Source organism: Myxocyprinus asiaticus, chromosome 9, assembly GCF_019703515.2.
Source record: "Myxocyprinus asiaticus isolate MX2 ecotype Aquarium Trade chromosome 9, UBuf_Myxa_2, whole genome shotgun sequence".
In the NCBI taxonomy this organism is placed as follows: Eukaryota; Metazoa; Chordata; class Actinopteri; order Cypriniformes; family Catostomidae; genus Myxocyprinus; species Myxocyprinus asiaticus.
Window position 1 is genome coordinate 33,931,802 of NC_059352.1, and position 72,089 is coordinate 34,003,890.

A 72,089-nucleotide genomic window follows, 5' to 3' on the forward strand; every position below is an offset into this window, starting at 1 on the left:
GTAAGAAACTCTTACATCAGAAAAAGATCTCGTTTGCTCTGATGTTTCCCGCCAAACTAAGAATAGAAACGAAGGTCGGTCGCAAAGTATTTACATGTCCAAATCTGGCAATGTCTTTTATAGAATCAATGTCTGAGTGAACCATTGGATGTTTCTCATTTGAGTGGGTCTGACTCGCTGTACGTACTCTTGAGGAAGCTGGGTGACATTTTGGGTTTTTTGCATTGGCTCTGCTGAGCGGCTGGAGTTGATTTTGTGAATAACACTTTTCCTTAAAGAAACTTTTGTATTGATGAAAGATTACTTTTGCATTGAAGTTCCCGGACAGATTGAGAGTGGACACTATGGATTACCACAAATATCTACATGCTGCTCACACAAAGGATGTCTTTTATAAATTTGACGGATTGTGTAAGTCATGGTATATACTTTTATGCGGCCTCCGAGTGAATTGACTCGATCATCCGGGGAACCGGGATGCCGGTTTTGTTTCTTTTTGTATTGGTTCCGCCTAGCAGCTGGAGCTTGTTCTATTGAATAACACTCCTTTGGAACAGCTGTGAATTAATCTGTTCGTTCTTCGTGCTTATTCCTCCTGCTGGCTGGAGTTTGTTTTGTTGAGTATTTTTACGAGACATTGGAATGATTACGTCATCCGCTGAACCCATAACAGCCGGCTCACTGAAGATTCGTTTGTTTGTCCGAGGAATCTGACGGTTTTATATCAGCTGGAATTTGTTTTGTGGAAGATCATACCTTTGAGACAGTTCTGTGAATGAATCTACACATTCTTTGTGTTCATTCTTCCTATTGACTGAGTTTATTTAACAATGTATTTTCTGTTATGTAATTTTGCCTCAAATTTATGAGGCAAAATTGAGCAATCCGATGGCAAAGTTGTCGTGGGGAATCGTGTGCATTCATGGACCTTTTGATTTTAGAGGGATTGTCGCCGGTTGGCGCACTCGTGCGTGGGGTTAATGTGCACGTTTTACTTTTTCTGCTTGTTTTGTTCGGGGGGGATGTTCGGGGGTTGATTGTTTCACTAATGGGGAATGTGGTCTGTATAATTTTGTTTTTGACACAGTTTATTTTTTTGATTATATCAATATGTCAGTTGTTAATATGAGTGTACTATCTCTCTCCACATGGAATGTAAATGGTTTGGGGCACCCCATAAAAAGAAGGAAGGTTATTACTTTTCTTAAACGTAAGAAATATGATATAGTGTTTCTTCAAGAAACACATCTCTCCCTGCAGGAAGCTGAAAAATTTGGGAAGATACGGGGTGGACATTTTTTTTTAGTGCTGGCTCAAGTAAGAGCAAGGGAGTCATTATATTGATTAGTAAACATGTACAATTCAAATGTCTCAAATAGACTAAAGATAAATTAGGGAGAGTCATTATTGTGTTAGTTGAAATTCAAGGGCAAAGGTTGATTTTGGCTAATATTTACGCACCTAACGTTGATGATCAAGGCTTTTTTATAGATCTTGAAGGGATGTTGCAAGCCGCTGGCACCCCTCATAATATAATATTGGGAGACTTTAATCTTTTGATGGACTCAGTCCTTGATCATAGTGAAACAAAAGTGTGTAAACTCCCTAGAGTAACACTGACACTTCACAGGATGTGTAAAAATCTTGGTCTTACAGATATTTGGAGACTTTTGAACCCTTCTGGTAGGGACTATACATTTTTTTCATCAGTCCATAAGATTTATTCTAGAATAGATGTTTTTTTTTATATCCAAATCCCTCATTTCATCTGTTGTTGATTGCTCAATTGGAAATATCTTAGTCTCAGATCATGCTCTGGTGAATTTAACGCCGTTGCCATATACAGAGAAAAAGAAATCATATAGTTGGCGCCTTAATGTGTCTCTTTTGCAAAATCCTGATTTCCAACAAATGTTAAAGACTGAAATCAGTGTTTATATGGAGACCAACTGGTCCTCAGTGTCCTCTGTGCACATGGCTTGGGAGGCATTTAAAGTGGTTCTTAGGGGTCGGATCATACAGTATGCCTCATTCATTAAAAAATCCAAAGCACAAGAACTTGTGGAGTTGGAAGGAAATATTAAAAGTGCCGAGGCAAAGCTGAAGCGCCGTATGTCATCTGATGGCCTCAGAGAATTTACCCGATTGAAATATAGATATAGTACTATTTTGTCACGGAAAGTGGAGTTTTGGTTATTCAGGGCAAGACAGTCATACTTTGAGTCGGGTGACAAAGCAGGAAAACTTTTGGCTAGATATATAAAGCAGAGAGAGTCTTTTTCTATCATTCCCTCAGTGAAATCGGCTTGTGGTGAAATATTTACTTCAGCTATTGATATTAATAATGCCTTTAAAGAGTTCTATCTTGATCTCTATGGTTCCACGTCTTCATCCACTGATGAAGATATTAGGAACATTGTGGAACTATTAGATCTCCCTAAACTGATGAACGTGCAAAACAATTTCTCTTGATTCTGAGATAACCTTGGAGGAGCTTGATGTGGTAATTAAAGCCTTGCCTACAGGCAAGGCTCCAGGGCCTGACGGCTTTTACTCTGAGTTTTTCAAATCTTATGCTACAGAACTGGCTCCACTTTTGTTAGAAGTTTATACAGAATCATTAAAGAACGGAAAGCTTCTGCCAACCATGACACAAGCCCGGATCAGTCTGATTCTAAAAAAGGACAAAGATCCAAGCGAGTGTAAAAGTTTCCGCCCAATTTCCCTGATCCAGTTAGATGTAAAAATGTTGTCCAAAATTCTGGCTAATGGATTAAGTTATGATATCACTTATACATATAGATCAGGTGGGGTTTATTCAAGGCCGTAGCTCTTCTGATAATATTAGCCATCTCATCAATATCATGTGGTCAGTAGCGAATGATCAATCTCCGGTTGCTGCCATCTCTCTTGACGCCGAAAAGGCATTTGATATGGTAGAATGGAATTAAGTTTTTAAGATTTTGGAAAGGTATGGGTTCGGGAGTACATTTATTGGTTGGATTAAATTACTCTATAGACACCCTGTAGCAGCAGTGCAAACAAATGGGTTAAATTCAGATTATTTTACTCTGGATAGGGGCACCTGACAGGGTTGCCCTCTTTCCCCATTATTGTTCTGTCTTGCCCTGGAATCATTAGCAGCCGCGATAAGAAAGGAAGACGATTTTCCAGGGGTGACAACGGGAGGTGTGGCACATAAGCTTCTGCTTTACGCAGATGATATTTTATTATTCGTCTCCGACCCTACTAGATCTATGCCTTTCCTCCACAGAATTATTAACTCCTTTTCCAAATTCTCAGGATACAAAGTCAGTTGGTCTATATCCGAAGCTTTGGCTTTGACAGCGTACTGTCCAGTAACGGCCTTCCAGCCGGGTGCCTTCCAGTGGCCCAAACAGGGAATTAAGTATTTGGGAATTTTATTCCCAGCAAATTTGTCTGATTTAGTCAGAGTTAATTTTGATACCTTAATAAAAAGGTTTTCGAATGATGTGGACAGATGGGCTTTATTACACTTATCGATGATTGGGAAGGTTAATGTTATTAAAATTAATTGTATTCCAAAATTTAACTACCTGCTACAGTCTCTCCCTTTAGATGTCCCCCTCTCTTATTTCATGCAATTTGATAGCATAGCGAAGTCCTTCATTTAAAATGGTAAACTAAATTTCCATTAAATTTCAATAAGTTACATAGGCCGATTGACAAAGGTGGGTTAGGTCTACCCAAGATTTTATTTTATTATTATGCATTCAGTCTTAGATATCTGGTTCATTGGTCGCTACCATGCTCCTCCCTGGTTTTGTATTGAAAAGGAAGTTCTTGCCCCTATCTCACCACTGCAAAGCCTTTCGATTAAACTAGCTGGAGAGGTTAAGTCGCACTCCGTTATTTTGCATTTGCACTCGATATGGACAAAAGTGTCCAGAGTGTTTAATTCTGATATTTATTTAAACGTAGCCTCGAGCATATGGCTGAACCCTAAACTATGTATTAATAAGTCCCCTTTCTGTTGGTCAAATTGGATTGTGAGGGGGGTTAATACACTTGGTGACCTGTATGAGGGTGGAGTATTGAGATCTTTTGAAAATTTGATTCAACATTTTGGGATTCCCAGATCTCAATTTTATAAGTATTTACAGCTGCGCCAGTGCTCTGCTCTGTTTTTGGGAGTAGCATACACCCCCCTAGACCGGCAGATACTCTGGAAGTGGTGATTGCTGCTTTTGGGAAGGGTCATGAGGCATCAGTGTATTACTCCCTGTTAATTCAGAGTCTGGGGGACGGAGCTTTAAATTCTCTCAAAAGATTATGGGAGAAAGATTTAAACTTGGTATTGGAGGAGGGAGTGTGGGCAGGGATTCTAAAAAACATAAAGTCTGCATCTAGAGATGCAAGGGTTCGCCTTATGCAATTTAAGATTTTACATAGATTTTATTGGACCCCCTCTAGATTGTATAGGCTTGGTCTTATGGACACAGCCATCTGCTGGCGATGCCATACTGAAGATGGAGACACCATCCATGTTTTTTGGGGGTGCCTTAAGATCCAAGAATTTTGGCTGAAGGCCAAAGTTTTGTGTGTGATGTGTTGGGCACTCAGGTGTCGTTCTGCCCCAGACTCTGTATTTTGGGAGATAGGGAGGACATGGATTTGGTAGATAAGTACATGAAGGACTGGGTTTTGACCAGTGTGATGATTGGTAGGCAGGTTATTTTGAGGAGTTGGAAGTTGGATGGAGCACCCTCGTTCCTGGAGTGGTGCGCGGAGATGGGGAGGGTGGCTGCCTTCGAGGAGGGGTCGAGCATTAGGATGGAGGTTAGGGAATCTTACAATAAGAAATGGGGCAATTATTTAGCATTTTTGAGGGAATCTCAAGGTGGGGCAGTAGAGGTAGTAATGTAGAGTTTAGATTTTATATATATATATTATTATTATTATTATACTTGATTATTGTATGTTATTTTATGTTGTTGTTTTAGTTTTCTGTGTGTGTGTCTATATTCTCTTGACCACAGGGGTGTTTGTGGGGGGGTCAGGGTGGGTTGAGAGTTTGGTAGGGGGAGGGGATATAGTGGGGGTTTAATGTTTAAAGTGTTTGATTCATTATATAGATGTTGTTGTATTTTTTGTGTTAATTTATGAATCAATAAAAATGTTAATAACAAAAAAAAAAGAATACTAAAAGGGGTTAAAATCTGAACTTCCATGGATAAATGGACAAATTATTGACAAAGTTTTCCTCCTGTTCTAACTGGCCATGTTTGCCTTTAGATATTCTGAGAGATGACTTAAATTATTGCGCCTGTGCTCTGCTGAACTCATATCATTCTTGTTCAAATAAATGTCCAAAAAAAAAAAAAAAAAAAAAAAAGAGACACCCACCTGCTGGCGATGCCAATCAGAGGATGGAGACATGGCCCATGTTTTTTGGTGGTGCGCTGAGATTCAGGAATTTTGGTTGAAGGTACAGAGTGTTGTGTGTGACGTGTTGGGCATTCGGATTTCGTTTTGCCCCAGACTCTGTGTTTTGGGTCATGGGGTGGTCATCGACGTAGGTGACAAATGCATAAACAATTGGGTCCTCACCAGTGTGATGATAGGCAGGCAGATTGTTTTAAGGGGTTGGAAGTCGGTGGGAGCACCCTCAATTCGGGAGTGGCCTCAATTTTTGGGGTTGGGTGGGGTTCTTGAATGGGGAGGGGAAGTAGTGGGAGTTAATGTTGATTCATTGTATATATGTTTTGTTTTTCTTTGCTTTGAAAAATAAATAAAAATGTTTATCACAAAAAAAAAAAATGGATATATGGATACTCACGTAAAACCTGAACATGAACAAAAACATGGCTGCCATCGGCCAATCAAATTTCAGCAGCTATTACACAAGGTTAATAATGACTGATCAGAACGAAACTTGGTGGACCTATTTGACTATGAGAGGGTTGTGCAAAGTTAAAAAAAAATCGGCCACTAGGTGGTGCTATCACGATTTTTGTAGGTGTTAATGGTTGTATATAATGCAGTGTTGTGAAAAAAACACAAGTAATATGTATCACCTGATAGCTCTTCTCATTCTAAACAACTTTGCCTCAAGAAGTATTGGTGTCTGTCAAACCGTTCGGTAAATATTTCAGATAATGTAAAAAAACCTACTTTTGCGAACTAGTCCTAAGTTTTTCGCTGGATCGGAACCAAACCAGTGCAGAAATATATTCTGGAGTCTGATTATCAATAATTATATAAAAAAAGTTGAAATTTCGACTCACAGTCGCTAAGAGGTGCCAAAATGTTCGAAAAGGGCCGGCTATTTTTACTAAAATGGCTATAACGCCCGAACGAAATTAGATATTTTCACCAAACTCGGTACACATGTGTATGAGCTCAATCTGAGGTCACAGTAAAAAAACATGAAAACAGATCTAAATACGCAAGCATTAGTCTGATTGAGTTGAAAATCAGCATGCAGTTTCTTTGTCCAAGGTGCCATGACTGTCTATGAGGACATTAGTGTATCTCAAAAAACATGGCCGCCATTGGCCAATGAAGTTTGAGCACCTATTAGACAAGGTTAACGGAGGCCGATCGGCACAAAACTCAGTGGGCCTGTTCGACTCCTGGCCCTAGAGGTCTGTGAGAAATTTGAAAGAAATTGGCCAATGGATGGCACTAACGAGTTTTATGCCTCTGTAATCACGTGGTGTTTCACACATACACACAATGGCTGTGTCCCAATTCAAAGGCTGCATCCTTCGAAGGACTCAGACTTCAAAGGCCACGCCTTCGAAGGCCGCAAATGTCGGACTGAGCATTGTTAATTGGGACAGTCTAGCCTACGGAGGACTGTTCTTGTCGACTAACAACTGTGACAGCTGCTGAGTGACTGTAATGTTTGTACTGGACTTTTTTGAAAGTTATATTAGGCAGATATAACTTTTTTTGTCTGAAAACAAAACAGGGTTCACAAACTGTCTAAATATTTTCACCATGGTCCATTTCTGTATATAATAAAGAGTATAAACTATATATAATCGCATCTTAATAAGATATAAGTCAACATTTGAACTTTAAAGTTGTTTTTTTTTTTTTACATTTGTATCATTAGATATTTGAGTAAGTTGAAACCCAATACTTACGTTAAAAGTGTAATTCGGCAATTTCTCTTAAAAAAAATCCTGTCGTCACTGGCGCACAATGAATTCTGGGGTAGGCAAGGCCGCGAAGGATCCATCTGTTGCATCCTTCATTTCACGGGAAATGAAGGATGCATTTGGAGGCCGCATTTGAAGGAGCCTTTAAATTGGGACAGCCTTTGTCACGCAGCAGTGACGCAATCGGCCTTCAAATGTGACCTTTGAAGGATGCAGCCTCTGAATTGGGACACAGCTATAATTCATATAATTTGTTAGATCTCTTCATACTGAACAACTTTGCCTCAAGAACCACTGCTGTCAATCAAATCATTCATTAAATATTCACGATTATGTAAAAAAAACCTACATTTGTGAACTAGTCCTAGGTTTTTTGTTCAACCTCAATAAAACCAATGCAGTACAATTCTCTGGACTCTCTAGGTCAATAATTATAAAAAACAAAATTTAAACTTTACCCTTTGGGTAGCTATAACAGTGTAATTTAGTGAGTGGTGGTGGTGTAGTGGCTAAAGCACATAACTGGTAACCAGAAGGTTGCTGTTTCAATCCCCACAGCCATCACCATTGTGTCCTTGAGCAAGGCACTTAACTCCAGGTTGCTCCAGGGGGATTGTCCCTGTAATAAGTGCACTGTAAGTCGCTTTGGATAAAAGTGTCTGCCAAATGCATAAATGTAAATTTAGAAAATGAGCATGGTCAAGTGTACAAATAAGCCCATAATTCCTAAACAAAAACTCAGAACTTAACAAAATTAGGTGAGCACATGCAACATATGATTCTAAACAAGCATTTGACAAACTTTTATGGAGATCGGCTCTGTAGCACCCCCATTTTCACCTACAGTCACCAAAATTGGTACATATATAGTTTTCATCCAGCTGAACAACTCACAGTCATTAGCTCCGCCCAACAGGAAGTCAGCCATTTTGGATTTTCTGAAAATCGTAGGCTCTGAATTTTTAAATACTCCTCCTAGGCCTAGGGGATTCATGTGACTGGCACCAAATTTGTGCAACATCATGCCAAGACATTGTAGATGATAAATTGTGAATGGATTTTTGATATTTTGAATGGTGTCACCATGGCGAAGCAATAAATTTATGGCAAAAAATGAGAAACAGGAAGTGCCTTATATCTTCTGTGTGCATTGTGTGATTTTGATGAAACGTCAGCTGTATGTTTGGTTATGAGGGCTGATCACATTGATGTGGCTATTGTGGGTCACAGTCATAGCGCCACCAACTGGCAGCAGGAAGTATGGCACTTTTAACAGACTTTGAAATAGCCGTCTTGTGTTTACATGAATTGCTTCAAAATTCTTTAGAATAATGCCAAGACACTGCTGATGTAAAATTGGAAAGGAATATTTTATATCTTAAATACTATTGCCATGGCAACACATTAATTGTTATTCCTTTCTTCCTATATCTGGGTGTTTGAGGCACTTGGCATGCTTAAAATTTCATGAAATTTTGCACACACATCAGAGTCTTTGGCCATTAGGGCTAGGCAAAATTTCACGTATGGGCGTGGGGGGCTCTGTAGCACCTCCTTTAAAATGGGCATGTAAGATGGCCTCTGTAACACCCCCATTTTCACCTACATTCACCAAAATTGGTACATGTATAGTTCTCATCAAGCCAGACAACTTTCATAATAATAGTTATTAGCTCCGCCCTTTCAGGAAGTCGCCATTTTTGATTTTTTGAATATTGCAGTCTCTGAACTTTTAAATACTCCTCCTAGGGGATTCATGAGATTGTCACCACATTTAGACAACATTATGCCAAGACATTGAAGATGCTAAATTGTGAACAGATTTTTGATATATTGAATGGTGTTGCTATGGCAAGGCATTAAATTAATGGTGAAAAATCGGAAACAGGAAGTCTCTCATTTCATCAGTGTGCAATGTGTGATTTAGTGTGTGAATGTGTAACAGTTGATTAGAATAATGTCAAATGCCAAATGCATGTGTCCACCTTTTTCCAAAAGCCATCGGGTGTTTGGACCCGTCATCGCTGCTTGCAGCTATATTTATACAGTAGTATTTTACGTTTGTTGTGTGAGGAGAGTAAGACAATGACACAGAGAGAATGGATTATTTATATTTATTTATAAAATAACCTTTAACCCAAGTATAAAAATTAAGACTTCTATGTTCCAACTCTGTACATTGTCATGCTTTAGATGGAAATGGATAAAAAAAAAATAGATTCAGATAACATCACGAGGAGCTATTGAACAAACTCTGAAATATTTTGAGAAACAAAAGCTATGGAAAACAATTAAGTGATCATATTTCAGTCACAAAATGCAAAGCATCATTTAACTATTACACCCTGATTTTAAAAAGCTGTTGTGTTTCTCATTAACTTATAACAAGAACAAATTGCATCATCTTCACTGGAAGAGTTCTTCCCTGCAGGGGAAATTGCAACTCACATCCAACTATTTGCTGACAGTTATAACCAGACACCCTTTCAAGGTGTCTCAACTAACAGCTCCAATGCAATAACAATGGCTGTTCCACCTTTTGCCGGCAAACCAGCTTCATACTTTTTCCATGGCATCTGCCATAAAACAGGAGAGCAATCAGCTGAACTCCAGCTTCAGGTAAGGGATGCAAAATCAGTCGCCTCGGACTCCAAAGAGTTCCAGCAGCTCTTTGCAGTCTGGGTCAATAAGGTCAGCAGGCCTCTCCCCACAGTCATTTTCAACCTCAGTGTTAGCACCCAGGGAAGGCAAGTACCTGAATATAAAGAGAAAAACTTTTTCTCAATACAGATTTCAGCCAGTTATGCTGGTCTGCCTAACACTGGGAGACAAGAGTGTATGAAATGTGAAAGACAGACCATCTTTGTCTTCAGTTTCATTTGTTTTAAAGTGTCAGCTCTGGTTTCACTTTTCATACATGTGAATGTTTAGAAGGCTAAGAGTATAGTTAGTAAAAATGTTTTATATTTCTCCCAACAGTGCCCTTATTACAGGGACAATCCCCCTGGAGCAACCTGGAGTTAAGTGCCTTGCTCAAGGACACAGTGGTGGTGGCTGTGGGGATTGAACCAACAACCTTCTGCTTATCAGTTCAGTGCTTTAGTCCACTACACCACCACCACTCCAAGGGATTCATATCCAACAGAAATTACCTCTGTTCAAAAGTCTGCATACCTTTAGTTCTTAATACTGTGTATTGCCCCCTTTAGCATCAATGACAGCGTGCAGTCTTTTGTAATAGTTGTCTATGAGGCCCCAAATTATTGCAGGTGGTATAGCTGCCCATTTGTCTTGGCAAAATGCCTCCAGGTCATGCAAAGTCTTTGGTCATCTTGCATGAACTGCACGTTTGAGATCTCCCCAGAGTGGCTCGATGATATTAAGGTCAGGAGACTGAGATGGCCACTCCAGAACCTTCAACTTTTTCTGCTGTAACCACTGGAGGTTCAACTTGGCCTTGTGCTTAGGGTCATTGTCGTGCTGGAAAGTCCAAGAGCATCCCATGCGTAGCTTTCGTGTAGAAGAATGCAAATTGTCTGCCAGTATTTTCTGATAACATGCTGCATTCATCTTACCATCAATTTTCACAAGATTCCCCATGCCTTTAGAGCTCAAACACCCCCAAAACATCAGTGAGCCACCACCATGCTTCACAGTGGGGATGGTATTCTTTTCACTATAGGTCTTGTTGACCCCTCTCCAAACATAGCACTTATGGTTGTGACCATAAAGCTCTGTTTTGGTCTCGTCACTCCAAATTACAGTGTGCCAGAAGCTGTGAGGTATGTCAAGGTGTTGTCGGGCATATTGTAACCAGGCTTTTTTGTGGCATTGGCACAGTAAAGGCTTCTTTCTGGCAACTCAACCATGCAGCTCATTTTGGTTCAAGTATCATCGTATTGTGCTCCTTGAAACAACCACACCGTCTTTTTCCAGAGCAGCCTTTAGTTCTCCTGAGGTTACCTGTGGGTTTTTCTTTGTATCCCGAACAATTCTTCTGGCAGTTGTGGCTGAAATCTTTCTTGGTCTACCTGACCTTGGCTTGATATCAAGAGATCCCCGAATTTTCCACTTCTTAATAAGTGATTGAACAGTACTGACTGGCATTTTCAAGGCTTTGGATATCTTTTTATATCATTTTCCATCTTTATAAAGTTCCATTACTTTGTTACGCAGGTCTTTTGACAGTTCTTTTCTACTCCCCATGGCTCAGTATCTAGCCTGCTCAGTGCATCCACGTGAGAGCTAACAAACTCATTGACTATTTATACACAGACACTAATTGCAATTTAAAAAGCCACAGGTGTGGGAAATTAACCTTTAATTGCCATTTAAACCTGTGTGTGTCACCTTGTGTGTCTGTAACAAGGCCAAACATTCAAGGGTATGTAAACTTTTGATCAGGGCCATTTGGGTGATTTCTGTTATCATTATGATTTAAAAAGGAGCCAAACAACTATGTGATAATAAATGGCTTCATATGATCACTATCCTTAAATAAAAGAAGAGCCATTGATTTCAAAATCAATGCCAAAATTCCACAATTTCTGCTAATGTATGCAAACTTTTGAGCACAACTGTATATATACACCGATCAGCCACAACCTTAAAACCACCTGCCCAAAATTGTGTATGTACCCCTCGTGCCTCCAAAACAGTGCCAACCCGCATTCTGAGATGCTATTCTTCTCACCACAATTGTACAGAGTGGTTATCTGAGTTACCGTAGACTATAATTGTCATTTCGAACCAGTCTGCCCATTGTCTGTTGACCTCTCTCATCAACAAGGCATTTCCGTCCACAGAACTGCCGCTCACTGGATGCTTTTTGTTTTTGGCACCATTCGGTCAAATTAGTATACTAATATTAGTATTTTTTCCTACCTGAATGGTAGATAGTGTCTAGACTCACTCTCCTGGTTTTAATGAAGCATCCAATTCTCTCCAGCTCTCCTTGACGGACATAATCCTGGAAAACTATGTCATTGGGAAAGTGAACATTACGAACAGGTTTGACAGAAGGTGGAGAACGAGAACATGCCAATGGAACATAGGCTGTTGTGTTGCAGCCCTCATAGTGCACGGTCTGGGTCACTGGACACTGGTAGTACTTCATTCTTTAATGTTCCTGCTTTCAAAGTAAGCTAAAAAGTTGTATTTGCAGTAGGAATGTTAAAGGATGCTGAGGAAGTCTCAACGTGGTAAAGTTCAGCTGAATCAGAAGTGATTTTGTCTTTATGTAGTGGTTTCAAAAGCCCTGCCCTTGATTATTGTAGCTCGTCAGTCCCTCTGTTTGTCTACGTCTTGATGTAGAGTTTCTTCCTAGATAGTCGGACAGAAATTGGTCTGAAGTCAGGGCTCTTTGTGTACCCTATATATACATGCTTCACTAGACTATATTAAGAGGCTGTCGTCTCTTAGCTCAGATGACTGAATCGGAAGATGAGTGGCCCTTGGTCCCACATCTCTGGAGTCACACCCCAATGACACAACAGCAATGAGATCCATAACCTCAACTTGTTTTCACACAGCACATTTGAACCATGTTTTAACTCCTCCTCCGATATACTTCCCAGCCAAATATTGTTGTCATACAGCAGAGAAGACAAATTTTTAGTACATTCTAGATGGGGCATAAAAATGGTTTATAGGTACTGTCTGCCAAACATGAGGTAAGAACAGGTTAACGGTCACAACTAAGTCTTCAAAATAAAGATTAAGGATATTGATATAAATAATATTTCTACTAAATTGACATGCATCTTATTTTTACATTTATTAATTCTTGGTTATAACTATTGCATTATGAATTGTGATTGTTGTAAATACATTTGTAAATATAAAAAATGCTTTACTAAATAGTACTTAAATGTGTTTTTATGGTTATGTATACATTCTTCTTGTGACATAGTATCTATATAAACTACTTCATTCACATATCCTTTAAACACTCTTCTGGTAATAAAAAAACAAATGTTACAATTCCATGTTTGGAACCCCTAAAAGGTTCTATATTTTACCTTACAGGGTTCCCAAATAAGAAGCGAGCGATAGAACCTTTTGGGTTCTATATAGAAAGTTATTTTTAGAGTGTCATTTCTAGTACTAAATAAGGCTGACAAACATGAAGGCAAGGCCAGTTTTACAGTCACAACCAAGTCTTCAAAATAACATGGGAAAACAGCCAGCAAAAAAAGGTTGCTCTTGCCAGAGAGAGGCTATTTACAGATGACCGTTTATCATATTAAAGTAATGATTCCCAACAGCAGGCCTATATGACAGTGTTTTCTACCTTTAAACGTACAGCTACCTGACATTCTTTACAAGCTCATTTAAATGAATAGTTTACCGCAAAATGAAAATTTGGTCATTGTTTACTTACCCTTTTGTTGTTTCAAACCCATCTGACTTTTGGCAGAACACAAAAGAATGTCACGATTTCCATACAATAGCAGTTGATAGGGACTCACTTTAAAGCTTAAAAATGCACCCCAAAATGTCATTAGTCCATGTGACTTGTTTATCATATTACAAGAATTCTGAAGGCATACAGTCACTTTAAGTAGTTATTCACTCTCAAATGAAGTCATGACAAGAATCAACAAGGTCTAATATTATTGACATGTCACCGTTGACGAAGGCTCTGTATTCAAGAGTTGATGAATGATTTGATTTGAGTGTGAAAAATTCTAACTTTGGTCTGTTCATCATACCAAGTAATCATGCACTTGGAATATGATGCAAATGATGTAGCCACTTGGGCAACTTTCATGACACTTTTGGGTGCCGTTTAAGTTATAGAGTCACTATCATAACTATCGTTTTGAAAACAGCAAATCGCAACATTCTTTAAAAAAAAAAAAAAAAGAAACTTGTTCTGCAGAAGAAAATAATGGGTTTAAAACACGAGGACATACCAACAGAAATACATTTTTTGGGTGAACTATGAATACAACTCTTCCTCCTAATAAGAGTTCCTGTTTGTTTTGCATGCAACTCCCTCATGATAAAAGCAATCAGAAATGGTAAAACCTAGTTAAATATGGATTTAAAAGGAATTGAGGACACTAAATTACCACACTGAAACTATATTTAGATAGCAGCTGATTGAATCAGTGATTATAAAATACACAAAACCCCAACACAAGTTTATCACCATATTTTTTATTTGGCCACCAGTTTTTCCATCTCAATTTAAATGCAATGGAATGCTTTGAGTTTCAAATATGTTCACTTTTTTTTTTTTAAATCCCTTTCATTTCAAAACCCAAATCCCTCCCTACAATTTCCAAACCCTCCCCTTTCTTTAAATATCACCCCTGAAACTCACTCCTCCTAAAAAACAAAAGACAACATGAGGGTTAATGCTCACAACCCTGAACCCTGGCATAAGGGGGGGGGGGGGGGCTGAATCAGCTGCATTTACAAACACACTTTCTCCTCCTCGTCACATGGACTGCTTTAAGTCAACTGGCATGATAACTCCCAATTGGAAGGAATCTTCCAAAAAAGTGATGTATAGCAGGGAGGGCATGGGAGAGGAGTTATTCTCCGTACAAGATGACAAACCTCTGCCATTTCAGTAGCTGATATGTAATCTCCGATGGCATTGAGTAAAGTGCAAAAAAAAAAAAAAAAAAAAAAAAAAAAAAAGTTAACCAAATCATCCTCCCAGGTGATCAGAAAGCTGCAAGGGCCAACACTGCCCCAGGGTTAGCTTCAACAAAAGTGCTGCTTCTGGGCCCTTCAGTTTGCAAGATTAGACAAAAAACTGATTTAATAAACAATTTGAAACAATAAAATAAAGTTCTCCCCTTTAACATCTTTAAAAATAATTCAGTAGCAGTTGTTTGAAAAACATGGAATATGAAAATGTGGTTTGACAGAAAACAAAGAATGGGAAGGTACCTCAGATTGGTCTCTGCTAAGCTTGTCTGCAGTGTAATAGTAGCCCATTATTAATAAAAATGTCCACCCAATGATGAACATATTGCCCATCTGCCCCCTAAAAGGTCAGTCCATTCACACCATAGAATCAAGGCAAATTAAATTGACTTTCACCTTTCTTTGTGGCGGTAAGAGTACTACCAGTATTAAACTGAAAAATCTTAAATCACCCCCCTGGATCATAAACTGAGGTAGTGGGCAATTATTAAGAGTAGTTCAGTAGATTAGCATGACGATGAAACCTAAAAACTTAAAAATATACATTTAATGCCAAAATCAGGGTAAAATAATAAAACAAAAAAACAAAACAAAAAAACAACAGCCTTTAAGATCTTCTTTTGGGCAGAGGGGCAATTCTCTGGGCTGAAGATGTTTGGTTGGGGCAACAATGAGGACCCTGTAGCACCCAGTGGCTGTAGGATTAGTTAGGAAGCTTTAGTGTTTCACAGACAAGGTGGTTTAAATTGGAGGTGGTGGTGAAGGGGTTAGTCTCGCCTCTTCTCCGGACCCTTATAACTCATCGTGTCCGTCTTCCACATCTAAATCCACCTCTGCATCATCAAGATCCAGATCCTGTGGTAAGAGGAAGAGGTTAATTTTAGAACACCAGGTAAAACCAAAGCTATGTTTTAGCACAATCAGTGACAACTGGTTTTAGTGGTCACATCCAATCAAGACCACGTGCAATAGCATGACTTCATCAAAACCCATTTGCCTTGCCACAAACCAGCCTATAATTTCTGCCTGAAAAACAAGTGCACCAGACATGTTTAACTCGAGATGAGACTCTCACGAGGGCTAAAATTTGTCGTCACCAGCAGTGTTCGGTTGCAAAGCCCTTTTCTCATAGCTAGGACGTGCAGACTAGCTAGTGTTGACTGACTCAAGCCTGTCAGTGCTGGCGGGAATCCATCCAGTGTTGTAGGGCTGGAAGGTAAACAGCCATAACAGCTGTGTCGGGCATTAGTGGCAATGATAATTTCCTGGAATTAGACTTCAGAGAAGAGGAACTAGGGAATCTGGGATACGTTTCTGCATCCTGGACTGTGCCCAAATGGGGCAATAATCACTCACCTCAAAAAATCTGGAATTCCTGAAGGACTGATGCAAAACCACATAGCTGACTTTGAGTAGCCATGATCAAGAAAATACGGAATTTGCTTTCCGAGATTTGATTACTCGCTGGGTTTAGGTCTAGCTTGTAAGTAAAAACTTAAAGAAAATGAATTATGGCCTGGGGTAGTGAAATCAGATCAGAGTAATGACAAGTGCTTGCTTCTCATTTTCTGGAGTATATTTACATGAGGACCAGTATATATACTCTGACATACTTTTGGGATAAAGGTTCATTTGGTTTGCAAATCAGTATAATAAAGAAAAAAAAAAAAAAAAGCACAGATCAAACCATGCCCTTATGATAAAATGTTTAAAAAATCTTAAGCAAAGCGTCATGCAGTATGTATATCTTTTGTGGGACATTTGATTTGAATGTCAAGGAATGGAGCATCAAAATGTCAAATATGCATATGCAAAGAACACTTCACCCTGAATTATTTTTTTCTAGGATGTTAATGATTGTTCCGATCATTTCCAGTAATCCATCATGTTCCCGACCCAATATTTTATTAACCCCCCCCCCCCCCCCACAAAAAAAAAAATAAAAAAAAAATGGGAAACTGGGCCACTCTATTGAACTGTGCAGTATTCAGGCTCTTGAAAAGTTTGTGACTGATTTAAAGCAGGGTTTCTTACCCCCTGCAGAAAAGCAGCAGAGACTTGCAAATCCAAACTTCTCAAACACTACGCTTAATGGTCTATATTATGCAATATTGGTAAGTCTTTTCTGTGTCCTCAATTGCTGACATGCTTGCAAACATTTAGTGTCAAGTTTCAAAGTGTGTTTAGTTTAAATCTGGCATATCATAAAAGTAGGATTTTGGCATAACCTAAAATGAGAAATGGAACAGTAGTAAGTTTAATTCACAACTTTTCATCCTAATGGCAAATTTAATAAATTAACAAAAGGACTCCAATTAGGAGGACTACAGAAACTACAAAGCGTGTCGAGTTAGTTTTCACTAACTTGGTAATGGTTATACATACATCTGATTCCTCATCGTCTCTAGCTGGTGCCCCACCTTCTTTTCCTCCACTCGCCAAAAACTTTGTGAATCCATCTAGTGTTCTCTCACCATTGTAGTCAATTACCTAATGGGGGGGGAAACAGGTGACATTAGAAAAATTATTTAACAAGTTCAAAAAGCAAAATATTGTTTTTTTTCCTCCCCCAAAAGATATAATATTCAAACAACTTCTGAACTAGAAGGGTAAAGGATTTTTGCAGAAGGGGAGGGAAACTGACTCTTAAGACATCCAAGTAACTTGGTCATGCCATAGCTGGATGCCCTTGCAAAACTGGTCTTGAACCAAGATCTAACCTGACTTACGAGGAACCCCAATATACCAGTTTACAGACACATCAATTAAAGAGTCATCTTCAATTGTCAACACTGGGTCCTCCAGTCACAAAAATGCAAGGTTTGGAGAAGCAATTTATTTTATTCATGTATCAAAGGAAACGATCCATGAGGCAGCTCTCGATCTCCTGCAAAAATAGGGTGTAAATTCACTGGGTCGGAGTGTCCAGTTTCCTCTGCACATGTTGCTAGGCATTCTATAAATGAGCATTTCTAATCAGGAGAATAATTTTACAATAGGTTGCCTTGCCAGATCACCAGCCAAGGCATAAAAAAATAACCCCAAGTTCTCCTCTAAATGGTGTAAAATCACGTTGACACATGATCAGAGTGAGAAACTCCAGTTTACAAAAGTGTAAAACCCATACGGCTGGCAGACATTCAATTCTGTATACATCCGACATCTAAGCTTCTAACCCAAGCGTGCCACATGCAAGATGATATATCATCCACCAAGCTTGGGTGATGAGTACACTGGCAAATTATGCTGGCCACCACTTGCAGTGGCATAAAGATCTGCTGCACTACAACATCTGTCAGCAAAAACTGTTAAAATAATTACCAATGAAGTTTAGCAATGACCAATTATGAAGTATTTCTGGCCCATAAAATGCTGGGACTCTTTATACATCAATAAAAAGATTATGAAAGGTAATGCTACAAATCTATAATAGCGACATGAGATAACAGGGCATCCTCGCTTGCATTCTCCCATTTACATCAATTTCTCATATTGAGGCAAATCAGTTCTGTTAAGTTTAATACTCCCAAAAACATTAGTGTGGTCAGCTCTATGCTTTGTATAGATGATATATGCAGCCCATCACATCTATTTTTGTGCCTATTATTCACATTAATTACATAAACCATTGTTTATTTGTTAAGATCAACTCTTTCATGGCCTCACCTTAAAGTCATCACCAGCAGGGAAGAACTTCAGTGTAGGGAAGCTATGCACTTTGACAGCTTCAATCTCATTGGCTGTGGAGTCCATCTTGGCAACAATGATGTCTTGGTTGTCTTTAAAGTTCTCACCCAACTGATCCCAGATGGGGGCCAGTTGTTTACAGTGACCACACCACGGGGCATCTGGATAAAGGTAAAGCACAGTCAATATAAACTGATAGTTATCACCACAAAGTCACTATATCCTCAAGTAATTAAACATGGATGTACAATGCCAATAACAGTTTCAGGGCACAGCAGACTACAAAAAACAAAACTGATCTAAAGCCACACACCATGGTAAATATGAGCGAAATCACTTTCTAGTCCCTTTTAAAATAAAGCCATTGTCTGGCTCCATTTATTGTAGAAGTAGATCTAGCGCTACTTTCCCCACTCGCAAGGTGCATGGATAGAAACAACAGGAATGGAGCAGAGGAATCCAGCAACAGTTGCAGTGATAAACTTTATTGGACTTTGAAATAAATAACACACAAACGCATTTCAGTACGTAGGCCTTCATCTGGCTCCCTTTATTGACAGCTGTGCTTTTGTAATCTACCTACTCTCCAAGCACTAGGTGTGAGTGGGCATGCAAAAATCTATGCACATGTCCAAGGTTTAACAGCCTTCCTAATGCCCCACCCTCCGAGACCACCTCTTGTTAGAAAGCCCAAGTCTGCAGGGAATGCAGGGTTGGGAAGCAGGTTGCTTTAAATCTCTCTGGAGCCTAAAATTATCAGAGCATTTCTAGCCCCAACATTCCTGTTATAGAAAGTATGAGAGGATGGGAAGGGGCACACCATCCTGTGGGTGCAGGGATTAGCAGGATGCTTCTGGACAGATACAGGAGCCTTGTGTTTAAGACCCTAGAGCCTTCTGGGAGGGGTAATCAAGCAAGTCCACCTCAAAATAAATCGGGCAATTCAACATGGAAAGTGATCTCAAACCAGCTGGTTACAGACTAGACTAGAGAACTTGCATCAAAAGCAAATGAACCCATTTCTACATTATACAATACTTACAAAACTCTACAAACACATTCTTGGCAGGGTTGAAGGCAACCTCCTCAAAGTTCTTGCCCACCAAGACCTTGACGGGGTTCTTATCCCAGTCTTCAGGTATGTCCTGACTCATCAGATGAGGCTGAAGGCAGAGAGAGAATTTAGAATTATAAACACATGAAAATGTAAAGAACATACTCCAAACAATTATACAACCATTTTATCCATCCAATGAATAAATCTGCAGGAACACTTAAGGCTAGAGCATACTTCGTTTTTCTGCATTCTGGAGCATACAACCTAGTAAACTCTTTGGCCACAGGCGCCAAGCAGTCTCCACAGCACTGCATGAAGTCAAACATGGAGAGGGCAGTGAAAAATCTATCAAAAACCAGTTGATCGAGAGTCACGTGACGCCATGTGAGGTTCGGACGTGTGATGGCGAGCTCTACACACTTTGCTAGTTTTAATACTTTCATAAACCAGTGAGATTCGATACACCCCGTTCCATAACGGTTCTAGGAAGACAATGTCAAAGAATTCAAAATTCTCAGGCTCTGGAGACATTAAAAGACACTTACGTGCTCAAGCTGACACCCCGAGCAATTTGGCCGGAGAAGTGAGGGAAATTCGGCAAGACTTGAACATGTCAGCAATGCTGACGAAGGTCGTTGCAGACTTGGAGGATCTTGCTGTAATATGTTGATCGATCACTGCCATGGAGACTAAATTCACAGTGGTCACAAGAGTGGGGGATGTCGAGAAACGGACCGATTATCTGGAGCCATCAGAGAGGGAACTAGCTGCTAATCCACTAGCGACCAAGGTGGATTTGAAGCGTGTATAGGATAAATTGGAGGACTTGGAGAACCGCAACCGGTGGAATAATGTCCAAATTGTCCGAATTCCTGAAGCCAAAGAGGGTCAGGATATGGTGAAATTCCTGGACGGGCCTTTTCTGAATCTCCTCGACATAACAGGCCATAAACTGGAAATCGAGCAAGCTCAAATTCGGATGATCTCAAATTTCTGAGATCATCCGATAAAGATCTCGTGTTGCGCAAGGAGTAAAGGAAGGCTTTTTTGGAAGAACCACAGCATTTTCTTGTTCCCAGACTTTGCAAACTCGACAAGAGTGAAATGTGATCAATTCAAGGAATGCAAGAAACTCTTACATCAACGGAAGGTCGCTTTTGCACTGATGTTCCTGGCGAAATTGAGAATAGATGTAAAGGATGGCCACAAACATTTACAATGTCTAAATGTTTACTTTTACATTTACATAGATGCAAGCAATGTCCTTCATAAAGTCAGTGGAGTAAGTTATTTTGTGGTACTCACATTGTAGCTGAATGGACCGACTCAAAATGGACTGAATGGAACGGAGCGCGGGGTTAATGTGCATGTTTTTCTTTTTTCTCTTTATTTGGTTCTGGGGGAAGTTTGGGGTTTGATTGTTGCACTAATGTTGGAATGTAGTCTTTATAATTTTGTTTTTGACAAATTTTTTCTCATGTCAAAATGTCAAATGTTAATATGAACACGAGTCTCTCCCCATGTGGAATATGAGTCTCTCTCCACGTGGAATGTGAATGGGTTGAGGCACCCCATAAAAAAGAGGAAGGTTATTCCTCTTAAGTGTAAGAAATATGATAGTGTTTCTTCAGGAAATGCATCTTTCCTCACAGGAAGCTGAAAAATTTGTGAAGATATTGGGTGGACATGTTTTCTTTAGTGCTGGCTCAAGTAAGAGCAGGGGAGTCATTACACTGATAAGCAAGCATATACAATTCAAATGTCTCAATCAGATTAACGATAAATTAGGAAAAGTCATTATTGTTTTAGCAGAAATTCAGGGGCAGTCTTATTATGGCTAATATTTACGCACCTAACGTTGATGATCAGGGATTTGTTTTAATAAATCTGGCAGGGATGTTGCAAGCTGCTGGTACCCCTCATGATATAATATTGGGAGGAGACTTTAATCTTTTGATGGACTCAGTCCTTGATCATTGTGAAGCAAAAGTGTGCAAACCCCCTAGAGCAACATTGACGCTTCATAGGATGTGTTAAAATCTTGGTCTTACGGATATTTGGAGACTTTTGAACACATCTGGTAGGGACTATAAATTATTATCAGTCCATAAGCTTTATTCTAGAATGTTTATGTCCAAGTCCCTCATTTCATCTGTTGCTGACTGCTCAGTTGGAAACATTTTAGTCTCAGATCACACCCTGGTGAGTTTAGAGGTGCTGCCACATATGGAGAAAAGGAAATCATATAGTTGGCGCTTTAATGTATCCCTTTTGCAAAATCCTGAATTCCAACTAATAATAAAGGCTGAAATCAATGTTTATATAGAGACCAACTGGTCCTCCGTATCCTCTGTGGGCGTGGCTTAGGAGGAACTTAAGGTGGTTCTTAGGGGCCGGAGCATATACAGTATGCCTCATTCACCAAAAAATCCAAAGCACGAGAACTCGTGGAGTTGGAAGGGAATGTTAAAAGTGCCGAGGCAGAGCTGAAACGCAGAATGTCGTCTGATGGCCCCAGAGAATTGACCCGATTGAAATACAGATATAACACTATTTTGTCGTTGATGGAGTTTTGGCTATTCAGGGCAAGACAGTCATACTTTGAGTCAGGGAATAAGGCAGGAAAACGTCTGGCTAGATATATAAAACAGTCTCTCTACCATTCCCTCAATGAAATCTGCTGGTGGTGAAATATTTACCACGGCCATTGATATTAATAATGCTTTTCAAGAATTCCATCTTGATCTCTATAGTTCCATGTCTTCGTCTCCTGATGAAGATATTAGAAACTTTGTGGAACCATTAGAACTTTCTAAACTGATGGCTGAGCAAAAAAATTAGATTCTGAGACAACCTTGGGAGGAGCTTGGCGAGGTAATTAACGCCTTGCCTACAGGCAAGGCTCCGGGGCCAGATGGCTTTTCCGCTAGAAGTTTATATGGAATCATTAAAGAATGGAAAGCTTCTGCCAACCATGACGCAAGCTCGGATCAGTCTGATTCTTAAAAAGGACAAAGATCAAGTGAAAGAGTTACCGTCCAATTTCACTGATCCAGCTAGACATTAAATTATTGTGATTAAGGTTATGACACCTTATACATATAGATCAGGTGGGGTTTATTCGGGGCTGTAGCTCTTCTGATAACATTAGGCGTTTCATCAATTAAAGAATGAATGAACGTTACATTTATATAGCGCTTTTCTGACACTACACTCAAAGCGCTTTATACAGTGAACAGGGGACTCTCCTCAACCACCACCAGTGTGCAGCATCCACCTGGATGATGCGATGGCAGACAGTGCGCCAGTACGCTCACCACACACCAGCTATTGGTGAGAGAGTGGAGTTATAGAGCCAATTAGTGGATGGGGATTATTAGGAGGCCATGATTGAGAAGGGCCAATGGGGGAAATTTAGCCAGGACACCGGGGTTACACCCCTACTCTTTATGAGAAGATATCATGTGGTCAGTGGTAAATGATCAGACTCCAGTCGCTGCCATCTCACTTGACTCCGAAAAGGCTTTGATATGGTAGAATGGGATTCTTTAAGATTTTGGAAATGTACGGGTTTGGGAATACTTTTATTGGTTGGACTAAGTTACTTTATAGACAACCAGTTGCGGCGGTACAAACGAATGGATTAATTTCAGATTATTCTATTCTGGATGGGGCACCCTGCAGGGTTGCCCTCTTTCCCCATTATTGTTCTGTCTTGCCCTGGAACCATTAGAAGCGGCAATAAGAAAGGAAGATGATTTTCCAGGGGTGGTGGCGCACAAGCTTTTGCTTAACGCAGATGATATTTTATTATTCGTCTCCGACCCTACTAGATCTATGCCTTGCCTCCAAAGAATTATTCATTTCTTTTCTAATTTCTCAGGATACAGAGTTAATTGGTCTAAATCCAAAGCATTGGCTCTGACAGCATATTGCCCAGTAACTGCTTTTCAGCCAGGCACCTTCCAGTGGCCCAAAGAGGGCATTAAGTATTTGGGCATTGTATTCTCAGAAAATGTGTGATTTAGTTAATTTTGACCCTTTAATAAAAAGGTTTGAGTGATGTGGGCAGGTGGGCTTCATTACATTTATCTACGTTAGGGAAGGTTAATGTTATTAAAATGAATTGTATTCCAAAATTCAACTACCTGCTACAGTCTCTCCCTACAGATGTCCCCCTGTCTTATTTCAAGCAATTTGATAGCATAGCGAAGTCCCTCATTTGGAATGGTAAACGTCCCAGATTACATTTCAGTAAGTTGCATAGGCTGACTAACAATGGTGGGCTAGGCCTACACAAGATTTTGTTTTATTATTATGCATTCGGTCTCAGACATTTGGCTCATTGGTTGCTTCCACCTGAGAGAGCCCCTCCCTGGTTTTGTATTGAACAGGAAGTTCTTGCCCCTATTTCACCATTGCAAAGCCTTTCTATCAAACTAACCAGAGAAGTGAAGTTACACCCCGTTCTCTCGCATTTGCACTCGGTATGGACAAAAGTGTCCAGAGTGTTTAATTCGGACATTTATTTGAATGTTGCCTCGAGCATATGGCTGAACCCAACATTATGTATTAATAAGTCCCCTTTGTGCTGGTCAGAGTGGATTATGAGGGAGGTTAATACGCTCGGTGACCTATATGAGAGTGGAGTGTTGAGAACTTTAGAAAATTTGGTTCAACATTTTAGGATTCCCAGATCTCTTTTTTTTTTTTTTTTTTTTTTTTTTTAGGTATTTACAGCTGCACCACCTGCTCTGTACTATTTTGGGGAGTAGCATACACCCCCTTAAAGCGGCAGATACTCTGGGAACGGTGATTACTGCTTTTGGAAAAGGTCACGAGTCAGTGTATTACTTCCTGCTAATTCAGAGTCTGGGAGATGGAGCTTTAACTTCTATCAAGAGATTATGGGAGAAAGATTTAAACTTGGTATTGGAGGAGGGAGTGTAGGCTAGGATTCTAAAAAATTTAAAGTCTGCACCTTCTGCAATTCAAGATTTGACATCGATTCTATTGGACCCCCTCTACATTGTAGAGGCTTGGTGATGCCAATCAGAAGATGGAGACACAACTCATGTTTTTTGGTGGTGTTAAGATCCAAGAATTTTGGTTGAAGGTTCAGAGTTTTGTGTGTGACATTAGGCACTCGGATTTCGTTTTGCCCCAGACTGTTTTGGGTGATGGGGCGGTCATCGATGTGGGGAATAAACAAAAAAAATTGGGTTCTGACCAGTGTAATGATCGCCAGACAAATTATTTTAAGGGGATGGAGGTCGGCTGGAGCGCCCCCATTTCAGGAGTGGTGCACGGAGATGGGGAGGGTGGCGGCTTGAGAAAGTGTCATTTAGAAAACTGTCATTTAGAAGACTGGGTAACTTGGATTTGTTTGTTGGGAAATGGGACAACTATTTGGAGTTTCTGGAGGGCTCTCAGGGAGGGGCAGTGGAGAGAGGTATAGGTATAAATATGTGATTATATATATTTTGTGTGTATATACTAAGGGTGTAACGGTACATGTATTCGTCCCGAACAGTCACGATACTGACGTCACGGTTCAGTGCATGCAGTCAGACGAAGAATACATCTGAGTCACAGGTGATCCACACTCCAAACCAGAAGGGGGTGCGCGCTGTAATGCAATGCTGTTTGTTAACCGTCACAACAGGAAAGAGCAGAAGAAGAGAAGACCATCTATGCACCAACCCAAAACAAGAATGGCATCTCCTAATGCACAAGATTTATCATTATATTTATTTTGTACTTTTTAACAAAAGATGCTTTTCAGTTTTGTAGCTGATTGTGACCAAATACCTTTTTTTTTTTTTTTTTTTTTAAATCAACCCTACAAAAAAATATGGCCTATGCAAGAGTGCATTCTGTTTACTGCTTAGTGCTTAATACACTAAAGGAGGCTGTACTGTACCAACTACCTCAGGGGGGACTAAATGCCACTAGGTGGAACAAACTGTAATTTTCACTACTGTCTGTTCAAAATAAATGAAAAGAAACCTAGCATTTGGGATTTGCTGCTTTTTCCTGTTGTACTGAACTCGTACCATGACCCCAAAACCGAGGTACGTACCGAACCGTGACTTCTGTGTACCGTTACGCCCCTAGCATATAATCATTTGTGATCACAGGAATGTTTGTTGAGGGTCAGGGGCAGGGTAATATCGGGGTTAAATGTTGGTTCTATGTATATATGTTTTGCTTTATTTTACTGTATGAATCAATAAAATGTTAAATCACACACCAAAAAAAATTTTAAAAAAATGATCGCATTGCTCAAAAGGCAGTGAAAGTAACAGAAGCTCTTTGTTTTCCGTAAAATTTACTAAAATAGTTGCAGTATCGGTTTACCAAACTAAATAAGTATAGGATTCCATCACTTACCCAATAAACTTACACTTTATATAAAATAACTTGGAACATTACTTTTAAATGTTATGATGCCTGGGTTTTAATTATAGTGTCCTATATTCATCAAGTTCTTGAAAATAATAAATATGCTACCCTAAAATAGTCAACCCCACTGTATTGTACTTGAAAATTACAACATAACTGAAAATAAAAATTAAATTGTATCTGCAAGTACCAAACAGATAAGAATTGGTACTCGTACTCAGTCTCTAAAAAAAATGGTATCGGTGCATCTGTAGTATGATTTATATTTGAATTAAAATGTTAGAATGAAATATTTTGCTTTATCCAGTTAATATTCTACCAAAGGTGGACTGTCTGCTAAGGTGTTTGACACTGGTGACAGATGTTCATCAGGGATCTGGCAGGGAGACTGGCTCAATGTCATTTAAAACTGCAGCCATTTTAATTTCCATGGTAATAGATAAATAAAATTAAGTCTACAAATACATTGAAAACAAGTCAATGTAAAATGTAAATCATGACATCTACAGAAGCGTTTGCCATTAATTTAATGCCACCGATTTATATAGGCCTATTTATCCCAAAAATCTATTTCTCAAATAGGTTTACTTCTGGAATTGTAATTGAGCTGTGTATTTGTGTGCTCTACCTTTTTACTAGGTCCTGTGATGCTTAGCGCATAATGTGGGCGTTACTTCCATTATCACGTAAACACAGTCATTGCAGCGTACGTCCATTCAATCTTTTGTTGCAGTGTTGGGATTTCTAGGAAAGGGTGTCTGATTTCATGATGACATAACATCAATCACTATTTAAAGTATGTCACTGAATGATAATAAACTACAAAAAAGTCACCCGAACAAAACTGCCGCGCTGTTTCTCCCAGATGCAGATGAAATGTAATCCAAAGCACAAACCCAACATTAAGCAATATTATCTGTTTTTTTTAGTTGAGTGCCTCGGTTATCTGCTTGTCATCTTCTCACTTTGCACGTTTATATCAGACAGACACACTGAGGAATAGTGATGTTTGGGTCATGAACGACTCAGTCTTTAACTAATCTTTTAAGTAAATGGATCGTTCTCATTCACCTCCATACAATGAATCCTATTTATCGTTCACTGACGCCTCTCCCTTTTGAAGCTAATGAGCTCTACTGCTTTTCATGCCTATAGAGACTGACTATAGCATGAGCCAGTGGCGTTCCAGTGCAAGCTGTATTTCATTGCATATCATTGGTTTCATCCGTTGAACGAATACGCACCTTCAATGAACTAGTACAAGTCGATCATTGAAGTCTGAACAAGACATCTCGTTAATGAACGAACTGAATGTACTGGTTATTATGAGAATTATTCATTCTCATTATGCTTATTTTCTTTTCTATTATTTCTTATTAACTGTAAATTGCTTTCTGTAAATGAACCAAACATGTTCAAATGCTTGGATAAATGGTTTCTCTTTTTGTAGCGAAGTTGACTGAAGTTTCTTTGTACGGCAGGGTCAGAGAGAAAAAGGGAGGCAGAGAACTGTGTCTTATCAGAGAACACAGCCAAAGAGTGAAAAACATTATGGAATGTGATGAGGAAGACCAGTGTGGATGAAGAATAGAGCATTTCAGGACAGGAACCTGTCCTTGTAAGGTGAAGATAGGAGGTTCTATGGTAATTACTTTTTATATTTAGCCAATCATTTAGTTGATTCTTTGTCTTTTAAAAAATGAATATACATGATTGTGTTGGATAAATATTCTGTATTTTGGAACTAACCTTTGTAGCTCTTAGGTATACTTTGGTAGGAGGAGGACTTCCCGGGCTTTTGAGTAAGAATAAAGATTTTCTTTGCTTAAGCTTTACCACTGGAGTGGCCAGATTCATTTTACAGGTGAATTTCCAACATTTCTTGGCATCCCGTGGGCGGGTTCCAAAATCTCAGTGGAGTGGTGGAGTGACTGACTGATGACAACTAGACCAAATCTGAAGAGATCTCTGAAAAATTGGACGAGTGGATTTCTCGGAAAACGAGACACTCACCTCGCTACAGCAGTTGCTCACGCTGAGTGAGAGCCAACGACCCGATAAGTTGATTTTATACATTTGGCTATTTTGGTAAATTAAGCATAAGAAAAAGGAGTCGACTCTTAAGTGAACTGGGTTCACAGTTGCATAAAACTTTACAGAGATAGTTCTGATCAGAGGGGAGTCCCAGGGGGATTCCTGGTGAACTGGAGAGTTCACAGTTGCATATAGCTTTAAAGTCTGTGACTGTACTAGGATCATTTGTAGTATGTAGCTCGCAACCTTCTTAGTAGACATACTAAGTCATAAGAAACAGGCAAGGCCCTCAGAAGAGCTCTAAAGAAAATAATCTAAAATCTTAAAAAAACAAAAGTAGTCTTCAAAGTGAAGACAGCACAGGACCTTTGAGAGAAATGTAAAGTTTATGGAGAAATAGATAAAAACAGGTAAAGCTATGGCATAAATGGACAAAGGGCAAGTTCCCAGAAAATGGCACTTAAGTGTTACAAATTTGGAAGAGTGTAGGTGTTTATTGCAAAGCAGGAATACGAGGTGAAATAGATGGTAGTGGGAAAATGTGGGAAAATGAGGCTAAGAATAGACTTTCAGGTGAAGACATAAAAGCATGGTCAATATTATAAGGGACAAAAGAAAGATGATTTTGATGCTGCTGCGAGTCTGTCTTTGTCTCCAGGGGCTCATCCTCCTCCCTTTGATCCTGTCAAAGGGCTTGTTGCCTTTTAAACCCAGCTTGGATTCAATCATAACCATAGGCGCCTCTGGTCTCCCACTCACTGAATATTTTTCTGAACCAACAGTTGCAAAAATCACTCAAACAGGTTCCTCCTGTCAGGGCACTGTCCAGTAAATCTAATGGGCAGAGATCTGTTGGGACGACTGAATATTCAAATTGATTGCTCAGACCACAGCTTGCAAATTACAAGCACTGAAATTGGCCTTTCCTCGCTACAGATCATTTCCAGCCGTTTTTATTCGTGGAATATAAGTGAACCCAATGTTCATAAACGACTGTATGCAACATTGGATTTAACTGATTGGAAGTAACCAGAATTCTTGCATTGTACCAGTCTATTCTCCCACAGTGGCCCAGACTTGTCATATGAAAAATACTGGTTCCCTGGGCCTATCAGTGAATGCTTGATTTTAGGTGATATATTTCTGGGGGTTAAATACATAGGTATTGCTGTACAGCTTTCAAATCAACAAGACTTTTTCAAGGAAGTCACACCCTATATTTCTCTAGCAAAAAAAGGGAGAATGAAAAAACGAAGTTTTATACAGAAAGCTTTAACATGTAGAGTTTGGGGAAAAAAGGTGAAATTTATTTTTCACCCTCACTTCAAGTTACTCATATTCCACATTTTATGATGGCTACCATTGTTGGTTCCAGATAAGAGAAAAATTATGATAGTTCAGAAGTAACAGACAGCAATAACAATGTACTTCGTTTTTGGACGACATACCCCAAGGTCTGTGGGCTAAAGACTCATACGATATCAGGTGCATGAAAAATGCACAACCCCTGCAGGTGGTTCCAAAATCAAACCATAGACCATATAGAGCTCAATACCGGCTTTCTAAAGAAGCAGAAAAAGGCCCGACAGAGATCACCTTTTGATCTCTTTTTCTTTTGGACAAAGGTGCCATTTCTTTGTGTACACATTCCTCAGTCTCTAGTACACTTTTGGCAGTATAAAAAAAAAAAAAGGGCAGATACAGATTGGTCCAGGATTTACGCTTGGTAAATTAAGCCGTTGTTCCCCCTCAGCCCCGATTGTACCCAATCCTGTGACCATTCTTTCTACAATTCCAACAGACACCACTTATTTTTCTGTAATTGATTTGGCAAATGCATTTCTCTCGATTCCGGTACATCAGGACAGCCGTTACTGGTTTTCCTTCTGCTTCAAAAATAAAAGATATCAGTAGAAAGTCATGCCACAGGGGTATACAGACTCCCCAACGTTTTTTTTTTAAGAATCAATTGTTGTGCAATATTGAAACTTTCAAAACTCCAGCTGGAAGTGCACTTTTGATTTATGTAGACAATTTGCAAGCCCTAGTGAAGCCTGCTTGCAGGACACAAAGGCTTTGTTACTCTTTTTAACTGAAAATGGCCATAACTGTAAACGTGACAAATTGCAATTGGTATGAACATCATTACATTATCTGGATCATATTATTTCTCATGACAGCCATCAAATAGATCCATCCCGTGTTCATGCTATTCATTACCTAAACCGAGAACAAAGAAAAAAGTAATGTCCTTTTTAGGTATGATGAATTACTGTCGAGCTTGGATACTTCATTATACTGAACTGTCACAACCGATTTCTGATTTGGCTCATATGCATTTGCTACAAATGCATGATTTAGTTACATGGACACCATAAGTCGATACTGCTTTTGAAAGGCTCAAAATTGCTTTACCCTGTTCAGCAAATCCTGACTATAGTAAACCTTTCATATTGTATGTACATGAGAAAAATGGGTCCTTGTCTGCTGTGTTAACACAATCGCATGGTGAAAGAAAAAAAAAAAAAAAAAAAAAAAAAGAAAAAGCCTTTAGCTTACTTTTCTAAACATTTAGATCTGGTTATTTGTGGCCACCCACCGTGCATTCGTTCCCTAGTAGCCACCACAGAGGCTGTATTAGCATTCTCAGATTTGGTTGCCATGCATCTGTTGGAAATTTACGTCCCACATGATGTGCATAAAATTATTACTTCGGCACACACTATGCATTTGTCTAATGCTAGACTCTTTAACATATCAGAACATTTGTTTCTCTTTGCAAAATGTCACTATACATCACTGCAACACTAAATCCGGCTACACTCTTATTATCTACGGATGACGGCATTCCCCATGATTGCCTTACAATATTAGATATCGTTTTAAAACAGAGGACTGACATGCCTGATCTCAATGCTAACTTTTTTTTAGACAGATCTAGTTTGAGGCTGTCCGATGGGTCGCCCTCATCTGCTTATGCTGTATACGACTCATATACTGTTGTGGAAAGTTTTAGATTGACAATCTCTTTCTGCCAAGCAGCTGAACTGTTCGCACTCACGTGCATGCATTTTGGCTGAGGGAAAATGCCTTACTGTCTAAGACAGTAATTATGCTTTTCGCACTTTACATGACACTGGCATACTATACAAACATCATGGTATTGTGACTTCTTCTGGAAAGCCGATAGCACACAAAACACTTAACCTTTTGGACTATGTTCTCCTCTCACAGTCTTCGCCAGTATGCAAATGCAGAGCACATACTCATGATTCTGACTGGATTTCAGACGGCAATAATCATGCCGACATGGCTGCAAAAGCAGCTAAATCGACAAACTTACCACAGTTACAGATGACAAACCTGTCGGATGACTCATTAACTAACCTCTCCGATTTAACTCTTTTACAGCAAAATGCTACCAAGGAAGAACTAATCCTCTGCTGTGCAAATTGCAGGATGGATTCTGCCACAGGCACTTGGATTGACTCAAATAAACCAGCTTTACCTAAATCAGTTTTTCCATTTATGGCTAAGTTGACGCATGGTGCGGACCATGTATCTAAGGGAGGTATGGTTGATATGATCAAATTTTGTGGCCCAACTGTTTTTTTTTTTTTTTAAATGCATGATTTGCATGCAAATGAATATTGTAAAGATGCCAGCCACCTTGCAGAGTGCACACCCAACACCAGAATTGCCATTTGAACATCTGATGGATTTTATTGAATTAACACCAGCTCATGGTTATCAATCCTGCTTGGTTGTGATTGACATGTTTTCAAAATATCCTGAATGCTTTCCATGCAGGAGACAAGATGCACTGACAGTGGCTAAACACCTGAAGGAAGCGATTCCCAGATGGGGAATTCCCCGAACATTATCCTCAGACAATGGTTCTCACTTTGTGAACATAGAAAAGCTACATTTTGATTTGAAACAACATTGTGCATATCACCCACAATCGGCGGGTGCTGTTGAACATCTGAATTGGACGATAACACACAAATTAGCATGTTTTATCAGTAAGTGACGTCTGATAAAAGTTTGAATTGGGTCCAAGCTTTGCCATTGGTCCTTATGTACATTCGGGGACATCAAAATAAACAAACAGGTCTGAGCCCACTGGAAGTGTTGACTGATCTTCCTATGAGACTGACTGCCACTCTCCCTTACAGATTCCCACAGCACGAAGGCACCCTGCATCAGACAGACGAGCAGATGGTGAAATATATGTCTGAACTATGCAAAACTGTCCAGCCTAGGGGGCCTGGGTAGCTCAGTGGTAAAAGACACTGGCTACCACCCCTGGAGTTCGCCATTTCGAATCCCAGGGCGTGCTGACTCCAGCCAGGTCTCCTAAGCAATCAAATTGGCCCGCTTGCTAGAGAGGGTAGAGTCACATGGGGTAACCTCCTCGTGGTCGCTATTATGTGGTTTGTTCTTGGTGTGGATGCCATGAAGCCTTCACACGCGCTATAACTCCGTGGCAACGTGCTCAAGCCACATAAGATGTGCGGGTTGACTGTCTCAGACGTGGAGACAACTGGGAAAAAAAATAATAATGTCCAGCCTATTTGTTCACAGGTAAAGGAAGCTCTCCCATCTCCAATAGAGGGTGCCATCCATAAGCTGCAGGTTTGAGACTGGGTTGTGGTGAAAGACTTCAGATGGAAAGCTTGGCACCGCCCACACTGGTTGGGACCATGGAGGAGGATTCTGACTACTCCCACGGCTGTTCGAGTAGCTGAGAGGAATACCTGAATTCACTGCTCACACTGCCATAGGATAAACCCTCCTGAATTCACAATAGGTGTGCCTCTAACTCTGGCAGAGGTGGAAGAGTCCCCTAGGGGGATCAACGAGGGTCTGGAAAATTGAGGGGGCCCTGAAATTGGGAGTTGGACAGAAGGCACAAGGACACATGATCAACACAGACCCAAACAAAAAGTGGAAGAATCACACAGGATGTGGTGGTGCATACTGTTTGGGCATTCACCCAGCCGTCCTAGGTGCGACATGGACAGTGTCACTGTCCTACTTGAGTGATCAGTTGAAATGAAACCGTTCTATGAGTCAGTGTATTCAGAACACAGTTATCAAAGGTCAATATATGTCTTTAACAAAAAACTATAGACACCTACTGTGACGAAGACTAATCTGATTTTTTTTTCCATATTCTGATGACTATGATTTTGATGATGATGCGTGTTAAAATAATTTGATTTAGTTTTTAAACACTAATTTTGTTAATCTGAATTTGAACATACAGGTTCAAAAGGGAGGAATGTGGAAAATTTATTCTCATTATGCTTAGTTTCTTTTCTATCATTTCTTATTAACTAAATTGCTTTCTGTAAAAGGAACCAAACATGTTCAAATGCATGCAATAGTTTCTCTTTTTGTAGCCAAGTTGACTGAAGTTTCTTTGTACAGCCATCTCTGGCAGGGTCAGAGATGAAAAGGGAGGCAGAGAACTGTCTTAGAGAACACAGCCGAAGAGTGAAAAACATTATGAAATGTGCTGAGGAAGACTAGTGTTGATGAAGAATAGAGCATTTCAGGACAGGAACCTGTCCTTGTAAGGTGAAGGAAGGAGGTTCTATGGTAATTTTTATATTTAGCCAACCATTTAGTTGATTCTTTGTCTTTTAAAAAATGAATATACATGATTGTGTTGGATAAATATTCTGTACTTTGGAAATAACCTTTGTAGCTCTCAGAAGTATACTTTGGTAGTAGGAGGGCTACCTGGGCTCGTAAGAATAAAGACTTTCTTTGCTTAAGCTTTACCACTGGAGTGGCCACATTCATTTTACAAGTGAATTTCCACCACACTGGTAAACTCGTTTGAAAAACAAAATTAATGACTCAAGTCATCTCTTTTGTGAATGAAGATCTGCTGAAAGACTGAACGAGAGGTGGCATGTCGTTTGTTCAGTTCGGCATGCGAGTTATGCATGTTCAACAAGGAGAGAAAGGGGGGGCCTGGGTAATCAGCGTCTTTACTCGCTGGACTACCACCCCTGGAGATCACGAGTTTGAATCCCAGGGCGTGCTGAGTGGCTCCAGCCAGGTCTCCTAAGAAACCAAATTGGCCCGGTTGCTAGGGAGGGTAGAGTCACATGGTGAGTTGTGCATGGATGCCGCGGTGGATGGCATGAAGCCTCCACACGCGCTATGTCTCTGCGGTAATGCGCTCAAGCCACATGATAAGATGCACGGGTTGAAGGTCTCAGACACAGAGGCAACTGAGATTCATCCTCCACCACCTGGATTGAGGCGAGTCACTATGCCACCACGAGGACTTAAGAGCGCGTTGGGAATTGGGCATTCCAAATTGGGGAGAAATTAAAAAAAAAAAATAATAATAATTTTAAAACAAGGAGAAAGGGGTGAAATGCCAAGACAAGTTTATAGGTATGCACAAAATCCCCAAAACAACTAAAAGGGAACACCGTTAAAAGGACATGAATTACCACTGGAAATGTTGTGCTTTAGTGCACAGTGTAATATATTTAGGATTTTCTTTAACTTTGTGTCTTGGTAAAAGTTAAGCCCAGCATTTGAAGGCCCTTTACTGAAGCACTCGGTCACTTCATTTGTGAACTAACTGAATCTAGTGGTATACTCATTCACAAACAACATGAATGAATCAGTCGTCATGAACAAGGATCAACTGAACGAGAGGAGCTGCATGTCCTTCGGGCAGTTCCTCAGATCTCGTTCAACAAGAAAAGGGGACGGATGAATTATGAATAACAGTGAGTGATGACCACACATTACAATGACAACTAATGATATTACGAACGTTAATGAAACTATTTTGTTGGCTAATATTCTCCTTTTGTATAGCTTGATAAGTTGTGCTCAGCAGTTCACATTATGATAGATATGCTTTGTGAGGAAACACTTATGATGCCGAAGCACTCTGCAGTGCTGAAGTCTCTTAGTGGAATTGTAGATTTGCTAATTTTAATTAAGGATAATCAGACTTGTTCTGGTCGTGCTTTTGGTTCAAAAGATCAGTGTGTGAAGTTTCGATCTTCTACTGGTCAGGAGTCCTCGTCATCCAGATTCACAGTTCAGAGATCAAAGCTTGAACTTTATGCAGCGTCGCACAAAATTTCTTCGAGCTTGCGTTTCTGGTCTCCCGCGTTCGGATGCGTTTGAATAGAGCACAAAGTGTAATGTGACCGCCCCTTGAGGTATAAACCGAAGTTTAATGTGCAGCAGTTCTGTTTTGTAGAATTTTTGCTGTTGTTGGAAGGCCATTTTTGATTAGGGCACATGTTTAAACTAGAGCAGGGAATTGAAATGACAGCTTTGCAGATCCTTGGCATTTTAGCTGTCAGTTTGTCCAGACACTCAGGTGACAATTCACCCCATGCTTCCTGTAGCGCTTGCTATAGATGTGGCTGTCTTGATGGGCACTTCACACGCACCTTACAGTCTAGCTGATCCCACAAAAGCTCAAATGGGGTGAAGATCTATAACACTCTTTTCCAGTTATCTGTTGTCCAATGTCTGTTTCTTTGCCCACTCTAACCTTTTCTTTTAGTTTTTCTATTTCAAAAGTGGCTTTTTCTTTGCAATTCTTCCCATAAGGCCTGCACCAGAGTCTTCGCTTTACTGTTGTACATGAAACTGGTGTTGAGCAGGTAGAATTCAATGAAGCTGTCAGCCGAGGACATTGGAAGAGTGTAATTCTCGAACTAGAGACTCTGATATACTTCTCGTTTAGCTGTATCTGGGCCTTCCACATCTCTTTCCGTCCTTGTTAGACCCAGTTGTCCTTTGTCTTTGAAGATTGTAGTGTACACCTTTGTATGAAATCTTCAGTTTTTTGGCAATTTCAAGCATTGTATAGCCTTCATTCCTCAAAACAATGATTGGCTGAGTTTCTAGAGAAAGCAGTTTCTTTTCTTTTTTTTTGTGCCATTTTTTACCTAATATTGATTTTAAGACATGCCAGTCTATTGCATACTGTGGCAACTCAAAAACAAACAGACAATGTTAAGCTTCATTTTACGAACCAAATAGCTTTCAACTGTGTTTGATATAAATGGCAAGTGATTTTCTAGTACCAAATTAGCAATTTAGCATGATTACTCAAAGATAAGGTGTTTGAGTGATGGCTGCTAGAAATGGAGCCTGTCTAGATTTGATAAAAAAATAAATAAATAAATAAATAAATACTTTTCAAATAGTGATAGTGCCGTTTTTTACATCAGTAATGTCCTGACTATACTTTGTGATCAGTTGAATGCCACTTTAGTGAATTAAGTATTAATTTCCTTCTGAAACAGCAAAATCTGTACATTATTCCAAACTTTTGGCCACAAGTGTATGTCACAATTCAATACATCACAATATCATAACTGGAACACAATTTAAACTGTGTGAGTGTTACTTGGCATGTCCTAGAGAAAAAGTGAATTTACACTTTGTTTCAATTTCTCTGGTGAATACACAAATGAATAAAAGTAATACAATATCACCAGAAAAAGTATTGTGATGTATTAAGATTTTATCTGCACAGCTCTAGTTTAAACCTTAAATCTGAGCAATGCTCTGGGCTCACCTTAAGTTTCCCCTCTGTGAAGGCTGTGCAGAAGGCAATGATGTTCTCTGCTGTGATGTCAGAGGTATCTGGTTTGTATTTGGTCATCTCTTCCTCTAGGGTGATAAGACGGATTGCTGGGCACTCTTCCTTCTTCAAACCAAAAAACTCCAGGATTCGCTGGTTATCATCCACATCACTGTCGATAAAGATGAAGAGAATCTGTGGGGAAAGATAAAACAAGGTTTTTACTTGCAAAAATACAAATACATTGTCAAAATTACTAAAACAATACCCAAGGGTTCAAACAAGAATTTTGATCATGCAACTAAAACTCCAGGGTACAAACTTTTACATAATTCTTGAAACAAAAAAGGCACCAACCTTGCCTTTGAAGCCCTCTGATGCTTTTTTAAATTGGTCCATCTTGTCCTGGAAGTCTTTGGACGTTTTGGGCACAAACATTAGAATGTGGGACTTGATCTCGCCTCCAAAGATTTTGGGAGCAGTCTGCAGAAGAGAGTCATGGGATCCATCATTTCCCCCCATAACATCCTACCTTTAAATGAACTCAATTTCTTACTTCAGTAAAAGCACATCTGGGTCCTGTATATATTACAGTTTAAACAAATGTCTCTAATGTTGGTTAGTGATTTAACACCATGCCAGCTTCCATGGTGAAAAACAAGTTAATACATTAAAGGTGTAGAATTGTGTATTTTTAAAAAGTCAGATGGTTTTACATTGCAACTGTGCCTCAGATGCAAATCCATTGCAGTTGTGTTAAGACAGGTTTGATTAATCTTTCCTATCTATTGGTTGGGTTACCCTCAGCAGGTTTCTGTGAGACCCCATTTGTGGGTTCTTCTCAGGAGCATCAAGTGGATGCTACCTGCTGTGTTCCTCTCAGGAGGTCCTGTGGGATCTCCTGTATGTTTAGTTAGCACATTTGCCATCAGGTATAAATATCTGCCACAGACAGAACTTTGGGTTAAGATTCAGAAGAGCTACATGATCAACATCAATAAACTCTTTTCCCCACGAGCACTTGGTCTGGCTCACTCTTTATATATTAGAACTCAGATATCGGTGGCTCGCCAATGTATCAGGTCAACCAAATACAAGATCATCTGACAGAGTACAATGATAAAAAAAAATAAAAAAAAGGTTTTTAAAAATTTGTTCTTGATATAAACTCAAACTGATCAAGGGTTAATGTCTCTGTCAATATGTAACAACAGTCCAAAGTCTGGGCATATACAGCTCTGGAAAAAATTAAGAGACCACTGCAAAATTATCAGTTTACAGTTGAAGTCAGAAGTTTACATAAACCTTAGCCAAATACATTTAAACTAAACTTTTCACAATTCCTGACATTTAATCGTAGAAAACATTCCCTGTCTTAGGTCAGTTAGGATCACTACTTTAAGAATGTGAAATGTCAGAATAATAGTAGAGTATTACTTCAGCTTTTTCCTTAACACATTCCCAGTGGGTCAGATGTTTACATACACTTCGCTAGTATTTGGTGGCATTGCCTTTATATTGTTTAACTTGGGTCAAATGTTTTGGGTAGCCTTCCACAAGCTTCTCACAATAAGTTGCTAGAATTTTGGCCCATTCCTCCACATAGAACTGGTGTAACGGAGTCAGGTTTGTAGGCCTCCTTGCTCACACACGCTTTTTCAGTTCTGCCCACAAATTTTCTATCGGACTGAGGTCAGGGCTTTGAGCCACTCCAATATCTTGACTTTGTTGTCCTTAAGCCATTTTGCCACAAATTTGGAGGTATGCTTGGGGGTCATTGTCCATTTGGAAGACCCATTTGTGACCGAGCTTTAACTTCCTGGCTGATGTCTTGAGATGTTGCTCCAATATATCCGCATCATTTTCCTTCCTCATGATGCCATTTATTTTGTGAAGTGCACCAGTCCCTCCTGCAACAAAGCACCCCCACAACATGATGCTGCCACCCCCATGCTTTGCGGTTGGGACGATGTTCTTCGGCTTGCAAGCCTCACCATTTTTCCTCCAAACATAACGATGGTCATTATAGCCAAACAGTTCAATTTTTGTTTCATCTGACCAGAGGACATTTCTCCATAAAGTAAGATCTTCGTCCCCATGTGCACTTGCAAACTGTAGTCTGGCTTTTTATGGAGGTTTTGGAGCAGTGGCTTCTTCCTTGCTGAGCAGCCTTTCAGGTTATGTCGATATAGGACAAGTTTTACTGTGGATATCGATACTTGTCTACCCATTTCCAAGGTCCTTTGCTGTTGTTCTGGGATTGATTTGCACTTTTCGCACCAAACTAAGTTCATCTCTAGGAGACAGAATGAGTCTCCGTCCTGAGTGATATGATGGCTGATAGCTTTAATTCCAAAATAAAGATATTGTCATTTAGAGCATTTATTTGCAGAAAATAACAACTGGTCAAAATAAAAGATGCAGCGTTTTCAGACCTCAAATAATGCTAAGTTCATATTCATTTTTAAACACAATACTGTTTTAACTTGGGAAGAGTTCAGAAATCAATATTTGGTGGAATAACCCTGATTTTCAATCACAACTTTCATGTGTCTTGGCATGCTCTCTACCTGTCCTTCACATTGCTGTTGGGTGACATTATGCCACTCCTGGCACAAATATTCAAGCAGCTCGGCTTTGTTTGGTGGCTTGTGGCCATCCATCTTCCTCTTGATCACATTCCAGAGGTTTTCAATGGGGTTCAGGTGTGGAGATTGGGCTGGCCATGACAGGGTCTTGATCCAGTGGTACTCCATCCACATCTTGATTGACCTGGATGTGTGGGATGGAGCATTGTCCTGCTGGAAAAACCAATCCTCAAGAGTTGAGGAACATTGTAAGAGCAGAAGGAAGCAAGTTTTCTTCCAGGATAACCTTGTATGTGGCTTGATTCACACGTCCATCACAAAGACGAATTTGCCCTATTCCAGCCATGCTGAAGCACCCCCAGATCAACACAGATCCTGGTCATCTAAATGGTTAGACGGAGACCTGGAGAGGTCTTCAAGCCACAGTCTCTCATACCCACTGTGAAATTTGGTGGAGGATCAGTGATGATCTGGGGGCACTTCAGCAAGACCCTGTCATGGCCAGCCCAATCTCCACACCTGAACCCCATTGAAAACCTCTGGAATGTGATCAAGAGGAAGATGGATCAAGACATAATTTTTTTTTTTTTTTTTTTAATGAATATGAACTTGTTTTCTTTGCATTATTCGAAGTCTGAAAACACTGCATCTTTTTTGTTAATTTGACCAGTTGTAATTTTCTGCAAATAAATGCTCTAAAATGACAATATTTTTATGTGGAATTTGGGAGAAATGTTGTCCGTACTTTATAGAATAAAACAAAAATTTGCATTTTAATCAAACACATACCTATAAATAGTAAATTCAGAGAAACTGATAATTGTGCAGTGCTCTCTTAATTCTTTCCAGAGCTGTATGTCTAAAGGTTACCTGCTCAGTGAACTCAATGACCAAAGGAAGTTGGTTGGCCTTGATGAAGGTCAGGAGCTTGTCTTTGCTGATCTCCCCATTGAATGCATTACGACCCTCATCAAACTGAGGAGAGAGAGAGAAAGAGGGTGTAAGAGATAAAGTCATATATAACGTCAATACATTCCATTCCTCTGTATACACAATACAAACCTGGTGAGCAATATTCATTGTAACTGAGTGTTGAGAACTGTGCATCACTCAACACAAATGTGACTGCAACAGTTGCTGGCAACAGTTCAGTGGATATTCTAAATTAATTCTATGCAGTGGGCATTAATAGACAGACATACATAAAGAGAGCAGCTGCATTCTGAAATGAGGCAGTAAGGACACTGAGTTTCACAGGAACTACATCAATAACACTTAAGGGGTAAATGGTCAATGAGATGTTTTGCCTATTATTGTTAATGCATAAAATACCCATTCTGCTGTGAGAATCAACAGAAAGCAGCTGTTTCTGTACAGAAGCAAGACTTGCATGTTAAATAATCCTAGTTGTGCATCCTTCATGTTCCAAACAATAATAAATGTATTATTATTATAATAATAAAATAATTTCTAAAAGCATTTAACTACATTATTGAAAACTACACATTACTACATGGTTGTGAAAACATTTTGGGCCGAATTGAAAAATTAAATATTGCAATTTACTGTTCCTTAATTATAAAATTACTCCTATTGTGAAATAAGATTATGGGTATACCACCCACCTGCAATTTAGTCTTTATGTATGAATGTAGTTTCATATGGATTGTGTGAAAATTTCCTAATCTACCTCAGGAGCACAATGTCCTGGTCCTATTTGCATGTGCATCTTTTCCCTTAATGCAGAACGGCTGAAAACAAGCTATAGGCAAAAAGCTGGGATCTTGAGCCTCTATATATTATTTAACAATTTTATTGATAACAAAAATAACAAAAAAATGGAATCAATTATTCACATCAAATTCAATTTTTTTTTTTACCAATCATGACTCCGGCTAGGACCCAACTTTTTAAATAACTGTCCCCAATGTCCAGTCATTCCATCACCCAGGATACAGAGTCTGGAGCTAAATGAAAGTTCAGTGTTCAACACCTCACTCAAAGTTCTGAACCCTCAACCAAAATTCTTGGACCTTTACACATCCCCAAAATACATGTATTGTGTCCCTGTCTTCTGATTGGCACTGCCAGCAGGTGGGTGTGTCTTTAAGACCCAACCTATACAATCTAGAGGGGGTCCAGTAGAACTGATGCAAAATCTTAAATTGCATCAGACGGACCATTGCATCTCTAGATGCAGACTTGATGCTTTTTATGATCCTGGCCCACACTCCCTCAAATACCAGATTTAAATCCTTCTCCCATAATCTTGAGAGAATATGAAGCTCCATCCCCCAGACTCTGAATCAACAGGGAGTAATACACTGATGCTTCATGACCTTTCCCAAAAGCAGTAATCACCATTTCAAAAGTATCTGCCGCTTTAGGGGGTGTACACTACTAGTACAGAGCAAGTGGTGCAGCTGTAAATACCTAAAGAACTCGGATCTAGGAATCTAAAAGTGTTGAACCAAATTATCAAAAAAATCTCAGTACTCCACTCTCATATAGGTCACCGAGTGTAGTAACCCCCCTCCCAATCCACTCTGACCAACAGAAAGGGGACTTATGTGTAATTTAGGGTTCAGCCATATGCTAAGGCAACACTTAAATGTCCGAATTAAACCCTCTGGGCACTTTCGTCCAAACCAGGCGCAGATGCGAGATAACGGGGTGTGACTTAACTTCTCTGGTTAGTTTGATAGAAAGGCTTTGCAATGGCAAAATCCTGTTCAATACAGAACCAGGGAGGGGCTCTCTCAGGTGGGAGCGACCAATGGGCCAAATGTCTGAGACCGAAAGCACAAAAAAATCTTGGGTTGGCCTAGCCCACCTTTGTCAATCGGCCTATGTAACTTATTGAAATGTAACCTGGGACACTTAACATTCCAAATAAAGGACTTCGCTATGCTATCAAATTGCTTGAAATAAGAGAGGGGGGACATCTACAGGGAGAGACTGCAGCAGGTAGTTAAATTTTGGAATGCAGTTCATTTTAATAACATTAACCTTCCCAATCATCGATAAATGTAATGAAGCCCACATCAGTCGAAAACCTTTTTATTAAAGGCTCAAAATTAACTGAATAAAATCACATACATTTGCTGGGAATAAAATACCCAAATACTTGAAAAATGCCCTGTTTGGGCCACTTGAAGGTGCCTGGCTGAAAAGCCGTTACTGGGCAGTACGCAGTCAGAGCTAAAGCTTCGGATTTAGACCAATTAACTCTGTATCCCGAAAATATAGAAAAGGAATTGATCATTCTGTGGAGGCAAGGCACAGATCTAGTAGGGTCGGATACGAATATTAAAATATCATCTGCGTAAAGCAGAAGCTTATGCGCCACACCTCCCGCCATCACCCCTGGAAAATCATCCTCCTTTCTTATCGCGGTTGCTAATGGTTCCAGGGCAAGACAGAACAATAATGGGGAAAGAGGGCAACCCTGCCGGGTGCCCCTATCCAGACTAAAATAACCTGAAATTAATCCATTTGTTTGTACCGCCGCTACAGGGTGTCTATAAAGTAACAATCCATCCAATAAAAGTATTCACAAACCCGTATATTTCCAAAACCTTAAAAAGATAATCCTATTCTACCATATCAAATGCCTTTTCGGCGTCAAGTGAGATGGAAGCAACCGGAGTCTGATCATTCGCCACTGACCACATGATATTGATTAGACGCCTGATGTTATCAGAGGAGCTGCGGCCCGGAATAAACCCCACCTGATCTATATGTATGAGAGATGTCATAACTTAATTGGTTAGCCAGAATTTTTGCCAAAATGTTTTACATCTAGCTGGATCAGGGCAAACTGGACGGTAACTCTTACACTCACTTGGATATTTGTCCTTTTAAAGAATCAGACTGATTCGGGCTTGTGTCATGGTTGGGGAAGCTTTCCATTCTTTAACGATTCCGTATAGACTTCTAACAAAAGTGGAGCCAATTCTGTAGCATAAGATATAGAAAAAACAGCGGCAAAGCTGTCTGGCCTGGGAGCCTTGCCTGTAAGGCGTTAATTACCTCGTCAAGCTCCTCCAAGGTTATCTCAGAATCAAGATAATTTTTTTTTTTGCTCAGTCATCAATTTAGGGAGTTCTAATAGTTCCACAAAGTTTCTAATATCTTCATCAGTAGACAAAGATGTGGAACTATAAAGATCAATATAGAACTCTTTAAAAGCATTATTAATATCAATGGCTGAGGTAAATATTTCACCACCAGCAGATTACACTGAGGGAATGGTAGAAAGACTCTCTGCTTTATATCTCTAGCCAAAAGCTTCCCTGCTTTGTCCCCCGACTCAAAGTATGACTGCCTTGCCCTGAATAACCAAAACTCCACTTTCCGCGACAAAATAGTATTATATTTCAGTCGGGTCAATTCTCTGAGGCCATCAGACGACATTCAGCGCTTCAGCACTTTTAATATTCTCTTCCAACTCCACGAGTTCTCGTGCTTTGGATTTTTTGATGAATGAGGCATACTGTATGATCCGACCCCTAAGAACAGCCTTAAGTGCCTCCCAAGCCACGTCCACAGAGGATACTGAGGACCAGTTGGTCTACATATAAACATTGATTTCAGTCTTTAACATTTGTTGGAAATCAGGATTTTGCAAAAGGGATACATTAAAGCACCAACTATAAGATTTTTTTCTCTGTATGTGGCAACACCTCAACTCACCAGGGCGTGATCTGAGACTAAAATGTTTCCAATTGAGCAATCAACAACAGATGAAATGAGGGATTTAGATATTTCAACAAAAAAAAAAAAAAAAAATCTGTTCTAGAATAAATCTTATGGACTGATGAAAAAAAAAAAATGTATAGTCCCTACCAGATGGGTTCAAAAGTCACCAAATATCTACAAAACCAAGATTTTTTACATATCCTGTGAAGCTTCAATGTTGCTCAAGGGGGCTTCACTATGATCAAGGACTGAGTCCATCAAAAGATGAAAGTCTCCTCCCAATATTATATCATGAGGGGTGCCAGCGGCTTGCAACATCCCTTCAAGATCTATATATAAAAAAAGCTCTGATCATCAGCGTTAGGTGCGTAAATATTAGCCAAAATCAACCTTTGCCCCTGAATGTCTGCTAAAACAATGACTCTTCCTATTTTATCTTTAATCTGTTAGAGAAATTTGAAATGCAGACGTTTACTTAATGTAATGACGCCCCTACTCTTACTCGAGCCAGCACTAAAGAAAACATGTCTACCCCATAACTTCCCAAATTTTTTTAAATCCATAGTGTCCATTCTCAATCAGGCCAGGAACTTCAGTGTAAAAATGATCTTGTCTCAAAGCGAAAGTTTCTTGGAGTGTCATGCCACAAAACAAACTCCAGCCGCTAGGCGGAGCCAATGCAAAAAGAAACAAAAAAATGGCGCCCAGCTTCCTTAGACAGTCAAGACACTGAACAGCAAGTCAGTCCACTCACTTAAGAAACGCTCAATGGTTTACTCACCCATAGTTTATATGAAGGCCAGTGCCTTTTTGGGGCATAAAAATACTTTGCTGCCATCCTTGGTATCTATTCTCAGTTTGGCCAGAAACATCAGTGTAAAAGTGATCTTCCGTTTATGTAAGAGTTTCTTACATTCCTTGAATCGCGTTTCTCTCGTCGAATTCGCAAAATCTGGGAACAAGAAAATATTACGATTCTTCCAAGAAAGCTTTCCTTTGCTCCTCACCTAACACAAGATCTTTATCGGATGATCTCAGAAATTTGGCCAGAATTGATCAGGGCCTGTCTCCCTCAACAGATCTCCAAGCCGGGACTCTATGAGCTCGCTCGATTTCCAGCTTATGGTCCGTTATGTCGAGCAGATTCGGAAAGAGCTCGTCCAGGATTTTCACCATATCTCTGCCCTCTTCATGCTCAGGAATTCCAACAATCCATATATTTGTTCCTTCGGTTCCTATTTTCAAGATCTTCCAGTTTTTCCAAAATGTATTCCAAGTCTATTTTGGATGCGGGCGGATTAGCGGATAATTCCCTTTCCGATCACTCCAGATAATCGATCCGTTTCTCAACATCTGCCACTCTTGTGACTAACTCAGAGAATTTGGTTTCCATTGGTGTAATCGATCGACGTATTACAGTGAGATCCTCCAAGTCAGCAACAACCTTCGTCAGCATCACCAAGATGTTGGACAGCTCACGCTGAATTTCTTCTCCCAACGTGCTTCCCGAGTCCCCGGCTCATAGGCCCGTCAGAGGCCTCAGCTTGAACACGTAAGTGTCTTTTAATGTCTCCAGAGTCCGAGGATTTTAGCTTCTTTGCCATGTTTACCTCAAAGAGCAAATATGTAACTGGGTGTATCGAATCTCACCGGTTATAACATGAAAATAATTTTTTTAAAAATCTAGCAAAGTGGGTAGAGCTAGGTCGCTCACACACCTGCTTCTCGCATGCCATCCCGTGACCTCCCCCGAGCCTCTATATATATTATTATAAGAGGTTGCCAAATAGTGTATATGCAAGTAAAATCACTAAAGTGAGTCTTAACTCTCGCAAACAGTGTGTGGAGTCTTAATGCCACCACACCTCGCCCAAACTATCAATTTATTTTCAAGGATGGGCCATAATAAACCTCTGATTAATCAGCTTGACCAATGTGCAATGAATCACTGACACTTATAATCAAAGAGCATCATTACCCAATGCAATCAAAAGGTCAAGGGGAGAAACTGTCTGTCAGCTGGAACCAGCAGGAATCAGAACCAAAATCTTCGGAGCAAAGACCAATAATAGCAATGGCAGCATTGCCAGATGAGACTTTTTTTCGGTGCGGCTGCATCATGTCACCGTGGCTGCACCGATAACTTGAAAAATGAGGGACTATTTAGCCAGAGACGGAGCACTGGTATTAAAATTAATGGGAGAAATTGGATGTAGAATAGGAAGTCCTGCCTCACAGGAAAAAGAACCAATCACCTTTCAGATACAGTCAGTCAACTCGAAAACTTGCATGCGCATTAGCGGGACCAGCCTGAAAAATATTGCTCAGCGTGATCTGATCAAGCACAATTTATGACACCATTGTTGTGAGATTTAAAATATGTTTGTTGTACAATGTTCCTCATCGTAGTGCAAAACTCTCTGCATTGCAGAGAGACTGATGAGAACATTTTGATTTTAACATAGATATAGCCTAGTACATCTGCTGACCTAAGGTCCAGGGCTGGGCAATATGGCTACAAAAATTCTCTTTTTTCAGCCTATTGACGATATTTGATATACATCTTAATCTAAAATGGCTCAAATGTTTTTTTTGTTTTTATCGGAGAAACCATTATTTCATCCAAACAGCCATTAGTGGGCCCTATGATTTGTACGATGCAGAAAGCACAGATGTAATCGTGGAATTCAGTCATAAAGACGGAATTAACTATAAAACGTGCAAGGTCACTTAATTTGACATTTTGAATAAAATGAATGTAATAATGCTCAAAGTCGTAACATGTCCTAATGTGAGTCTGATAACACTGTATTCAGCACAAACTGGGCTACAATAATGTGAACAACATGTACATACATGTTTGTATTTTTGAGAAAAAGTTTGTGTGGTTTTTGAAAAAACAAAAAGTCACTGAAATAAGGCCATATAACACATACTAAACATTTGTTCAAAGACTTTTGAGAACTGGATCTTGTAGCCTAGAGTTCTTGTTACAAAAATGATGTGAAAACCATCCCGATCACTCATTCATATAAAACAATAGTCATTTAACTTTTGTAAGACACTTTTAGTGTTAGAAAGGCCATATGCGAGGCGGCGTGGATGATCATGAATATTGATGTGATTCACACCTGAGGAGACAAAGACCCCTCCCCTGAGAGAAAATTAATGTGAGGAGACTTGATGATTGAATGTATTGTTTGTAGTTTAAGTTCAAAGTAGTAATCTGACTATACATTTTCTTTACATAAAGACTTTACTTAAAAACTTTAGAACTACACTACCATTTAAAAGTTTTAGATCATTACTGCAGTCTTCAGTGTCACATGGTCCTTCAGAAATCATTCTAATATGGGCATATTTACGGCACATTTTACACATTTACACCCGAATAGATATTTGCAAGCACAAGCTTCGTTGATGATAATGAGGCAGAATAAACACTAGTTAAAATATAAACATTCATATTATTTTTGTATCATTCATATCATACAATTTAAATACCTGCTTTAGCCAAAACAACATTTTAAATGTAACTAAAACTTGTCTATTAGGGCATATTTCAAATTTCAATACTCTGAATCCTGGCTGGCAAGTCTGGAAACAGTCCAACTAGTAAAATATGTCCATGTTTATATAAAATAGCATGTCAACTAATATGCAAGTAAAACTAAATGACTTACTCATCCGAAATTGTATCCTTGGCTGGATCAAGTCGCTCTTCAAAATGCAAACGTTCTTCATCGGATTCCCGCTCTTCTGAGGAAAATGTGAACTCATCACCACTATCCAGGAGCTTCCTCACCTGTGTAGCTTCACTTCCAAACACGCAGAAAAGTGAATGAACTTGATGCTTTAAGGCATTGTTGGGGACGTTTACCATTTGCATTGATTGCCTCAGCACATTATCGTATGAATAGCGCGCTCTGCAGGTGGGTGTGATCACATTAGGGATAATTAGCTGAGCCAGGAGAAACTGTACATCGCTTTGTTTCATACAGATTACATAGCAGGAGAATATTTGTTTTAAATTTGAATTGTTTTATTTAAAAGTAGACATTTTAAGCTTTTTTAGACATAGGTTTGATGTTTGTCTGATAAGTATTCGCAGAGTTTGTTCATTTTTGTGACGTATTTCAGAAAGATGTTCGCGGAGACAGACGGCTGAAAGCGCACCCTGTTTATTTTCTTTATTTTACAAAAAGCACAAGGTTTTGTTATTGAGAGTGTACACAAATAAAAGTAGACCCTTTATAGTCTCTAATGATGTCTTAGACTTATCTGTATGCCCAAAAATGACGGAGTATTTTAAGTTGTTTCCACTGTTATGAGGAGAAATCCAGCAGGATGCGCCGGCGCGTCCGTCGACCCCAGAGAGTTAAGCAAACAAAGCCTGCAAATATGTTCAGTCAGAGAAGAGAAACAGTGGGCAACAAACCTACCTTCTTAAACAACACAACACCATCCTTAGCAACTTCAAACTTTGAAAAGACTGCATCACCAGAGGTGATGGCAAAGGGGATGTCGTCCACAGCCTCTGCGGCTTTAAAGAAGGCCTGTGCGCCTTCTGATTCAACATCCTACAGGGGACAATAGAAAAAAGTACAGGTGCATCTCAATAAATTAGAATGTCATGGAAAAGTTCATTTATTTCAGTAATTCAGCTCAAATTGTGAAACTCGTGTATTAAATAAATTCAATGCACACAGACTGAAGTAGTTTAAGTCTTTGGTTCTTTTAATTGTGATGATTTTGGCTCACATTTAACAAAAACCCACCAATTCACTATCTCAAAAAATTAGAATATAGTGACATGCCAATCAGCTCAAAACACCTGCAAAGGTTTCCTCAGCCTTCAAAATGGTCTCTCAGTTTGGTTCACTAGGCTACACAATCATGGGGAAGACTGCTGATCTGACAGTTGTCCAGAAGACAATCATTGACACCCTTCACAAGGAGGGTAATCCACAAACATTCATTGCCAAAGAAGTTGGCTGTTCACAGAGTGCTGTATCCAAGCATGTTAACAGAAACTTGAGTGGAAGGAAAAAGTGTGGAAGAAAAAGATGCACAACCAACCGAGAGAACCGCAGCCTTATGATTGTCAAGCAAAATCGATTCAAGAATTTGGGTGAACTTCACAAGGAATGGACTGAGGCTGGGGTCAAGGCATCAAGAGCCACCACACACAGACATGTCAAGGAATTTGGCTACAGTTGTCGTATTCCTCTTGTTAAGCCACTCCTGAACCACAGACAACGTCAGAGGCGTCTTACCTGGGCTAAGGAGAAGAACTGGACTGTTGCCCAGTGTTCCAAAGTCCTCTTTTCAGATGAGAGCAAGTTTTGTATTTCATTTGGAAACCAAGGTCCTAGAGTCTGGAGGAAGGGTGGAGAAGCTCATAGCCCAAGTTGCTTGAAGTCCAGTGTTAAGTTTCCACAGTCTGTGATGATTTGGGGTGCAATGTCATCTGCTGGTGTTGGTCCATTGTGTTTTTTGAAAACCAAAGTCACTGCACCCGTTTACCAAGAAATTTTGGAGCACTTCATGCTTCCTTCTGCTGACCAGCTTTTTAAAGATGCTGATTTCATTTTCCAGCAGGATCTGGCACCTGCCCACACTGCCAAAAGCACCAAAAGTTGGTTAAATGACCATGGTGTTGGTGTGCTTGACTGGCCAGCAAACTCACCAGACCTGAACCCCATAGAGAATCTATGGGGTATTGTCAAGAGGAAAATGAGAAACAAGAGACCAAAAAATGCAGATGAGCTGAAGGCCACTGTCAAAGAAACCTGGGCTTCCATACCACCTCAGCAGTGCCACAAACTGATCACCTCCATGCCACACCGAATTGAGGCAGTAATTAAAGCAAAAGGAGCCCCTACCAAGTATTGAGTACATATACAGTAAATGAACATACTTTCCTGAAGGCCAACAATTCACTAAAAATGTTTTTTTTTTATTGGTCTTATGATGTATTCTAATTTTTTGAGATAGTGAATTGGTGGGTTTGTTAAATGTGAGCCAAAATCACCACAATTAAAAGAACCAAAGACTTAAACTACTTCAGTCTGTGTGCATTGAATTTATTTAATACACGAGTTTCACAATTTGAGTTGAATTACTGAAATAAATGAACTTTTCCACGACATTCTAATTTATTGAGATGCACCTGTATATTTACATTGGACAGAAATTCAGACTCAGGTACCAAATTTACAAAACATCTTTTATCGGTTTCACTCATAAAAAGGGAGTTTGACTGATTATTCGAAAGCTGCGACTGATATTCAACCACACAAATTTTAAAAAACTGTTGTAAAATTAACAAAAAATCCATTGATTGTAAGAACCAAAACAAATGCTAAAAATAAATGTTGGAAAACAATGGAAATTGAAAGCTGAATTTAAAACACAAAAACAAAAATTACCTTAAAGAAGCCAACAACAGCAACCTCATTATCTGCTATAAGAGACTCTGCCTGTGTGACATCACTTAAAGTAGTGGCTGCAGGACCAGTTCGCTTTTTTAGCCAGTTGACGAAGTCATCGGCCTGTCGACCAGCTGCAGACACGAGAAAGAGCACGTCATATTGAGACAATAGAACTTTGTGTCACCAAGCAAACACTTGGAGCTCACAGAGCAAAAATTTAAATTAACATAGCTGCCTTGTGTGAATGAAGGCAATGCCTTTATTTAAAAGGCAAGTGCTTTAGGAGAGATCCAAACCACACAGCTGAGAGGTAAGGCTATGCAAGAAACTTAAAATCAGACAAAAGATCAGTTTGACTGAAATGTTGCCAATAAATGGGAATAATATAACAGTGTGCAGATCCATTTTTTTAATTAGCAATGTAAAAATAAAATGCTAAATCAATTAACTGCTAAGAAATGAATAATATATATAATTTAAACAGATCAATCTAACACAAGACCTACTGCAATGTATCCCTATCCAATTATGATTTTAAGGCAGAGCTAACATTGTGTTTAAGTTGAATGACAGTCTCAAGACTAGTCTCGATTATGCTTTAAACCAGTGGAAGGACACTTCACAGCAGGAACTACTGAAGCAAGTTTACGTCAGTAATTACACTATGATTCAGCATTTAAGCTTTGAGCGAGTCTGAGGTCTTATTTACCAGTTACAGAAGCCTTCATACAGCCCTTCCATCAAGGCCCAACAGATACAGGCAGATTAAATCAAGAATAAACAAGATTTCTGGAATGCTCTTCTCCCAGTGTAAAAACTACTTCTGCAATTATATAAGAAATCAGAAAAATGGAAGTGATGCATTTTCTTGATGGGACAATTCGAGTGCTGGAACTCAGCATTTGTCAAATCTGTTACAGTCTTACTACTGCAGACCAGACTCAGTCCTGGAGAGCCACCCACAGCTAACCAGACAATAGGCAACGTGAGGAACTGCATGCTGAGGGTCAGGGGGAGGGGCCTTACAAGCAGGGCTTCCACGTACAGAATGACATACACATCTTCAGGAGTTAGCACTCACATTGATGGCATGCAAGCAACTGTCTCGTCTATGCTGATTTATGCTCTACAGTATAGGAGAATGTAAATGCAGCTCAATTACATTGTGGCAGTTGTAACCAAAACAAACCAGTAAGAAGTGTACACGTAACAGTTTGTCCCCTCACTGACTTTCTTCGCTCTAGTTTTAAAAACCTAATAATAGATTTTGTTTAAAAATTCCTTTATTTAGGGTTCTGGAATGCCCAGATACAACTGCTGCATAGAAAACTGTTCCAGAAGTATAATAAAAGCAGATAAAAATCTAGTAGATAAAATACAAAGGGGACTGTAGAAATTAGTAGGAATAGTATTGCGGACATCTCACCAGAGTACTCCTTGGGGTTCTCCTTTTCTCCTCCCTTGAAGAACTTGATGGTGGGATACCCTCGAACACCAAACTCCTGAGCAAGCTCAGACTCCTCTGTGGCATCTACTTTAGCTAGTTTGATATCTGAGCCTTCTGCTTTCAGCATACCAGCTGCTTTGGCATATTCTGGGGCCAGGGCCTTGCAGTGCCCACACCATGGTGCATCTGCAACAAGCAAAAAGTAATTGTTTAATTAGTGCAAAGAGGCATTAACTTTAATGAAAGGACTGGGAGTCATTTTGTGTGTAGAGATTTAGCATGAAGCATTTATTTACCCCACAACCACATTAAATATCATTTACCTGCGTGAAAGATGGGCTGGTGATCGGCATGACCAAGCAGCATGTTTTTTTTTATGACTGGGTGTTCAGATACAGTGAAACAGCTTGAACCAAATATGTAGCTCAAAGATATTACCTCAAGTTCCTCAATTTATCGTGACTAATTATGTGCCATGTTGTAAGTCCAAAGTTACTGGCATGGCACCATTTAAAAAAATCAATTTAATACATTTTAATCCAATGCTCCTAACAAAAATAATGCAGGAACGCATTACTTATGCACTCATTTTATTGTTCAAAAATGTTTATGTTTTAATATCCTTCAGATGTAGTGCAACAAATTCTTGTTCTTCCGAAGTACACGTCAACCTAGCTCTGGGGTACGTAGAAGTCACGCCTTTCTTGTCGTTTATCACGCCTCTTATGACGAAACACTCGTGGACGTCTGTGATTGGGTAACTTTAGCCTCCATCACGTACCTACATAAGCATATACTTGAGAGCGGCCAATGAATTTAAACCGGGACAACCTCGGTTAAAAGCCCAAGAGCTCTACCATACACAAGCTTGATGAATAGCATTCAGTTTAGAAACTCATTCTTGCTTGACCATGACAACATATCAAATCTCAGCCGAAAAACAAACCGCCAGGAAATCGAAAAATTTGCTTAAGTGCAAATGTTCAAGATAAACAAGATACATTCAGAGCTTAAGTTCAGCGATTATAACCCTGGACATGGACTTTATACCACAAACTTATAATGGGTCCTTATTTTTGTACAGAGTTTCTTTGCACTTGAAATCACTATATCGTTAAGACGGGGGCCTTTAGAGTCAGCGGCTTTGAAATTTCGCTCAAACCGTTACACTGCACCGGTTTTCTCAAATGTGTTCTTGTGTGTTCCTTGAGATTGATATTACGAAACATCGTGATATGGGTAATACACATCCATGTTACTACAGTAGAGTTGAAGCCATGAACTCATAAGACCTATTTTCCAAGCACTGTGGTAACAAATTTAGATAATTAAGAATACAAAATAAAAGCGCCTGAGATGATGGATAGTTTCGGTTTGCATTCTCTATGTGCACAATTATCACATTAATCACATATGTATGCATGGCAACGAGTCAAACAAAGCTGTGGACTACTTACAAAACTCCACGAGGATGTTGGGGTAAGTTTTGAGTGCCTCCTCGAAGTTACTTTTCTTAAGTACGAGCACGTCCTCCTCCTCGGGGATGTTAGCCACGCTCACAGCTGCCAGCGCGCATACAATCAACAACTTCAGCATCTCTGATCACCTTCAGGCGTGCAAACAAACGTCAGACCGTAATGGAAAACGGGGAAACTGTTAGCGTGGTGGATTTTCTTTCAACGACAACAGTCTGAAGCCGCTTGAATTTTGTGTCTACCGCTAATAACGTGGCAATGTGCGCAGGAAATAGAGAGGACAGCGCTGCTGCGCATGCGCATTTATGAGACCGAACGCTGTTCGTGTTGAATTGTGAGTGGACCGCGCGTCTCCTAGCACCTGGAAGTGAATCGGCTTCTTCTTCTTCTGTGGATTTTCTGGCGGGTTGCAAACCAACTAAAAGGGTGCATACTGCCACCTACTGTGCTGAAGTGTGACGAAGATGTAAATAAGAAGATTTCCTATATTCCATGTTTCAGACCATTGTTTCTCAAGAATTTTATTATCGCTTTTATTATTCTGCCAGTTTCTAATCTGATATTTAAGATATGTATAAAGTGAATTCTTGGCATCCTGAAGCTTGTAATTCTCTTATAAGTTCTATTCTTTCCTGTTCATGCTTGGTACACTTAGCCTGTGTCTCGTTTGGAAGGATGCGTTCTCCGGATGTCGCATTTGTCGGCCGCATACGTCATCGAGGCTGTCTCGTTTCATTTTTTGTTTATTATTATTTATTTATTTTTTAATTTTTTTGTGGAATGCAAAAAAGGTTAACAACTGTATAAATTTAAGTGCATATACATAAAAGTCATTGACAATAGATAAAAAATAAGAAAAAGAAAGACTAAAAAAAAAAAAAATGTTTTTTAAACGAGACAGCCTCGATGATGTATGCGGCCGACAAATGCGAACTCCGGAGGACGCAGCCTTCCGAACGAGACAGACTTAATTAAAACATGTTCCACGGTTTCCATTACCTGATATTTTTCACATAGACCTGTGCTGTGTTAGCCCTTGATGTGAAGTGTTGCATTAAGTTTAGTATGACCCATTCTTAATCTTGTGAATATAATATAATCCTCTCTATTTAAGTTATGATTGATTGTACTTTGTCTTACATTACTTACTGTATTTTATGGAAATGTCTGCCATTCTGACATGTATCCCAATACTTCTGCCATTTATTATAGCAAGCTTCTTGAATCAAATGCTTTCCTTCTGCCCTTAAATTGATTGTTAAGTTTCGTTTCCTTGTACCCCCACATGTGCTGGCACCCACATCAAGTGTACCAAATTTCCAATTTGCCTTAATCTATATGAAATAACCAATATTTCTGTCAAGATATTACTTAGACATGATTGAAATGCTTGAAGGCTTAAGAGTGATGCCATTGAATCCTAGCAGATTACAACCTTATCTGGCAACACTTCCTCAACCCAACCAAGTGCCATCTGAATAGCGACTAACACTGCAGTGTACACTGTTGTCCCATCCGTTAACCTCCTTAAGTTTCCAATTTTAAATTCTGGGACATAAAATGCTGCACCTGTTCGTCCTGAATCAGGGTTTTTTGAACCATCAGTGTACACAGGCAAAAATGCACAATGAGCAGTACTAATATGTTCTAATGTTAAAGATTTTATATCACTTCCACTCTCTCCTTTTTGGATTCTGTCATGTAATTTAAAGTCAATTTTAGGTACACTGAATAACCAAGGAGATATTGTAACAGTAGAAAAATTCTAGAATCTAATGTAATTTCTTCTGCCCATTCCTTAGCTTTCCATGCGAATCCTGATCTGCTTGAATATTTTGTTTCCCAACTTCCTTCTGTAACTTTCCTTGCCAGATGTTCCCTATTGTGACAAGTGAATCAGCTCGTTCTGAATGCGCCTTTTCAAGTCCTACTATAGTATACGGTGAAGGACTGGCTCGTGAATATTACATACCTAATGTGACGTTCCGCCAGTAGTATTGATTTGCTGTAAAGTAGACGTCACTATGTAGGCGTTAATCGGCTGGCGGATTAACTGGGGTCATGAATATTAATTTAGCTGCGTAATGAAGCAGACAACGCTCCGGGAAGCAACGCGAGCGTGTCCTAATTAATATTCAAGAAGAATAAAGAGTAATATATTAATGAGCAATGCCACAGTAATAGGATTCGTAATTTCAGAATTTATTTGCAGTGCATGTTTGAGACCGGTTTGTTCAGTACAGTAAATAATGTGAGAACAATGCGCAGGCTTTGTTTCGGAGCACTTATTTCAATAAATATAATCAATATTTACTTTCAAATACATAGTATTTAAAGCTCTGTTGGGAGGCGTATACAGTCAAGCGTGTAAATAAACCCAACAGCAGTCTGAAGATTTGCATGCTGTTGATTGAAGCAAACAGAAGAAGACGAAACAGAAAACGGCCAACTATCACCTTCACCACAACCCTTCTGTGGTTATACCGTATGAATCGAACAGTAGGCTATGTCAGCTATATAACGCTTAACAAATTACGCCACAAAAATATAAAACAAATATATCACACTCCATATGTCTCAAACTGGAAATTTTTTAAAGAATTTGAAGAAGACTTATAGAAGTCCAGAATACTACAATAACATAACTTGCATTCAAACTCATGCATTGTTATTTTTATATCCCAATACATATATAATTTACTAAATACCATAATAATAGCATATAGCCTACATCATACAGCCTAAACCAAACGAGTAAAAAGAAAAGACAGTAAACTGTTTTGACAAATTTAAAAGCAAAGAGTTAAGAGTTTAGTCACAAGTTAGAAAATGATTGCTATAGAGAATGTGAAGATGACGTCACGCTGCGTTGAATTCTGGGTAACTGTTTAGTGTAGACGCCATATTAGGAGAATCGAGCTTCTTTTCTGCTAGTACGTGTACGGCGGTGTTTTGATTTTCTTTTTGATAATATTACCATGGTAGGTCATTCCTGCTGCATTAAAAACTGCAATAGCAAGTCACATGATCGTTCAGGAAATAAACTGAACAATGGGATACGTTTTTTCCTTTTTCCGACGTGTAAACCACGTGAAGGAATGCATGTTGAGGAGGTAAAGAGAAGACGTCGCATGGCGTGGATAGAGGCAGCAAGACGAAAAGATATCAGTTATAGCAACATCTCTGCTTCAATAAGAGTGTGTTCTCGGCATTTTCAATCAGGTGAATCCCGTGTTGTGTAACTTTGACCTTAATTGTACAATATATTTCTTCAAAAACGTGTTATGACGGCATGTGAAGTGTAAACAGGTTTGTGTGTGAGTGTAGTAATGGGTGAAATCTAAAAAAAAAACAAAAAAAAAAAAACAGGCAAATGTAAAACCACAACATATGTTCATTTCATTTAGTTCTTCTGCCAGCATGAGATGCTGTTTTTTTATATAAAGATTCCCATCAGCTTGTATAACCTATGAAATTGCTGTATTTACAGGACAACAGCATTTTAAATGCTTGACACCCATCCTGACTGGTCACTGTCTTTGCTTTTGGGCCACAATGAAGTGAAACCGACAGACAAAAACAGGTTTTCACGTCAGTTAAGGAGACATGAGAGGTCTGGGGTCAGGACAGGAGAGAAAGTGGAGGACAGGGTTCGAAGTGAAGCAGCGGCGGCAGCACAAGAAGAGGAAGAGGTACAACAGGAAGAGGTTATTTTATTGCTTATCAAATAACATGACAATAACTGACATTAAAACACAGTATATGAATATGACTTTTTTATTTTATATTCATCAGACTAAATGTAGTAACTCAAAACCCAACTTTGCTCATTTTACAACAGCCTTTGAAGTTTATTTAGAATCTATAAAGTTTTTAAATAAAAAAGCCAAAGAACTGTGCCTGTTTTTTTGTGCCTCTGTTTCTGAATTTAACATATGTTTGTGATGCCCTTTAATTTTAATTAATTTTAGTTATTGCTGTTTCAAATTGTACTTGCAAAATGTGAAAATTGTGAAATGTCTTGAGAACTTGCTGAATTTTTTAATTTTGAAAGTTCAATAAAAATAAAAAAAAACATGGTATAACACTTTGCTGACACGTTAACAGGTATACAACAAGGAAACGGAGGAGGTGAGACAACAGGACGTGGAGGAGAGGGCACGGCAGGACGCGGAGGAGAAGGCACGACAGGAAGATGACATGACACAAAATCCTCATGACCACATTGTAGAGGAATGTAAGCTCTGCCAGTCCAGGCATGATGAAATAAACCATCTACTAGAGGAAAACAGGCATCTGAAGCATGAACTTGATAAATGCAAAATCACAGACAATTTTTAAGGATGATAAAGTAAAATATTACACTGGACTTCCAAGCTATACCATTTTTCAGGTTTTGTTGTGCCATATAATGCCATTTCTGCCTCTGGAAAGAAGAAATTTGACACCTTTTCAGATGATCCTTCATGCGTCTGAGATTGGATCTGCCAATCCAGCACATCACCCATCTATTCAGTGTGCACCGAGCAACTGTTAGTGCTGCATTTAAGAAAACGTGAATGTTTTGTACTCACGCTTGTCTCCACTAGTGCATTGGCCAGACAGAGTTTGCGAGTCAGTATGCCGCACCAGTTTGTGGAGACATTTGGAAATCGTGTTGCTGCCATTGTGGACTGCTTTGATGTTTTTATAGAAAGACCATCAAATCTTCAGGAGCCGGTTGCATTAGCTGTGCGTAAGTTACAGCTTAGCCTAGTTGTGGCGCAAATGGGCACTAAGTCACCATTTACGCACTTCTAAATATTTGAGCGTTGCACCATTCAATTTAGGTAGGACAACCTTATGTATAAACTAAATATTTACGGAAGCCTCTGAGTAACAGATTGAGTAAAAAGCAGACTGATATTTTATGACATCAATGAGCTCATGTTTTGTGTGACATGCATCAATCATTTCGACATACATTATGATGTTGACATTTACACTTGTTTACATTTAGGAGAGAGAGAAAAAACGTACTTTTAAGCGGCTCTTCAACATGAAACCAATCTAACGGTTTTCAGGATGCGTCGCCCGGTGTCAAGTTTCAACACATTCAAAAAATATATATATATATATATATATATATATATATATATATATATATAAAGGATATTAAAATGAATAAATGTCTGTTTTTTCCAGCCTGTTGTATTAGTATTTGTAATCCCTTATTTTAGATACATTTCCTATATATTGTTATTTACATAGTGCAAATATACTATTTATCAAATCTACTTTTATTACATATCGTATTTTAATGGGGATATAATTTATTACAGCTGACAGTTAAGTGAGCAAACGAGGTGTGAACATCAACTGTAACAAGATCAAATTGAAGTTCGTGGCTTTTTAACACTTCTGTGTACAAATTTGAAGGCTGTTTATTGGATCAATACAGGTAAACGTCATATTATGCGACTACGCATTGCTTTACGGAGAGCTTACAACCTACTAGTTAAGCCCTAAGAGCAGGTGGTGCAACCAAATTAAGCACTGACTCAGTTACAAACTAACTAGTAGTTACTAAGCCCTTAGTGTGAACTTTACGTCCCAACTTACGTGAGAACTTATGCACAGCTGGTGCAACCCTACCCAGGCAAGGGCACAAACATTTTCAAACTACAAATAGTCACACACTGAAATACCTCATATGCATTACCCCACAAGGAGTCATTTCTCCCATCTCCAAAGGGTGGGGTGGGCGCATTAGTGACAAACAAATAACCGAGAAATGTGGTTTTCTAGACAAACTACTACCAGGTGACACAGTATTAGTGGATCGAGGGTTTGACATAAAAGAGAGTGTGGGATTGATGTGTGCTGAAGTAAAAATACCAGCATTTACAAAGGGGCAACATCAGTTGGAAGCAAAGGATGTGGAGGACACGAGACGCATCGCACACCTCAGAATCCATGTGGAGATTTATCGGTATTGTACGCAACAAATATAAAATCCTGTCTTCAACTGTTCCTATCAGTATGATTCTGCCATTTGAGGGTGAGAATGTGACATTTTTAGACAAAATTATTAGTTTGCTGTGCTCTGGTGAACATGTGTCCAAGTGTTGTACAATGATTACGTAAAGTACACTGCAGCCTTTTGAATTTGCCTGCTTTACATTGATCAGTTTTTACAATAAGTGTTTTTAATGAAAAGATTTCTTTAATGCTTGTCTAAAATGTTTTTACATGCCTTGCTTCTATTGTTTGTGAAACAACTTTTTATCTATGAATTGAACATAATAAAGATTTGAAATGACATGAGCAAATTATTTCTTCAAAAACAAGGATTTAATGAGCAAAAAAATTGCATAAGTTTTTTATAAAATTACCTACCAATAAGCAAAACAAATACCTGTTAATCATAAATAAAATAAAAATATAATAAAATATAAAATAAATAAAATACAAATTTTCCCTTCTCCATATAATTCCGGTATTAACACTAGCAGAGCGTGATCCGCCCAAGATGGTGGCGCTGCCCCAGCATGCAACGCGGCGTGACATAGCTTCACATTCTCTACAAACCTTATAAGCTTCATTGTATTAAGCAGTATATAGAGGTTAACGTTTAGGTTGAATTCTGTGACAAAAAGTGCTGCAATAATAAATGAGAAGATTTTACAGAAAGACCGTAATGTTAGACTTTCTTTAACTGACATCTAATTTCATCAGAATTCAAAGGTGAAAAGAAACAAGCTAAAAGGGGAACATAGATTAGGCACATTTAATAATATTTTTGCTCTTGGCAGATGCTTTTTAATTATAGAAACTTATAAGAGAGAATATAATTGCCTCAAAAAATATTAAACTAAATGATCTTTTAATGAATTATTTCTGTTAAGTTTAACTACTTTTATCAGAGCAAAGCATTATGGATTCCACCCAACTGTTGTTTTTAGAAGGTTCTCTTCTCTCCACTCTGGAGTAATCTTAACAGTTACAGACTGAGTATCAGCAAATTGTAAGGCAAGATCTTGTCAATAGAGGGGTGTTCCTTCAAACAGGAACTTGAGAGTTCTTTTTGGTTAAAACCAGAGCCCGACCGATATGGGATTTTTGAGACCGATACTGATTATAGAGGGGGGAAATTCACCGATTACCGATATGGTGGCCGAGATAGTTAATTTTTGAGCTGGAATGAAAACAGACCTTTTCTATGTGGACTGTGTACCGATTTTGCACTGATATGTATGACTATGCAAAGGTACTCAGAAGGCTGCTTTCTTAAACCAATTTTATTTTTTTTTTATCAAAGTATATTTGACATTATTTTTATACATTGTCAGCCAATTCTAGAAATGAACACTGAGAAAATGAATAAATAAAAATACAAAAAATAGCTAAATAAACATCAGTATTGTTTGTTCAGTATCAGTCAGTTGCTGACCATTTAAAGGTGCAGTATGTAAGATTCAGAAACCCTTGTTATTAATGACACCTGTGGCCGTTACGTAAACTGCACACTCCATAGGGACTCAAGCATCGGCCAAAACAATGACGTAACGTACAAAGAGACTGAACGTGATCCACCGGCATCATGCTGACAGATGAGGTAGCATAATTAATATTACACAGTTATGATTGTTTTACTACAAACTTTGAGACTAAACTAAAACTACTTATCAGCTAACATAGCATACTGACACACACATACAGCTACATACTACCGAACTATACCAGACAGTTTACTGTTGCACTATTGTTTGTTTTGTATGTCATATGTTGTACTATGATAAAGAAACCAGCGTATTTGCTTAAATTTATCCTGTATACCTGACTTTTAGTATAAAGAGAAGATCATTAAATTTATTTGAAAGTTACAAAGCAAGGTAGCTTGCAATTCGTCAGCGTTAACAAGCAAGATCAAGTTAGCTAAAATTACACAGATCAGTCCTTATGGCACTATATTTACATGCTTTGCAGTTATGTAAGCTTACCTGTCCAATAAGAAGAACGCCAATTCAGGGTCGGTTTTGATCTCAAAATCGAACGAAGGTCCCTCCAGGAATCAAATGCCCTGCCGAAGTTCACTTTAGTTTTCGCTCAACCATGACCACGTTCCCGCTTAGCCAGATAGGATTCAATAGATACATTTATTTTATTTTTTATTGTTTTTTATTTTTTTTAATTTAAAAAACTTACTCTGAGTTTGTGTACGAGTCAGTGTTGTGCTGGGAGCCGGACATTTGCTGGATTCCATCTCTAAGATAACAATACCTAGTGTTGCAGTTTGTTGTCGCTGCTGAATAGCGGAAGAGAAGCTATTACTGAGGCAAGGCTCTCGGGAGCGCGCATAAACGTCACATCCTTTGGATTTTCCCGGCAAAACCGACCTGCTCCCTTCGCATGAAAATCAGTTTACAGGCTTTAATAGGCAACCTAGGAAGTCTGGGAAGGGCTAATTTTTTGCGTTACAAACTGTTCACACATTGGCAAAAAAAAGGCGAATATTACATGAAAATTGTTACATACTGCACCTTTAAATAAAGAACACATTAAAATTATAGCTACTGTTTGTTTAGTATCAGTCAATGGCTGACCATTTAAATAAAGAATAAATTTAAATAAAATAAATAGCTAAATAAACATCAGTACTGTTTAGTATCAGTCAACAGCTGACCATTTAAATATAGAATAAATAAAAATAAAATACATAGCTAAATAAACATCAGTAATACTGTTTAGTATCAGTCAAATGCTGACTATTTTAATTCTGCCAGTCAATTAGGGGCAGGTTGTAAAACAAGAAGCATTTACACCTGCCGATTCAAGAGATAAACGGCGGCAACGGTGTCACATCGTATTCTGCTATACAAGTTCAGGGGAAACTTTCAGTGGTGGAAAACTAGACTTTCAAATATTACATTTTGTAAATGCAACGACTGGAATTGTTCAGTTGAAGGGGGTACCAAACTGTGAATCCTGAACAAAACAGTTTGGTGAATACGTTTACACATTAGCTTCCACTCAGCTGACAAGGTATGAAAGTAGCTGCGTGGTTAGCTAGTTAGCTATAAGCTCGTTGTCACAGAGAGTAAAAGATGGACTTTATTTACTTGCCAGCATTGTGCCTCACCAACTAGGTAACAATGTAATGTGAAATAAACACTCAGCAGACATAATCCACCACCGCACCATTGTCTGCTGAGCTGCAAAAAGATGCTCTGCTTACCTCTCAATCTGCAACGTTACTGAGGTTTTATTATTCTCAGCACCAGGGGCTTCAACAGGGCTCTAGAATTTGCAGTCAAATGTAGTCTTACCACATATACAGACTTAACTTTTTGCATTTTATATCTAGTCCACTGTTTGTTCTGCTTTAGGATTAATCAGCTTAGTGACATCTCTCTAAGCTAACAGGAACTGCTTGTTTTGTATTTGCATTGTTTCCACTATAGCTACAATCAAAGTATTTCCTCAGCCTGTGGCCTGCATTTAGAGACAGTACGTTTGAAGTATGTCTGAACAGTTTGATCTGGACACTGGACTCTGGTCAGCTGACCACATAAGTACAAAAGCAGGAAATTGTATGGTAAAAAAAAAATCCTATGCAAAGTAGACACTTCCACTCCCAGAAGTAGATTAAAACAGGGGTAGACCTTAAAAACAAAACTGAATACAATATAACTGTAACAAAGCTATAATCTCAAAGTCAGAAACAAGAAATATAAATGTAACGTGGTTGATATCTAGTCTAAATAGGTTAAAGGTGCTATAAGCAAATGTTTCATGAAAAAGTATGCAAAAAAATTTCCTACTCCCTTAAAGATATTAATGAAATAAGTGTCCTGAGATATCTCAGTGACAGCTGTGGACTTAGGAAACAGCAAACAAAAATGTGTCCGTGGATGGCAGACATTGATGCTTTTAAACTGTCAGTCATTTTGCTCGTTTCATAGTGTTGTTTTTGAAGTGGATCATTGAGGCTATGATTCATAACGTTTGTCAGTTAAGGGCAGTATTGTGCCACTGTTAAATTTGACGGCCACAGGAACAAACAATGACACTCTTTTGCTCGGTTTTGGTCTCAAAATGATCTTTGGAGGGCAGGGTTTTGGAATGAGGGGGCATGGCTAATTCAACGGCTCAGTCAAGTGAAAGCTTCAGAACGCTATAATCACTTATAGCACCTTTAATATTAAAAAGAGACCAGAGGGAAAGACAGATATTTCAATAGTCTTTAAAGGAGATGTGTGTAATATTCAGTGTTTAAAATTTCCTATCCCAGTTAAATGTAGAGAGACAACTTAGTGTGCCATTCATAGGTTGATTTCCCAAGAAGTATATAGCAGCAAGCAGTGCTCTAAAAAGGGGCGGGAGCTCCAAACCGCCATTAAAGATATAGGGAGCCCCTTACCCAGAGGTGGACAGTAACGAAATACATTTACTTGAGAACTGTACTTAAGTACACTTTTTGAGTATTTGTACTTGAGTATTATTTTTTCTGGAAACTTGTGACTTTAACTTCACTACATTTGAAAGACAAATATCGTACTTTTCACTCCACTACATTTCAAATCAAGGTCCAAGACATTACTATGTAGCAGCTTTGAAAATCAGTGGATGATTTTTTTTTTTTTCTTCTTTAAAATGTGATTGGTTTTTTGCAGGTGACAGACAGCCTATCAATAATCACTCTTGTAGGGTCACGTGTTGTGAAGTTCAATGATTTCCCAGCATTTTTTGAACACTGATCAGTTGGCAAAATGGAAGATGGAGGTTCCTCGGCGCAGTGGCCATACTTAGAAAATATGTTCCAGTTTTCTGAAAATGTTAAAGATTTGTTTCGTTTTAAATGTTTGCTTTGCCTAAAACGAACCATATCACAGCCTTCAAAAACTTGCAGCCCAAACTGCAGAAGCATATTGAGGTATGTAAACTTTTAATTTCTTGTGAAAGCTTGTAATTATTTGTGCTTTAGAGCTAAAGTTTCAGTATGAAGTATGGTCGGTCAAATTCTTTTTTATGGATTTGCCCGCCAAGTTACCATAGCCTTGTGGATACACCGCTAACGCATAGGTAAGGTTCGACATTATAGGTAAGGTTCGACATTGCATGGTTAGCATTGCAAAAGCGTGAATTCAAATGTAAATTAGCTTAAGAGTTAAATAAGTTAATATCTTGTAACTTTTATAGTTTTTTGTTGTTGTTGTTGTTACCTTGCATAATTACTATAGTTATGTGTAGAGCTGCACGATTAAATCATAAAAAGATCGCGATCTCGATTCAAACACCCACACGATCTCTTTCCTAAATGATATCGATTCGCCTGTCTATTAAACCTTTGACAAAAATCATACCGGAACATTCAAATCTGCGTTGGTGCTGCCGCTGAGCCAGAGAGTGCAGTTATCATGTATAGATATGAAACAGCTTCATAAACAGTCTTTTCTACCACACAGTATCATTATTTCTTTCTGCGTTACAAATATTCAAATTATCACAGAAGTACTGGGATTAAAGTTTACAGTTCGCATATAAACACTGATGTCTACGATCAAAATAGGGCAAACACCTTTTGAAATTAACTTGACACTTGAAATAATGATTGTACCGATTACATGTTTTCGCCACCAGGTGGCGACAAGTGACCGTTAAAAAATGTATTCGTCATTGAACCATTCATTCAAGAGATTCGTTCAAAAATACTGATTCATCCAGTAATGAAACAAATGAAGTATTTGAGTGAGTCATTGAATCATTCAAACAGATTTTTTTTTTAAAAAATAATTCATTTAAATCAATTAAACATTTTTAAATAGACTGCAGCAATTAATATTTTTTCAGAACCTCTAGTAAATTACATGTTATTTTCTTTAGTTGGTGTTCAGAACCATGGGAGAATCATGATCTTTATTTGAAACAAAAACATTGATTCTCAGTTTATCCAGAATCTTGCAGCTCTAGTTACATGTTATTTACCATAAGTCTTGTTACGTCTTATTTACATATTTGGGGCCTTTTTAACTGAAATTATACACTGTCTTTTATAGAGGAAGCATGGATGTCAATTGAAGAAATGTAGTGAACTGACTACAGCTGCCTGCAGAAAATATGAGGCTGGGACATCTTCCTCAAATTTCAAACAGATGAAGCTTGAAGAAACAAAAAAGGTGTCTCAAATATCTGTTGACAGTGCTATACTCCGCTTCATAGTTCAGGGTCTCCAGCCTTTCTCCCTTGTTGAACAGCCATCATTCCAAAGAATAGTCCTGGACTTACAGTCAAAGTGTGTGGTCATGTCTCAAATTACTGTGTGGTGCAAGATTGATTCAGCCACAATAACAATGAAGGAGCAGGTGAAGGAAGCAATGAAGAAGGCTGCATACATTGCCACAACAACTGATTGTTGGACTGCAAGAAGAAAGAGTTTTATTGGCATTACAGCGCATTGGCTGGATCCTTGCAGTTTTGAGAGGCATTCTGTTGCTCTTGCATTCAAGCAGTTAAAGGGCTCACATAAGTTTGATGTCTTGGCATGTGCAATGCATGACATATACGCAGAGTATGAAATTAGTGAGAAAATAGTCAGAACCACAACAGACAATGGTTCCAATTTCATTAAAGCATTTCATGTGTTTGGACCAGATGAAAACAATGTTACTGCTGAAAAGGTAACTGGGGAAGGAATGACACAAGAAGATGATGATGGTCCTGATGATGAAATGGAAGTGGAATTCATCGATGTTGAAGCCATTATGGCTGAAGATGATGGCCTTCAGTACCAGTTGCCAAAGCATCATCAGCTTGCCATTTGCTTAATTTGATTTCTACAGTGGATGCCAATAATGCAAATAGGGCAGAGGCCTACAAGAAGCTGTCATGGTCAGCATTCTCTAAATGTCAGGCTTTCTGGAATAAGACTGCAAGATCCAGTACTGCTGCAGAGGTTGTTGAAGAGCACTGTAAGCTTCAGCTGGTACAGCCTAATGCAACAAGATGGAACTCCTTTTATTTGGCTGTGGAGCGTATCGTGAGAATCCTTAAAGATCAAGGAGAGGGGGTGGTGAGAGCTGTCTGTGCTGCACTCAAAGTTCCTATTTAAGTAGCGTTTGTCTGGAATTGTGTTCTCTTTTTTGTTTCATTACCTACAACCTTTCTGCATCAGAAAGCAAAAAAAAAAAAAAGAAAGAAAAAAAATCCTGTGTAATCCTTGATGACCACTTTGTGAGAATAAATATGCTTGAATGCATACTGGTTCTGTTTAAATTTGGGGACAAAAGTATATGATTGGTTTTCTTTTGCTTGCGTTAGGTACAGTCCAGCTGAAATGGCCTTTTTGGGTGAATATACCACCACCATGAGCCCAGTTGCGAAGGCGACAAACATATTACAAGGAGATTCCAACATTCAGATGGGATGGCTTTTCTCTACTATTACTACCCTCATCACCAAGCTTGAGAAAACAAGAGCATCGCTGAGATTCTGCAAGCCGCTAGTTGATGCCCTCCTAGATGGTTTGAAAAAACGGTTTTAGATGCTGTAAAGATGAATGAAGAGCTGAACTGCTGTTTTATGGATGAGTTTAAAATTTCTCTGTTGTTGTAAGGAAAGGAAAGTGTAAACAATGGAGCAGCAAAATGTGACATTTAAAAGACAACAACACTTTGAATAACAGCATACAAACTACAGGGGACATTTTGTCCTTAGAAATCCATTCTTTCACCAATATACAGTCCTTTCCTTGTTGAATAATTATCTGAAAGTTCAAAACGATCTGAAGGATGATCTTTAATTTCTCTCCAGATTTCTTTCTGTCAATCTTTTTTATTTCCCTAATAAAAATATTAAAAATTAATATTTATTTATTTTTTCCCTTGAAAATGTTGGAGCCTTCACTGCACTATTGTTGGGATTCTGTAGTTGCTCCAATGAACTGTAGTGACCGGAAGTGATGTCACAATATTTTATGTCTCATTGGTGTCACGAATCCACCTGACCCTCCTGCCACATACACACAACCCTCCCTCTCTCCTGAATACTGATCACCTGCACCTGCCTCTCATCACCGTGTCAGTCAGCTCCTCTAGTTAAACCCCACTCTCCCTTCACTTGTTGTCTAGTCTTAACTCAGAATACAGACTCACTTACCTGATTCTTCAAATGTCATTTCTGCAATCTCTCCAAGCCTCCACTCCTACGTCTACTTCCCAGTGTGTGTTTGTCACCCCAAGGATTATCACTACCTGCATCAACACGAACCATCCTCAGGTTTCAGTTCTTCACATTGTAAGGCTGGCACCAGAATGTCTACACCCAAAAGGCTCTGTGAAACGTCATAAAACTCTCACACAGAAGAGCATCTCCACCTGAGACAACACACCCTACTGATTAAGGACCATAAAATGCAAATCTCACTCACATCTGCCCCCTCTCTCACCTCAGGTCACTTTTGGGTCACCAAAAACTAAGTTATGACTTATCCTGTTCTGTAATGTAAAAGGTTTTCTGTTTGGTATCATTCAAGAGGTCTCAGTACAACTGGTAAAATGGTCTCATTCCCTTTCAGCAAAGTCAAATCACAAGCAAGATTTAAGAACTTAGTAAAATACCAAGCCTTGCATTCTTTGTAAACATCAAACAACCTACTCAATCACAAGTTTCAAAGGTCTACTTACAACTCCCTAAATTGTAAACCAAATCGTGGCTAACATCAAACACATCTGAAATAACAATAGAATAATTTGGTACTTAAGGAGAGATGGCAGAGGAGCTCAGGGAGTCTGTAGTCAGATATCCCACACAATTGCTGTGTGTAGTTTTACATTGCCAGGTACGTTTCTTTGACTTGTCTTTTATTTTTAGGAATGTTTATTTATTATAATCATGTGTGTAATTGGCTTTGATTTTGTAACTTATGTGTTAAATCCTACCTGGCAAATAAATTGTTACTTTTTGATTTATTCTGTATTCCTCCGAAATCATTTATCACCGGTAGATTTTAGGGACACCTTTTGTTACCGCAAACTCATGTCCAGGATAATGATCATTACTGGAGCTTATGAATAGGAGAAAACCACATAAGACTACCAGTCACTGCTTATCACCGTCTTAGCAAGTTTTATGAAACGTGACAAAATAAAACTATCATCTGATTATGAGCAAGCAGTAGGCGGCCGAACCAGATGACATTAGAAAACCCTGCAACTGCTGACTATGAACGGAACTGGCGATTTTGTGTTCATGTGATCTATGTAATTAATCGGCTGGCATATGACTCTGAGTGACAATTGGGACCCGAATGAAAGGATAATGAAAGTTAGAATGATTCAGAGTAATCAATAACTAACCCTCTGGGGTCTGAGAGTGTTTTGGGCCCTGGAGAAGTTTTGACATGCCTTGACATTTGTGCTTTTTTCAGTTGCTTAAAAACAGCTAAAGTCTGATAACACTGTATTCAGCACAAACTGGGCTACAATGATATGTGAACAACATGTATGTACTGTACATGTTTGTATTTTTGAGAAAATAACGTTTATGCGTGGTTTTTGAAAAAACAAAAATTGTAAGTCACTGAAGTAAGGCCATATATCACATACTAAACATATGTTCACAAGACTTTTGAGAACTGGATCTTGTAGCCTAGAGTTTTTGCTACAAAAATTATGTGAAAACCATCCTGATCACTCATTCATACAAAACAATATAGTCATTTAACTTTTGTAAGACACTTTTAGTGTTAGAAAGGCCATATGAGAGGAGGCGTGGATGATCGTGAATATTGATGTGATTCACACCTGAGGAGACAAAGACCTGAGAGAGAATGAATGTGAGGAAGCTTAATGATTGAATGTATTGTTTGTAGCTTATTCACAAAATCAAATTTAATTAAAATAAGTAATCTGACTATACATTTTCTTTACATAAAGACTTTACTTAAAAACTTTAGACCTACACTACCGTTTAAAAGTTTTAGATCTGTAAGATTCTTTAATGTTTTTAAAAGAAGTCTCTTCTGCTCAACAAGGCTGCATTTATTTGATACAAAATACAGCAAAAACAGTGATATTGTGAAATATTTGTACAATTTAAATAACTTTTCTATTTGAATATATTGTAAAATGCAATTTATTCCTGTGATCAAAGCTGAATTTTCAGCATCATTACTGCAGTCTTCAGTGTCACATTGTCCTTCAGAAATCATTCTAATATGCTGATTTTCTAATATGGACATAATTACAGCACATTTTACACATTTACACCCGAACAGATACTTGCAAGCACAAGCTTCGTTGATGATAATGAGGCAGCATAAACACTAGTTAAAATATAATCTAAACATTCATATTATTTTTATATCATATTACATGTCATATTTATATAATACAGCATACAATTTAAATACCTGCTTTAGCCGAAACAACATTTAAATGTAACTAAAACTTGCCTATTAGGACATATTTCAAATTTCAATACTCTGAATCCTGGCTGGCAAGTCTGGAAATAATCCAACTAGTAAAATATGTACGTTTATATAAAATAGCATGTCAACTAATATGCCAGCCATCCGAAATTGTATCCTCGGCTGGATCAAGTCGCTCTTCAAAATGCAAATGTTCCTCGTTGGATTCTCGCTCTTCTTCTGAGGAAAATGTGAACTCTTCATCACTATCCAGGACCATCTGAAGAGCTTCCTCACCTGTGTAGCGTGCCATCTTCCAAAAGCGCAGAAAAGTGAATGAACTTGATGCTTTTTAAAGCACTGTGGGGGGGTTTCCGGGGACGCCATGTGAGAAGCAGACGTGTGAGACACGAGCTCTGCGAACTTTGCTAGTTTAAAAAAATATATATTTTCATGTTATAATCTGGTGAGATTCAATACACCCAGTTACATACTTGCTCTTTGAGGTAAACATAGCAAAGAAGACATTACACTACAGACACTAAAAGACATTAAAAGACACTTACGTGTTCAAGCTGAGGCCTCTGGCGGGACTGTGAGATGGGGACTCGATTTGCACGGCACGTCAGTAGATGAAATTCAGCGTCAACTGTCCAACATGTCGGTGATGTTGACGAAGGTTGTTGTTGACTTGGAAGATCTCGCTGTAATACGTCGATCGATTAACAAAATTCTCTGAGTTGTTTACAAGAGTTACAGAAGTTGAAAAACGAATCGATTATCTTGAGTCATCGGAAAGGGAATTATCCGCTAATCCGCCCGCGTTCAAAACAGATTTGGAATTAATTTCAGAAAAACTGGAATATTTTGAAAATATGAGCCAAAGGAATAACATATGAATTGTTGGAATTCCTGAGCATGAAGAGGGCAGAGATATGGTGAAATTCCTGGACGAGCTCTTCCCGAGTCTGCTCGACATAACAGGCCACAAGCTGGAAATCGAGCAAGCTCACAGAGTCCCGGCTCGCGGATCTGCTGAGGGAGACAGGTCCCGATCAATTTTGGCCAAATTTCTGAGATCATCCGATAAAGATCTCGTGTTGCGCCAGGCAAGGAGCAAAGGAAAGCTTTCTTGGAAGAACCATAATACTTTCTTGTTCCCGGACTTTGCGAATTCGACAAGAGAGAAATGCGATCGGTTCAAAGAATGTAAGACACTCTTACACCAGCAGAAGATCACTTTTGCAATGATGTTCCCGGCCAAACTGAGAATAGAAATGAAGAATGGTCGCAAAGTATTTACATGTCCAAAACAGGCACTCTCTTTCATAAACACATTGGAGTGAGTAAGCCATTTGATGTTTCTTATATTAGTGGACTGACTCGCGGTTCAGGGAATCTATTATCTGAGGAAGCTGGGTGCCATTTTTGATTCTTTTTGCGCTGGCTCCGCCTAGCAGCTGGAGTTTGTTTTGTGGCATGACTCCAAGAAACTTTTGCATTGACGGAAGATCTTTTTTCACTGAAGTTTCCGGCCAGATCGAGAATGGACACTTTGGATGACTGCAAAATATCTACATGCTCACATAAAGGATGTCTTTTATAAAGTTGATGGGCTGAGTAAGTTATGGTGTATTTATTTTAATTATTTTTTTGCGGCCTCCGAGTTAGTTTGGCTCTTGATCATCCGAGGAACCGGGATGCCGAAACACATCTTTCCCCGCAGGAAGCTGAAAAATTTGGGAAGATATGGGGTGGACATGTTATCTTTAGTGTTGGCTCAAGTAAGAGCAGGGGAATCATTATATTGATTAATAAACATCTACAATTCAAATTTCTCAAACAGATTAAAGATAAATTAGGAAGAGTCATTATTGTTTTAGCTGAAATTCAGGGCCAAAGGTTGATTTTGGCTAATATTTACGGGCCTAACGCTGATGATCAGGGCTTTTTTTATAGATCTTGAAGGGATGTTGTAAGCCGCTGGCACCCCTCATGATATAATATTGGGAGGAGACTTTAATCTTTTGATGGACTCAGTCCTTGATCATAGTGATGCAAAAGTGTGTAAGCCCCCTAGAGCAACAGTGACACTTCACAGGATGTGTAAAAATCTTGGTCTTGCAGATATTTGGCGACTTTTGAACCCATCTGGCAGGGACTATACATTTTTTTCATCAGTCCATAAGATTTTTTCTTGAATAGATCTATTTTTGATATCTAAGTCCCTCATTTCATCTGTTGCAGATTGCTCAATTGGAAACATCTTAGTCTCAGATCACGCCCAGGTGAGTTTGGAGATGATGCCACATACGGAGAAAAATAAATTATATAGTTGGCGCTTTAATGAATCCCTTTTGCAAAATCCTGATTTCCAACAAATGTGACCAAAATCAATGTTTATATGGAGACCAACTGGTCCTCAGTATCCTCTATGGGCGTGGCTTGGGAGGCACTTAAGGCAGTTC

At 39.0% G+C, this 72,089-nt stretch overlaps 2 protein-coding genes and 1 long non-coding RNA gene across 5 annotated transcripts; 2 read left to right on the top strand and 1 right to left on the bottom strand.

Annotated features, from left to right (window-relative positions):
• Positions 1–14,773: 14,773 nt before the first annotated feature.
• Positions 14,774–53,557, bottom strand: LOC127446050 (protein disulfide-isomerase-like). 2 transcript variants are annotated; one of them, XM_051706671.1, is made up of 11 exons: positions 53,217–53,557; positions 51,739–51,945; positions 50,310–50,443; positions 48,321–48,458; positions 40,048–40,152; positions 36,947–37,072; positions 36,584–36,784; positions 19,546–19,666; positions 18,483–18,664; positions 17,202–17,306; positions 14,774–15,671 (listed from the first exon to the last, which is right to left on the bottom strand). In XM_051706671.1, the coding sequence occupies exons 1-11, from the start codon at positions 53,353–53,355 to the stop codon at positions 15,609–15,611; spliced, it is 1,521 nt and encodes a 506-aa protein (XP_051562631.1). In that variant the 5' UTR covers positions 53,356–53,557; the 3' UTR covers positions 14,774–15,608. The 2 variants fall into 2 exon arrangements, with proteins under 2 accessions (XP_051562631.1, XP_051562632.1); XM_051706672.1 differs by lacking the exon at positions 53,217–53,557 and adding an exon at positions 52,083–52,235.
• A 2,548-nt stretch (positions 53,558–56,105) lies between these two features.
• On the top strand, positions 56,106–59,535 carry LOC127446062 (uncharacterized). 2 transcript variants are annotated; one of them, XR_007898125.1, is made up of 3 exons: positions 56,106–56,456; positions 56,725–56,941; positions 57,342–59,535. It is a non-coding gene; the product is annotated as an uncharacterized LOC127446062 (long non-coding RNA). The 2 variants fall into 2 exon arrangements; XR_007898126.1 differs by having other exon boundaries at positions 56,725–56,926.
• A 4,467-nt stretch (positions 59,536–64,002) lies between these two features.
• Positions 64,003–67,412, top strand: LOC127446056 (uncharacterized). The gene is made up of 2 exons (XM_051706694.1): positions 64,003–64,149; positions 65,273–67,412. The coding sequence occupies exons 1-2, from the start codon at positions 64,075–64,077 to the stop codon at positions 66,044–66,046; spliced, it is 849 nt and encodes a 282-aa protein (XP_051562654.1). The 5' UTR covers positions 64,003–64,074; the 3' UTR covers positions 66,047–67,412.
• Positions 67,413–72,089: the final 4,677 nt, after the last annotated feature.

Coding starts and splice junctions, on each gene's coding strand:
- LOC127446056 (XM_051706694.1), top strand. CDS start 64,075: ATGTTTGCTTTGCCTAAAACGAACCATATCACAGCCTTCAAAAACTTG. Junction 64,150..65,272: donor AACTGCAGAAGCATATTGAG/GTATGTAAACTT, acceptor TGTCTTTTATAG/AGGAAGCATGGATGTCAATT.
- LOC127446050 (XM_051706671.1), bottom strand. CDS start 53,355: ATGCTGAAGTTGTTGATTGTATGCGCGCTGGCAGCTGTGAGCGTGGCT. Junction 40,153..48,320: donor GTGTTGTGTTGTTTAAGAAG/GTAGGTTTGTTG, acceptor CTCTCTCCTCAG/TTTGATGAGGGTCGTAATGC. Junction 15,672..17,201: donor GAGACGATGAGGAATCAGAT/GTATGTATAACC, acceptor CTCTTACCACAG/GATCTGGATCTTGATGATGC.